Source organism: Salmo trutta, chromosome 13 (genome assembly GCF_901001165.1).
Source record: "Salmo trutta chromosome 13, fSalTru1.1, whole genome shotgun sequence".
Taxonomy (NCBI): Eukaryota; Metazoa; Chordata; class Actinopteri; order Salmoniformes; family Salmonidae; genus Salmo; species Salmo trutta.
The window spans coordinates 77,633,058-77,700,330 of NC_042969.1; the positions used below are offsets into that span (position 1 = coordinate 77,633,058).

At 43.7% G+C, this 67,273-nt stretch overlaps 2 protein-coding genes across 7 annotated transcripts; both read left to right on the forward strand.

Moving 5' to 3' along the window:
* The first annotated feature begins 2,291 nt into the window (after positions 1–2,291).
* Positions 2,292–22,816, forward strand: LOC115206565 (integrin-linked protein kinase). 3 transcript variants are annotated; one of them, XM_029773686.1, is made up of 13 exons: positions 2,292–2,432; positions 3,675–3,968; positions 15,857–16,022; positions 16,684–16,779; positions 16,882–16,978; positions 17,095–17,178; positions 17,455–17,540; positions 17,719–17,828; positions 18,037–18,164; positions 20,293–20,414; positions 20,558–20,657; positions 20,815–20,945; positions 21,081–22,816. In XM_029773686.1, the coding sequence occupies exons 2-13, from the start codon at positions 3,880–3,882 to the stop codon at positions 21,228–21,230; spliced, it is 1,359 nt and encodes a 452-aa protein (XP_029629546.1). In that variant the 5' UTR covers positions 2,292–2,432; positions 3,675–3,879; the 3' UTR covers positions 21,231–22,816. The 3 variants fall into 3 exon arrangements, with proteins under 3 accessions (XP_029629546.1, XP_029629547.1, XP_029629548.1); XM_029773687.1 differs by having other exon boundaries at positions 2,314–2,432; positions 3,770–3,968; XM_029773688.1 differs by having other exon boundaries at positions 2,314–2,432; positions 3,813–3,968.
* Positions 22,817–23,254: 438 nt separating this feature from the next.
* On the forward strand, positions 23,255–37,232 carry LOC115206566 (amyloid-beta A4 precursor protein-binding family B member 1). Of its 4 annotated transcripts, none has more exons than XM_029773692.1 (15): positions 23,255–23,499; positions 24,175–24,798; positions 24,937–25,145; positions 26,808–26,867; positions 27,254–27,330; positions 27,455–27,515; positions 27,696–27,842; positions 28,243–28,370; positions 31,193–31,198; positions 31,417–31,531; positions 32,991–33,075; positions 33,165–33,245; positions 34,632–34,747; positions 34,859–35,035; positions 35,229–37,232. In XM_029773692.1, the coding sequence occupies exons 2-15, from the start codon at positions 24,192–24,194 to the stop codon at positions 35,382–35,384; spliced, it is 2,025 nt and encodes a 674-aa protein (XP_029629552.1). In that variant the 5' UTR covers positions 23,255–23,499; positions 24,175–24,191; the 3' UTR covers positions 35,385–37,232. The 4 variants fall into 4 exon arrangements, with proteins under 4 accessions (XP_029629552.1, XP_029629553.1, XP_029629549.1 ...); XM_029773689.1 differs by having other exon boundaries at positions 23,256–23,499; positions 33,165–33,260; XM_029773693.1 differs by lacking the exon at positions 31,193–31,198.
* Positions 37,233–67,273: the final 30,041 nt, after the last annotated feature.

Here is a 67,273-nt window from a genome sequence, read left to right on the forward strand (position 1 = left end):
TCAAATTTCAAGTTCAAAAAATATAATTTAGGGGGTTTTCTCTGCTGTTTAACATGACCCTTAAGACAACAAGGGTTAAGACTGCATGTAGCCTTGATTTCTGAGGCATTAGATATTCTAATGTAACACAGTGGAACACCCCTAAACCGCTGGAAAGAAGGAGACAAGCAAAATGAAATTTCATATTTTTGTTTCTTTAAATTCTTTCAGTGAATCTAAGTCTGCAGGCAGCTTGGGGGCTCTGCCTCCAACTCATCTGCCTATCCCTGTAGAGAAGAGCTGGTTTATACTGCTCCCTAGTGGAAATGATGAGGCATTGCATTTACAGTGATGTTATTTATGACAAACCTCAGCAATAATTCTCAAAGCGTAAAACTCCTTACCATTTTGAAGTTAACCCCTATATTTTGAATTACCATCCAAGATCCATGGCCACAGACAAAACATGCTTTTCATGGAAGGCACTTTCACTGTTCTGTCCTCAAACTCTCGTCTTCCCCCACAGGAGGACCCCCCAGCAGAGCCTTCGTAACGGACATGTTAGTTGTCATGTTGGGTTCGATGAAAGGAATATACACTGCTCAAAAAAATAAAGGGAACACTTAAACAACACAATGTAACTCCAAGTCAATCACACTTCTGTGAAATCAAACTGTCCACTTAGGAAGCAACACTGATTGACAATAAATTTCACATGCTGTTGTGCAAATGGAATAGACAACAGGTGGAAATTATAGGCAATTAGCAAGACACCCCCAATAAAGGAGTGGTTCTGCAGGTGGGGACCACAGACCACTTCTCAGTTCCTATGCTTCCTGGCTGATGTTTTGGTCACTTTTGAATGCTGGCGGTGCTTTCACTCTAGTGGTAGCATGAGACGGAGTCTACAACCCACACAAGTGGCTCAGGTAGTGCAGCTCATCCAGGATGGCACATCAATGCGAGCTGTGGCAAGAAGGTTTGCTGTGTCTGTCAGCGTAGTGTCCAGAGCATGGAGGCGCTACCAGGAGACAGGCCAGTACATCAGGAGACGTGGAGGGGGCCGTAGGAGGGCAACAACCCAGCAGCAGGACCGCTACCTCCGCCTTTGTGCAAGGAGGAGCAGGAGAAGCACTGCCAGAGCCCTGCAAAATGACCTCCAGCAGGCCACAAATGTGCATGTGTCTGCTCAAACGGTCAGAAACAGACTCCATGAGGGTGGTATGAGGGCCCGACGTCCACAGGTGGGGGTTGTGCTTACAGCCCAACACCGTGCAAAACGTTTGGCATTTGCCAGAGAACACCAAGATTGGAAAATTCGCCACTGGCGCCCTGTGCTCTTCACAGATGAAAGCAGGTTCACACTGAGCACGTGACAGACGTGGCAGAGTGTGGAGACGCTGTGGAGAACGTTCTGCTGCCTGCAACATCCTCCAGCATGACCGGTTTGGCGGTGGGTCAGTCATGGTGTGGGGTGGCATTTATTTGGGGGGCCGCACAGCCCTCCATTGTGCTTGCCAGAGGTAGCCTGACTGCCATTAGGTACCGAGATGAGATCCTCAGACCCCTTGTGAGACCATATGCTGGTGCGGTTGGCCCTGGGTTTCTCCTAATGCAAGACAATGCTAGACCTCATGTGGCTGGAGTGTGTCAGCAGTTCCTGCAAGAGGAAGGCATTGATGCTATGGACTGGCCCGCCCGTTCCCCAGACCTGAATCCAATTGAGCACATCTGGGACATCATGTCTCGCTCCATCCACCAACGCCACGTTGCACCACAGACTGTCCAGGAGTTGGCGGATGCTTTAGTCCAGGTCTGGGAGGAGATCCCTCAGGAGACCATCTGCCGCCTCATCAGGAGCATGCCCAGGCGTTGTAGGGAGGTCATACAGGCACGATGAGGCCACACACACTACTGAGCCTCATTTTGACTTGTTTTAAGGACATTACATCAAAGTTGGATCAGCCTGTAGTGTGGTTTTCCACTTTAATTTTGAGTGTGACTCCAAATCCAGACCTCCATGGGCTGATAAATTGGATTTCCATTGATTATTTTTGTGTGATTTTGTTGTCATTTTTTTTGTGTGATTTTGTTGTCAGTAAAGAAATAAGATTATTTCATTCATTCAGATCTAGGATGTGTTATTTTAGTGTCCCCTTTATTTTTTTGAGCAGTATATAAAGCTCGGCCTAGATTAAAGGTGTCATTAAAACCTGAGGGAAAAACGTGCCCTGGAGGGACGGAGGTGTATCTTCACGCAAGAAAGAATTGTCTGTTTTCCGGTAGAGGGCGCTAGTATGGGGCATTTGGCAGTGGACGAGGCCAAATAGTTTTTCTCTCCCACGTAAAACGACGACGAGGGTGTGGACACTGGGGACGTAGACAGTCTGCTTCAAACCCAATCTAACGAACTGTTTCTCAGTCAAATTACCTATGCTGTTTGAATCCATCGGGTAAGTACAATTAATGTGTATTTTTACATTGATGTGTTCACACTTCAATCGTCCTATTTCTCGGGTTTGTTTGCTATCGAGATTGCTAGCTTCAGGCATCTGGTCTGAAGTCAAAGAAGAAGGGGAGGAAAAAAGGACTGGCCAAAGAAGCGTCAACTAGTAACAAACTGATTGAAACTAATTCAACGGTCTCCCTCCTTACGGGGCTTTTATAATGAAACTATGTATAAATTGTTGTTAAACAAAGTTGTTCGTTACCTAGGACAGTAACTAGCCACAGCATAGCATTGCACTTTTTCAGCAGCCTATTATCTTACACGGTTATCCAAAACTTTTAAACTACTGCTAACGTTACTAGCTAGCAAGCTATCTGGAAAGCCGGGTAGGAGTAGCGGGCCAGCTAGCTTAGTGGCTAGCTATGACAAGTTCATGTTGGGCTGTCTTTGGCTAGTAATTCCTGGTTGTAGCTGTATTTTTCTGTGTCCACAATGGTTCACACAAGAATACACTTTGCTTGAACACTAACTTACAGAGTCCCATTTGGATTCGTCCCAAATAAGTCATGCATCACTAACTAGGCGAGATATTTATATGGCTATAGCCAACTAGTAATTGCATTTTGGGCAAGAACCCTGTTTGAAAATTTGCACTAACTTACTCTGTCAGGTAAATTAGCTAGCTTTATGCTATTGGCGAACGTTAGTTAAATGTTATTTGGAATGCTCCCTAACAGCCACTGCTCATGCCATGGGTCTCATGGTTTATTTATCTGTATGCATGTAAGCTAATATCCAGGATACGTGTTTAACTTTAATATGTGACCATGGCTTGGCTTTACCAATACATTAATCTATAAAGTTAGAATCAGTCTTCACGAAAACCAAAATGAAAAATTGTATGTAGCCTAGCTATGTAACCCACAGTACACCACAAGGCATATGCATTGACTTTTTATTTTCTTTTACCGTTTGTATTCTTCTAGTCCTGAGAAGCCTTCAGGAAATTGTTCAAACAGGGTTTTTAAATGTAGTGGGTTACAGCAGAGCTTGTCATCTGTCCCAAAACAGATGGTTTGAGTCACGACCAGGTGTTGGGTCAATCACAACATCTATTAGTCTATGCATTGGTTGGAAGTTGGAACAGTGTTCCCTATCGTGTTTAGAATGTATTTAAAAGCAGTGAGGAATCCTTGGCTGTAGTTATATCCGGCGACTATCATCCTTCTCATGTTTGTCTTCTCAGATTTGTGCCACTGGATCGCTGTAGTGTAGCTGTACGGCTCCTGTTGTGTCCCTGACTGTTGCTGTTCTCTCCTTTGAGGGACGAATGCACTCCAGGCCACCCCTGAATTCCTTTGGCTGCCTCCCTTGTGTATTCCAGTTCTCCCACTCCAGTCCCATCACCGCCTCTCAGTGTAAATTTAACAGAAGAAGCCGAGTGAGCCATCATGGATGATATTTTTACCCAGTGCCGGGAAGGCAACGCAGTTGCTGTTCGCCTGTGGTTGGACAACACAGAGAATGACCTCAATCAGGGGTAAGTCTAACTTATCAGTACTTTTTAAAATATGTTTTTATTGTCCTCAGAGCGTCTCAAAAACAATAACTGTTTCAGATGTTGAATTGCATGTACAAGGATGTTATGTCACCTGCTATCAAGTCTCAGAATCATGCATGTGTATATAGGCATCACAGCAGCTTGTGACCAGCTATCAGGAAGCTACATCTATTGGACTCACCCATAGATGTCAAAATAGGTTGTCACACCCGAATGTTGGACTGCTCAGTCATTATTCCATAGCAAAATACACAAATGACACAGTTGCTTGGAAGAGTTTTTTTTTTGAGGGATTCAGATTTAGGCAATTAATACTTTTACGTCTGTTCTTCACCAATCCCCTGTGATGTTATGAGCCTTGAGTTGTGTGCCGATAATTAGTTCCACACAGCTGAAACGGGAAAGCTTCCAGAAATGTGCAGAGACCCACCACATCATCCCATGTACAACGAGAGGACATGGATCTGTTTTGGTTTACTAGTACATAAAAATCTGATGGCAAATATTGCTGGGTAATTAATTGCACAGTCATTGTCTTTCTTTTGATGTTGTCGTCGAGGACTGTGAGGGTTGTTTGTTGCTGGGCACCCAGCCAGCCCGACTCCCCAACTCAGTGTGAACTTGACCTGAGATTTGAACCCACTGCTATCCGGATACGTGTCTTGGCCTGGAATGTGAACTTTAAATGAAGCTAAAGGATGGCAGATGTCTTGGATATGTTTTCACATGACCACTGCCCTGAAATCTTTTTGTTGACTTCCTATTTGTATTAGGTTACTGGGCAAAGACTGAGCGAAGATGCTACAACTACAAAAATAATTGGTGCTTCCTGCCTTAGCTCTTTTTATGTGGCTGTTTTCATTTGACTATTATAGACTGCTAAGCTATAGCCTGGCTTTAATGGTTGCAGTTGGAGGTCCATTAGAAAGCAGGTTTCATCATGCATCCTGGCCTCTTCCACTGTAAATATCCTCGGGTGACTCAGTAAAAGGAAACTCGGCAGGGCTTGTCACCACTGATGGAGCTCAGACATTTCTGAAGGAGGGTGACTTTTGAGTTCTATATTCATGCCTGGTATCTCTGCATCCAGATAGAACTATAGAGACATATAATTGTTGCCCCCGGGCCATGCTGTCTGAAGCTGTTCTTCTCATTTTCATGCAGAGGCTTGATTGTTGTTGAGTACCTTGCTTAGATGTTAGAGAGCATATGTTAGAGAGATATTTTGACCAGCTTTCATTGTTCTGTTTTTTTTTGTGTTCATACTGTTGTCAGTAGCCTATGGTATACACATGCATGGATTGTATTTGTGAGTGTACACGGGTAACTGAACACGTGGCCTGTCTCCATTGCCCGATTGCCTGTTAGGGTGATGTTTGTTTTTCCCCGTGGGGAAAACACATCCATACTGGGCCTTTCAGCCCCTGCAATAACTGTGATTGCATGTTGTTTTTTTTATAGCTGACTATACATACACCCACATCTTCCCTGTTGAATCCCACCATGTCCTATATATCCCTATTCCACACTTTCTTAGTTACTGCTAGTAAAGGTGATTGTGAGCTCATTTCTGTGACAGTGTGGGTGCACAAATGTAAATGCAAGACACAGTGTAGTGGAATGCTAAATGTCCTTACAAGGAATAACACGCAAGCCTCTGGGGAACGGTCTACAACCCTCCAAAAATGAGCATGAGAAAAGGGGAGGAGTGTAAGCCAGGGAATTGTTGTGGGCTGGACATAGGAAACAAATGTGTGTGTGTGTGACAAGCGGAGAGCGAACTCTCCTGTGTGTCTGTGTGGGGCAGCTTTAAGATGGGCAGAGAGAGAATTCTCCTGTGTGTCTGTGTGGGGTAGCTTTAAGACGGGCAGAGAGAGAATTCTCCTGTGTGTCTGTGTGGGGTAGCTTTAAGACGGGCAGAGAGAGAATTCTCCTGTGTGTCTGTGTGGGGTAGCTTTAAGACGGGCAGAGAGAGAATTCTCCTGTGTGTCTGTGTGGGGTAGCTTTAAGACGGGCAGAGAGAGAATTCTCCTGTGTGTCTGTGTGGGGTAGCTTTAAGACGGGCAGAGAGATAATTCTCCTGTGTGTCTGTGGGGCAGAGAGAGAATTCTTCTGTGTGGGGCAGAGAGAGAATTCTTCTGTGTGGGGCAGAGAGAGAATTCTTCTGTGTGGGGCAGAGAGAGAATTCTCTTGTGTGGGGCAGAGAGAGAATTCTCCTGTGTGGGGCAGCTTTAAGACAAGCAGCCCAGTTAGGACCGTTTTTTTTCACTAGTTGGTCTTTTGACCACACCCGGCACTGACAACACCTTGTTAGTCTGGGGAGACAAGGGGACACATCACGGTCAGGAGAGAGCCATACTGACATGACTCCTACTAACGGTCAGTGTAACGGAGATGACGGTGTGGACGGGTTAGTTAGTAACTACCTCTCTGGTGAGGATGGTGAGAGTGGCAGGGGCCACGTTGACAGAGACGGGGGTCCAATCCTGCTTCCTTGTGCTGTTCATTGCAGCCGCCAAAGCATCATTGATTGTGTCCACACCTAGGAGACGAGAACGTTCTACTGTTAACGGTATCCTCAAGGTGAACTGCATGGGAGGAGCCATCTAGCCATGTATGCAGTGACGCAAAACACAGTCCCACACAGAGCACTGCCAGATGTTTTACTGCACAGTTTCTTCAAGTGCAGTTGCAAAAACCATCAAGCGCTATGGTGAAACTCTCTCATAAGGACTCCCACAAGAAAGGAAGACCCAGAGTTACCTCTGCTGCAGAGGATAAGTTCATTAGAGTTACCAGCCTCAAAAATGGCCGCTCAAATAAATGCTTCAAAGAGTTCAAGTAACAGATACATCTCAACATCAACTGTTCAGAGGAGACTTCTTGAAATCAGGCCTTCATGGTCGAATTGCTGCAAAGAAACCACTACTAAAGGACACCAATAATAAGAAGAGACTTGCTTGGGCCAAGAAACACGAGCAATGGACCTTAGACCAATGGAAATCTGTCCTTTGATCTGATGACTCCAAATTGGAGATTTTTGGTGAACTGATCTCTGTATGTGTAGTTCCCACCATGAAGCATGGAGGAGGAGGTGTTATGGTGTGGGGGTGCTTTGCTGGTGACACTCAGTGATTTGTTTAGAATTCAAGGCACACTTGATTCCATGTGTTATTTTATAACTTTTGACCTGTACTGTATATACCTACATGCATGCATAAATACTGAACAAAAATATAAACTCAACATGTAAAGTGTTGGTCCCATGTTTCATGAGCTAAAGACATCCCAGAAATGTCCCATATGCAAAAAAAAGTTGTTTACATCCATGTTAGTGAGCATTTCTCCTTTGTCAAGATCCACTTGACAGGTGTGGCTTATCAAGAAGCTGATTCAACATCAATACACACATGCACCTTGGGCTGGGGACAATAAAAGGCCATTCCAAATTGTGCAGTTTTGTCACACAACACAATGCCACAGATGTATCAAGTTCAGCCATTTAGTTTGTTACTTGTTTCTGACTGAAAAGTTCTGTTTATGAAAAACATTTGCTATTCCCTCAACCCTTGCTCTCTTTATGTGAAACATGTAAGCATCGCATGCATCTGACCAATAGGCCTGACCAATAGCCTAATATAATCACATCAATAAATTGGTTTTAATCTGTGAACACAGTAACACGTGATGTGAAAAATACATTAGAAACAGGCAAAAGTTTACTTGTTGCTCAGGACGGAAAGGGGAAGTCGGATCTGTGGAAAACATTTGACTTAGTCATGGAAATGACTGGAGATCAAGAAAAGGGAGGGTATAGGATCAAGTGTTTTGTGAGTATTATGTGTGCCAAACAGTCACTGTGTAAACAACACCAAATAAGTGTACCAGAGTCTCTTAACAATAAAGAAAAAGATATATAGCCTTTTATTACAGCATACTAAAAACAGTTGCATGCATTTGTGAATTGTGGTTTGTTTAGGCTAATTATTCAAAGCTCCATTTGTTATTTCATTTTAAAACTAAAATGCTTGATTGCATTTCAATACATGAATGTCTCTGTATGCTGAATGATTTATACGGTAGCCTATATATTGAAGTATAGGCTTTAGACTAAGCCGGTTGGGCTCTTAGGCCTACAGCTCAATGGTGATTATACAAGGATACTATATCAAGCCTACTAATGATAACGACCTTAATATTATGATCATAATTGTAATAACAATAAGGATATCATGAAAAATGGGGGCATAGGAGCAAGAGCTGCATGCATATGTGTGACAAACAGGTGCTGTTAGATTACAATATTTTTCTGCCTGTTTGGTACAGTGTAAACAACACTAAATACATCCCAGTCTGTACTTATGAGAGAGAAACAGTAAAGTCTTTACAGCATAGCAAAGACTAAAAACAGCTGAGTCTGTGAAATTGCTTTATCCGACATTTTGCCGTTGCATGAGGCTTGGTGCTCACGGAATCAGTAGGCTATTAAACAAACACTCAAACAGGCAACAGAAACAAGGTCTGTCTTATTTCTGTAGATATACAGTACCAGTCAAAAGTGTGGACACCTACTCATTCAAGGGTTTTTCTTTATCTTTACAATTTTCCACATTGTAAACTAGTGAAGAACACATATGGAATCATGTAGTAACCAAAAAAGTTTTAAACAAATCTAAATATATTTGAGCTTCTTTGATGTAGCCACCCTTTGCATTGATGACAGCTTTGCACACGCTTGGCATTCTCTCAACCAGCTTCATGAGTCAGTCACCTGGAATGCATTAATATATATATATTTTTTTGATTTAACTAGGCAAGTCGGTTAAGAACAAATTCTTATTTACAATGATCGCCAAACCCGGACGACGCTGGGCCAATTGTGCACCGCCCTATGGGACTCGCAATCACGGCAGGATGTGATACAGCCTTTATATGAACCACGGACTGTAGTGACGCCTCTTGCGCTGAGATGCAGTGCCATAGACCGCTGCACCACTCGGGAGCTATGATCGTTGATCGGAGTCTACAGAATGCATTATCAAGAGATTTAAATATGTATTGTAGTACTAAATCAGTGACATAGTAAACCTAATAAAAAGTCAGCCAATTGAGAACCAGGGACTGTAGTGATGCCTCTAACACTGATATGTAGTGCCATAGACAGCTGCGCCACTCGGGAGCCCAATTAACAGGTGTGCCTTGTTTTAATTTGTGGAATTTCTTTCCTTAATGTGTTTTAGCCAATCAGTTGTGTTGTGACAAGGTGGGGTGGTATACAGAAGATAGCCCTATTTGGTAAAAGACCAAGTCCATATTATAGTAAGAACATCTCAAATAAGCAATGATATAAGACATGGAGGTCAGTCTGTAGAAAAAATAATGAACCAAATATCTATCGCTCTCTCTGAGAATATATCTTTGGAGCAGCAGGGTAGCCTAGTGGTTAGAGCGTTGGACCAGTAACCGAAAGGTTGCCAGATCAAATCCCTGAGCTGACAAGCTAAAAATCTGTCGTTCTGCCCCTGAACTATTCCTAGGACGTCATTGAAAATAAGAATTTGTTCTTAACTGACTTGCCTAGTTAAATAAGGGTTTAAATAATAAAAATGACTAACAATCACCAAAAATTATAGCTAGACAATCAGTATTGATTTTCTGTTGATTTTGTTATGTTTGGGCAAAATAACACAGCATTAGCCATAGCAAAATACATGGAATTGTAGGAAATTAGCTTTAATATGGCTAAATGTTCTCTCAACTCCATGGAGAAATGTGTAGAATTGCAGGAAATTGGCTTAAAAATGCAAAGATTTCGCGACCCTGCGAACATGGGGTGGGGGGCCTCTAAAATGTTCTTAAATTCTGCCTGGCTGACCATGCCCCCTGCAATGCCCACCACCACCAAAGCACAATTTTTAATCCAGAAAAAAACCCTCCAATACGCAACAACTTTTCATGCAAATATTATAAAATCTGCAAAAATAAATATATGCACATTTTCCCACCAGTGGTGTGTTTCCACCAAACGGACTTGTTGCTGATGAAAATCACTGTGTGATGATGTAGTAATCACACTGTACCTTTTCTCTTTAAGTTCTCATGTTCGATGTGTTTCCATCGCATTTTCAACTCCACTGATAGTATTGTCACAAACTGTTGCGTTAACTAGCAAATGTGCCTACTCTGGTCTTGGCATGCAGATATAGTGCGGGTAGGCTATACTACATAATGAGATTATTATGGATAAGAGCGAGAATATTTGTACTTGTCAAGCATCGACCAGAATAAGACCCTCTCTTTATTGTAGAGGAGCATCAAGCTCATCACCGTTCACTTTCACCACCCTGTGAAGATCAACTTATTTCATCTGTAGCCTAATAAACTGCATGCTTCCAGAGTCGTAGTGGGAGGACCACACACCATATCATCTGTAGCCTAATAAACTGCATGCTGTCCAGAGTGGTAGTGGGAGGACCACACACCATATCATCTGTAGCCTAATAAACTGCATGCTGTCCAGAGTCGTAGTGGGAGGACCACACACCATATCATCTGTAGCCTAATAAACTGCATGCTGTCCAGAGTCGTAGTGGGAGGACCACACAACATATCATCTGTAGCCTAATAAACTGCATGCTGTCCAGAGTGGTAGTGGGAGGACCACACACCATATCATCTGTAGCCTAATAAACTGCATGCTGTCCAGAGTGGTAGTGGGAGGACCACACACCATATCATCTGTAGCCTAATAAACTGCATGCTGTCCAGAGTGGTAGTGGGAGGACCACACACCATATCATCTGTAGCCTAATAAACTGCATGCTGTCCAGAGTGGTAGTGGGAGGACCACACACCATATCATCTGTAGCCTAATAAACTGCATGCTGTCCAGAGTGGTAGTGGGAGGACCACACACCATATCATCTGTAGCCTAATAAACTGCATGCTGTCCAGAGTGGTAGTGGGAGGACCACACACCATATCATCTGTAGCCTAATAAACTGCATGCTTCCAGAGTCGTAGTGGGAGGACCACACACCATATCATCGCGTGACTCCAACTTTACTTCCATATGATGGTTATTATATCAATATTTGCACTTAAAACCGTTTCCACCACCATTTTTCGGATAATCAATTTAAGACACAATGATCCCACCGTGTCAAACAAGCAAATTATCGTGCGCCATTTAATTTTTTTTATATGTACCGATACTTCCTGTTTCCATCACGGCTTTCGTGATTTTTCTTTTGTACGGGGTGACTTTACCGTAGATGGAAACGTGTTTTTGCAGAAGGAATGCACAGAGGCAGTGGCAGAGCCATAACACCTTCCTCTCTTGCATTCTTCTGTTTCCTGTACTCCTCTCCCAGTGGTATTAGATAGTGCCACTCATTTCCCCTCAACATTTCCTCACGATGGACAAACGTATGCTAATGAGTGATGTATTCTTTTGAAGTGGTCCGTTTGGGTAGCATTAGGCTATGTCTTGAAGTCTTCTTCTATTTAGGCCTACTCTACCGTAGTTCTTATTTTATGTCTTACACCTGTCTCTGAGTTTTTATTCCTGCACTGAAGATCAAAACTCTTAAAGATAATATTGGCTGTGTTTACACAGGCCAATTTATTGGCAAAAAGCTGATAAATTGGTCAAAAGACAAGAATTGGGCTACCTGTGTCGACGCAGGTGGTTCAGATAGTCAGTGTATCTGGTCCACTTAGCATAAAAAGTAGCCGACACCAGAACGTTACAAAAATGACTCCCTGGCTCTGCCTCAATCCCCCCACTCCACTCTGCCTCAATCCCCACTCTTCATAATGTTGTGTGTGTGTGTGTGAACTGTTCTGCCAGTCTGCTGGGTGGTAAAGGAGTGTCAACCATAGCTGTAGGCCTACTATCTGTAGCTATAATAAAAGCACATTCAAGAATAAATCATCCTCAACATGAATTATAGTTTCACTTCTGCAGAGTTCTGCTGTGGGTGAAAACCTATCATTAGGCCTAAAGTCAGTGCTGTGACATACCATGGTTATGAGTTAGAGGCTCCTTGTTTGGTGAAGAGGAAGGGTGGATTGTGTACGGTCACAGAAGGCTGTTTATATTTAATTCCCCGGGGAAGGGTAGACGTGTAGTTAACCCATATAGCCCAGCACCTGACTGGGCTGAGCAGACAGTAGTCTGGGAGGGTCACCAACATAACGTTATGTCTGTGTTGGAGGGGCTGGCCCTGGACTAGGGTGTGAACTGTAAAGCCAGCTGTACCCTTTGGGCCTTCCCAGCTCCCACTGGAGCCAGCTGCAACTCATCCTACTGTAGGCTACAGTCACACTAAACAAGTATGAGATTTCTCAAATCACAGTCAAGCCTCTTTAATTGGTAGCTTGACTCTCATTTCTGTGGATGGCTTGTTACTTGTGAGGTTTTTTTAACAGTATTCAAATAGACTAGTGTGAAAGAGGATTAGATCTGTATCAGGCCATTGATGTTTGACATATGATCTCACTGTGAGCTCAGCATAGAGACAGAGTGTAGACGGGGTTCTTCCATCTGCCGATCTGAGCCCTGTTGGCAGGTGGAACTGCCTAAAGTAACCCCACCCGGGGGGGCGGGGGGGGGCAGCCAGGACGGCAGGAGAAAGCCCTTCTGAAGCCCCCTGGCCTGGGCAACCCTGCTGGAAAAGGTCGGCGACACCCCCCTGTCCTGTCTCCACTGACTGACTCATTGGCCTGGGTTAGAGCCCTGCACAGGCATTAATTTTAAGCCTGAGTCCTACCCATGCCCGCAATATTCAGGCTCTACACTACTCAGGCCTGATTGCTTCTGCCAAATTTAAGGCCCTGCCCGAAATCAGAAATATATTCCTCTGATAGTAAATCCATTCGCTGCCCCTTTCTGTCACTCACTCCTTGCCAGCAGTACCAATGAGGAAACACCATCCAACTCTCGACCGTGTCAGCGTGCATGTGCACGTCCTGCCACAGGAGTCGCTAGAGCGCCATGAGACAAGGACATCCCGGGCCGGCCAGACCCTCCCCTAACCCCCCTAACTGCGGTGCAGTGCCTTAGATCGCTGCGCCACTCAGGAGGCCCCACCCACATTGTTTAGTGGGTTTTGCGTATACTCACTTCTTAGTCCCCATGATGGGCATCTAAGTAGTGGACGTACACTACTTTGATAAACTAGTATTTCTTCACACTTTAGGCGCAGCAATGTGCACATGGCGGTAGGTCTACGTGTGAATGTTCCGAAATGCAATTGGTGGGGAAACACTTCTAAAATGTGCACCGCGGTTTCTTGGACAGAGATGGAAATATCTGTTAGAAATGTTGAGGAGAGATCTAAAGATGCAACAATGTATCATGGGTTGCTAATATGACTAGGAATGCTGCCTTTGGCTGCAAGACAATACAAGAAGTGGAAAGAACCAATTCAACAGGAGAACGCATATGAGGAAGTCTCAAATAATTGCCTCCATGTTTCTATGGTGGGATTTTGGTTATACACTACTTTGAAGCAAGATAAGACATGCCTCATAATATGAAGTAAAATGTCCAGGTTAACCAAACAAATGGTCTAGGTGCCTGTGCATTTAAAGGGTAATTAAACAAGCTTCCTGCCATCCAGGGCATCTATATCAGGAGATGTGGTAGGAAGGCCCAGAAATGTGTTACTCCAACCACCCAAGCCATAGATTATTCTCTGCTTCTGCACGGCAAGCGGTACCGGTGCATCAAGTCTGGCACCAACAGGCTCTTTAACAGCTTCTATCCCCAAGCAATACCACTGATAATTAGCTAACAAAATAGCTACACGGGCTATCTGAGTTGACCTTGTATCCTCATTGACCTTTTTATTTTTGTCTCTATGCCCACTCGCAGGGCTCTACACACACAGACACACTGATACTCCAACACACACAACACTCACTCACACATATGTACATACATTTATACTGACTCGTGTTTTGATCGTGTGTCAAATTGCAATATTTGGGTAAAATAATTGCAATTTAGATTTTTTTGGGGCCTATATCGTGCAGCTGTAGAATGAACTCTGCTGGGATCATTCATTTCAATTACTGTCCTACGTGAGATCATTGTCTGTTGGAGAGGGCCTCTGTAAGAGCACACTGTGCTCACAACAGATTTAGCCCATCTATACAACATCATCCACCCATATTTCCGGATGGTGTGTGTCTGGGGAGGCAGGGTCTCTGTGGGCCTCATTGAGGCTGTTTTCCCTGGAACACAGTCTCCTGTGTGTATGTTGTTGTGGAAGTGGAGGGTTAGGACTCCAGGAAGGGGTCTGCTTTCATCACAATACCCCCTCAGTTCTAACCCTCAGTTCTCAACCACCAGATATAAACATTCAGCACTTTTCTCTCTGTCTTTCTAGCAAGTGCAGCATGATTTAAATTATACGCAGAGGTTCATACACCTTGGCACACAAGCTCATCAGAGCCCTATGAAATTCTTCTGAAATTCCGGAATGAGTGGGGAATGGAAATTTCATCGTCAAATTCCTCTCCCAACTGTTGCTCTACGAGTTGACTGGGGGAGAGGGAGAGAGAAGGATCTGTGGAGGGTGGCTGAGGTGATGAAGGCCAGTGACAGGAGAACACAGTAGTAGCCAGAGAAATGCAGGATGACATAGCAGCTGGGGAGTTGTGTGAAGGAAGTCTCCCCGACCCTTATAAGGCCTGCAGAGAAAGATTGGCCTGTTGTTTTAGTCCCCCTTTCCTGACTGCCTCACTACTATACTCTGGCCAGCTCTCCCTCTGACTGTCCCTCTTTCTATTTAGCTTTCCTTTTCATGCACGCATTCTCTGCATGGGCTGCGTTCAGTATGAACAAATGTAGTGAAATGTTCAATTAAACGGTTCCTGTGCTGTTCTGGATGACCAGTTGAAAAATTGGGAAGTGTTGGAGATGCTGAGGTTGGGGACCGCTGTCAGCATGGCCACTGCCCTTTTTAATTACATCACTCATTTCTTCAAGCCACACCCACCAAACGGAGCGAACATACGTCAGTCTGTTGAAGAACGTTTTGGGGAAAGGTGTCGTTCAGTACAAAGCGTTACACAACGTACCAAACGTTCAATCGAACTGAATGCACGAACCCAGCTCTCTCTCTCTGGTTGACTGGCGTTGTCACTGTTAGGTTCTCAAGGTCATTGCTGGGATGCTGTAGTGAGGAGGCGTCACTCCTGTCCTGTCACTGAGGCCAGTCAGGCCACTGTCCTAACATGTGTTTCTGTCACTGTGACTAAGGCAGAGTGGGATGGTTTGCCACTGCCAGCAGCACTGTCGCTCTGTGACTGACTGAAGGGCAGGCTGAGTTCACATTTAGTTCCTGTTTTCTGGCTGGATGTTGACTGAATTTCAGTATCAGTCAGGATCAGCTGTTTTTGCCCACTAGTTCGCTGCACTGCATTCCCCTGTCTACTTCCTAATTCCACTCTGCTGTTTTCAATAGATATAAACACTTTGAAGACTTACTTATAGGCATTTTAATGTTTCTATATGCCATTAGGCATCGACACATAGCCATTAGGCCTAACAGGCACAGGGAGTTTTTGCCTACCTCACATTTACTAACAGGCCTATGCTGTAAGTAGCACCCTTTAGTACTGAGAATCCAGATAGGCCTACACCATTACTAAGTAATGAAGAGTCCTGCTAGGCATTTTCAGTTCCTTGCTGCTGTTATGTTACAGGGTTGTGTTGTGTCATATTTAGCCTCTGGTCATTTTACAAATAAATATGTTTTCATATCATTTCCCTTTCCTCATTGCTAGTAGTAAGCCGTCTGTGGTGTGAAAGCAGTACAGTGGGATGTTAATGTGGTGCTGTATTCTGTCCTCAGGGACGACCATGGCTTCAGTCCTCTCCACTGGGCCTGCAGGGAAGGCCGCTCCAGCGTGGTGGACATGCTCATCATGAGAGGGGCTCGCATCAACGTCATGAACAGAGGAGATGACACGCCCCTGCACCTGGCCTCCAGCCACGGCCACAGAGACATCGTGGGCAAGGTGGGGCTGAGTGGACACACACTGCACACACACACAAACAAACACTTGAGGTCAATTAAGGTCTCTTTAGGTTGATATAGCTTCCCCAATAAAAGCCCAGGAAGGAACTTATGAAACCAGAGTTGATGGCTGCTCAACACCCAAACTCACTGCATGGTTAAGACCTGTCTACTCTTGTTGCAGTGCTGACATCAGTCATTTCACGGGGAGAGACATTGGCACCATTTCCCAAATAGTGTTGGGTGGATATTGTTTTTAAACTGTACCCAGTTGCAACATAGCATCTTCAACTCAAGCCTAAGCAAGTCAAAATGAGACACTGACACACACACTGTGATTTGCCATAGGTAATCAAGTCAGTTATTTTCTTTAAAATAATTGTATCTTTCTTTCTGGTCCTTCTAGTAACTCTCAAATCTTATGTCATTCAATGCAGTAGTGTTAGTCTATGACAGGTTTCTGGTTTCGTAGTGCTGCAGACCACAGTTATGATTTGGTTTAATATTAGACATGTCATAATACCTCTGGAATGTTTGAGCAGACAGGAGAAATCCTTTTCCAGGCCTGCCGTATGTGGATTACTAGCGTCACTGTATATAATCTAAACAGGATCTGGACAGCCTTGTGTTGTCTAATCTAATCTTGTGGTTCGGTCTCCTAGCTGATCCAGTGCAAAGCAGATGTCAACACTGCCAACGAGCACGGCAACACCCCACTGCATTACGCCTGCTTCTGGGGTCAGGACCCAGTGGCTGAGGTCAGTATGCCCCCTGGTGGCCTACTGTGGGTACTGTCTCTATTTCTATGTGAATAACAGTTTATGTACCACTGGAGTTACATTGATGTCTATCTTCCTCAGGACCTGGTGACTAACGGAGCTCAGGTGAACATCTGTAATAAGTATGGAGAAACTCCTCTGGACAAAGCCAAACCTCACCTGCGTGAAGCCCTCCAAGGTATTCAACATCCTATTACTCTGCATCATCCATTGTTGGCAAGAAAACTGTGATTTATTATCTGTGTTAGCCCTGTTACCTAATCAATGTGTGCTTTCTGTTCGCCCCCCTCTCAGAGAAAGCAGAAAAGTTGGGCCAGAGTTTGACCAAGGTCCCCTTCAAGGACACGTTTTGGAAAGGCACCACCAGAACTCGACCCCGTAAGTCCCACAGCCACAAAGCCATTTACTAGCTGCCTGGTTTTCATTACTAAGCTCGGAGAAAACAAGAAGTGAATATCAGGCACAGTTCGTAGAAAGGAATGAACATCCAGTAAATGTCCCACAGGTCTCTGGTTGTCCCCAATGTGCCTGATGACATTTCCACTACCTTTCAGTGTGCTAAATTGTTCAGAAATAGTAGGGCTTTTTGCCAGGCCTAGGGCTTCAGCTATGCTCTTCAACTCTGTCCTGTCCTCTGTGTGTCAATGCGTGCAGGTAACGGCACGTTGAATAAAGCAGCGGGCATTGACTTCAAACAGCTCTCCCTCCTGGCTAAGATCAATGAGAACCAGTCTGGAGAGGTATGGAGCTGTTGTTTCTACATGACTGCTGTTTTATCTGTTGCTGATGTCCGCAACTCATGTTACAAAGTGATTCATCTCTGAAACACTGACATACATCAGCATATGCTTTGCATCAAGTTATACTGTATATTGTGGAGGTTATGCTGGAACTGTGTCTCAATCATTTTTTCTTTAGTTGTGGCACGGACGCTGGCAGGGGAATGAGGTTGTGGTGAAAGTGTTGAAGGTTCGCGACTGGTCCACCAGAAAGAGCAGAGACTTCAATGAGGAGTATCCCAAACTCAGGTAATAACTTTTTACCTGCTTATTGTTCATTGTAGGTGTATTTTCTCCTGTTCTGTGGATATGTCTTTCTTCCTCTTACACGTTTTTATTTACTGACATGTTGATCTGTATGGAAGTTATTTTGGTTTAGATTGTCCCGCATATGTCCCATCCTATATGTATATTTCTCTCTCTTTCCCCGTGTCCCTCTTCCTCGGGCCCATCCCAGGATATTCTCCCACCCCAATGTGCTGCCCATGTTGGGAGCGTGTCAGTCTCCTCCCGCCCCTCACCCCATCATCATCACACACTGGATGCCCTATGGCTCCCTCTACAACGTGCTTCACCAGGGCACTGGTGAGTACCACACTAACCTGCATTGTACTAAAGACTTCCAATGTGGGATAGTACGTTGAGTTAAGGTCATGGAAAGACGGCTGATGTTTTATATGCCAATTGTGCGTTGTTTGTATCTTGTTTTTTATCTTATTTTGTACATAATTTTGCTGCTACCGTCTTTTATGACTGAAAATAACTTCTGGACATCAGAACAGCGACTACTCGAACTGGAAGATTTTTCCTTTAATGAGTCCGACACAAAGGATATACTGCTTTCTTGGGAACAGGCCCAAATCCCCGTCATTTGTGTGAAGAAAAGATGGAGAAAGGGGGGGCGGAGGTCGGGCTGCCTTCTGAGAATTCGTAGGCGAGTGAGTAAACCCACGCTGCCATCTGTTCTATTGGCCAACGTGCAATCATTGGAAAATAAAATTGATGACCTATGGTCAAGATTATCCTACCAACGGGACATTAAAAACGGTAATATCTTATGTTTGAACGACGATACGGATATATAGAGCTGGCGGGATTTTCCATGCACCGGCAGGACAGAGAAGCTATGTCTAGTAAGACGAGGGGTGGGGTGTGTGTCTATTTGTCAATAACAGCTGGTGCGCGATGTCTAGTATTAAACATGTTTCGAGGTTTTGCTCGCCTGAGGTAGAGTGCCTTATGATAAGCTGTAGACCACACTATCTACCAAGAGAGTTCTCATCTAAATTATTCATAGCCGTCTATTTACCACCACAAACCGATGCTGGCACTAAGACCGCACTCAACCAACTCTAAGGCCATAAGCAAAGAAGAAATTGCTCACCCAGAAGCGGCACTCCTAGTGGCCGGGGACTTTAATGCAGGAAAACTTAAATCCGTTTTACCTAATTTCTACCAGCTTGTCACATGTGCAACCAGATGGGAAAAAAACTCTAGACCACCTTTACTCCACACACAGAGATGCATACAAAGCTCTCCCCCGCCCTCTATTTGGCAAATGGTCAGATGATGCGGATGCTACGCTACCGAACTGTTTTGCTAGCACAGACTGGAATATGTTCGTGGGAATCATCCAATGCCATTGAGGAGTATACTACCTCAGTCATCGGCTTCATCGATGACGTCGTCCCCACAGTGACCGTACGTACATATCCCAATCAGAAGCCATGAATAACAGGCAACATCTGCATCGAGCTAAAGGCTAGAGCTGCTGCTTTCAAGGAGCGGGACACTAATCCGGACGTGTATAAGAAATCCCGCTATGCCCTCCGACGAACCATCAAACAAGCAAAGTGTCAATACAGGATTAAGATTGAATTCTACTACACTGGCTCTGACGCTCGTCGGATGTGGCAGGGCTTAAACTATTATGCACTACAAAGGGAAACCCAGACGCGAGTTGCCCAGTGACAGGAGCCTACCAGACGAGCTAAATGTTTTTTTTTATGCTCGCTTTGAGGGAGAAAGCATGCATGAGAGCACCAGCTGTTCTGGACGACTGTGTGATAATGTTCTCAGTAGCCGGTGTGAGCAAGACCTTTAAACAGGTCAACATTCACAAAGCTGAGGGGCCAGATTATTACCAGGACGTGTACTCAAAGCGTGCGCGGACCAAAGCTTCTACCCCGAAGCCATAAGACTGCTGAACAAATCATCAACTGGCCACCGGACTATTTACAATAACCCCCCCCCTTCCATTTGTTTTGAACACTGCTGCTACTCGCTGTTTATTATCTATGCATAGTCACTTCACCCCTACCTACATGTACAAATTACCTCGACTAAGCTGTACCCCCGCACATTGACTCGGTACCGGTACCCCCTGTATATATAGCCTCGTTACTTTTAAAACATTTTTTACTTTAGTTTATTTGCTAAATGTTTTCTGAACTCTTTCTTGAACTGCACTGTTGGTTAAAGGGCTTGTAAGTAAGCATTTCACAGTAAGGTCTACATGTTGTATTCAGCGTATGTGACAAAGTTTTGATTTGATTCATCGAATATGCCTGGACGTCTGTTTTTAAAGTTCAGGCTTAAGAATTGGAAAAGATCTAGCTAATCATATTACTGTACTAGTGACTGGAGAAGGAGTACAATGTTACAGCTGTTGCTAATGTGTGAAAATGACTGCCATGGATCTGTTTTCTGTCAGACTTTGTGGTTGACCAGACACAGGCGGTGAAGTTTGCTTTGGACATTGCCTGTGGGATGGCCTTCCTGCACACGCTCGAGCCCATGATCTCTCGACACTCTCTCAACAGCAAGAGCGTCATGGTGAGAGAAGGACTCACATTAACATTACATATGCACTACAGTGATATAGTTGTCATGTGTTTCACTCATGCTTCTTATGCCTTGGTGGATGACTTCCTTGTGTTTGAAACCAACTGTTATAATGACCTGATATTCCTTGACAGATTGACGAGGACATGACAGCCAGGATCAGCATGTCAGACGTCAAGTTCTCCTTCCAGTGTCCAGGCAGGATGTACTCCCCAGCATGGGTAGCCCCTGAAGGTACATCACACACTCAGCCATTTTCTCTCTGTTGCTTACCGCTTTTCACCTTTTTGAGAATGTAAATATTTGCTTTATTTAACTATAATGTATGGAACTCGTACAGCTATGAACCTATGTGTGTGATTCTGCCCCTGTCTGTCCTGTGCCAATGCAGCCCTGCAGAAGAAGCCTGAGGAGATCAACCGGCGGTCAGCAGACATGTGGAGCTTCGCTGTGTTGCTATGGGAGCTGGTGACCAGGGAGGTGCCCTTCGCTGACCTCTCCAACATGGAGATAGGCATGAAGGTGAGACCGCTTCAGTTCAGGGTGCTAGAAGTTATAGGATTCATTACATCATCGGAATCTCAAAACACACGTCTCTGTTTAGTCTTCTTCCCAGAGTGTCTCTGACATAGTTCCCTCTCTCTGTTCTGCCCTCAGGTGGCCCTGGAAGGCCTACGACCCACCATCCCTCCCGGCATCTCACCCCACATCTGCAAGCTCATGAAGATCTGTATGAACGAAGATCCAGCCAAGAGGCCTAAATTTGACATGATCGTGCCCATCCTGGAGAAAATGCAGGACAAGTGAACTGCTTTTTTGCTCTGCCTTGAATTACCCTCCTAAACCCCCAGATATCTTGTCCTAGATATCTTGCCCCAGATATCATCCAGATATGTGGTGCTTACCAGTATTGCCTTAGACCTACTCTCACTACTTACCGCTGCCCTCAGTGCCTCTGTAACTTAAGCCTCTGAAAACTAAAATGGCGACAGTCACTTGTTTTATTCTTGATTATGATTGATTTTCTTTTTTTTTTTACTTATCAAGATGAGTTATCAGTACTTTCATCTACGTCACTGTCTCATCGTGTCCATGCAGGAGCTAAGAATGGACTGTTCCGACTGTTGTGCTCTAATCATGTGGACTGAGTACAAGCCTCTATCTTTGACTGAATAACCTGTGGAGGTCAGGATGACAATCTGTCTGTTGCACTGCTTCCTTTCTTTACCTCTGGAGGGGGTCTCACTATCTAGGGGTCAGACACTGTAAAGTGACCTGTAACCTGTTATTACTGATTAATGAAAGCTCTTACGAAAACAGTATGTTGCTATATTAGCCTGAAGCTTGTCTTGTGGAACTGAGTGTGTACTGTATGGCTGGTTTCCTTTGTTTCAAGGGCAAATTGTATGTATGCAAACAGGATTATAGGATTGCTCCTGCTTAGACTATTTATCCGACCAAGCATTTCAATGTCCAGTATTCTTCAGTAAGTGCAGGGGAGTGAGCAGAACCACTTTTTACACGTGCTTAGGCGTCCGCATACTAGGTTCTTGTTGCTCCTAGCAGAACTCGGCTAGGCGACCATCTGTGCCTCATACACCCTTATTAAGACATTTGCTTGAAAAACAAGAAAAAAGCAGCAATATTACTATTTGTCCCTCTTCAGAAGCCGTACAACAACATATCCATAACACTTCCTGAAAATATTCTGAATTAATATAAGATAAATCAAGAAATATGTTTGTTGACCTTTTTGCAGAGGTCTTAGTCGCTCAATTTTACATCTAAGATGTTTTGTGCAGTATTTCTCAAGTAAAATGTTTTTGCCTGAAAATGTGTCATCTCGTTGAATGACAAGTCAGTGAAGAATCCCTACTGTTGACCAATCACCAATGAAAGGACGTAGACTTCAGCTACCAAACATGCCTTGACAAAAATGTGTGCCGAACAGCCGGGAAAAAACCTGCAGAATGCTGCCGAACACCAAAACGAACTAAAGAAATCTGACATGCTTAAATAACATTGATAATTTTTAACGTTTCATCCACTGTATATTCTGCCCTCAGATCATTGGGATTTGTTTTCTTCAACTCCCAGTTTTGTTGAATTCTGTGGCTTTGTTTATGCCAGAGGCAATTCCCAACATTTCACAGGAAAGTGAAGATGAAGTGGACAATAAGGGGATAACATTAACATTCTGCATTGTTGTAGCCTCATGAGTTATTTCCTCTTTTATTGACCTATGTAATACTTATTTGTTTTTTCATATGCATTTGTTCTGTCTGTCCACCAGCTTGCTTATTTGTGCTGAATCACCAGGGTAAAAGCCAAGAACGAGCATGTCTTATACAAAACTATGTAATTTATATATAAGTATATTAAAAACAAACAAATAATTTATTTAGTCTGAAAGATCTTCTATTGGTGTGTTTCTCAATCTGGTGAGTGATAGTGGAGGTTCATTCTTGCAGCTTGGTGCAGACAAGCTTAGTGTTTATTGCAGAATTACCAGCATTTACTAGTGTTCTGTCCAACATGACTTTTTATTAGGTCTACTATGTCATTGATTTAGTACTAAAATACATATTTAAATCTCTTTTGATAAGGCATTCTGTAGACTCCGATCAGCGATCATAGACCGCTTCGCCACTCGGGTGCTAAGGCACTGCATCTCAGTGCAAGAGGCGTCACTACAGTCCCTGGTTCGAATCCAGGCTGTTTCACATCCGGTCGTGATTGGGAGTGTTATTAGGGCAGCGCACAATTGGCCCAGCGTCGTCCGGGCTTGGAAGTCATTGTAAATACGAATTTGTTCTTAACAGACTTGGCTAGTTAAATAAAGGTCAAATGACATTTAAAAATCATAATAATCCTAATCTGGTTGAGTCAGAGATCCATACGTACGAGGCAACACCCCCCCAACACCAAATCGTCTGTCACAACTCTGCACAACACCGCAGCATCAGCATCTGCTGGGAATCCAGATAAACGACCCATCTACGCCTTCATAAACGATTGTGTAAATATGTAACAATAGGAGAATATATTTTTTTATCGAAGGACACATACAGCAGAAGTAAGTAGATTTGGTAGCTAATGGCGCACATGTTGAATTGCTGTTCTTTGTGCTCGTGTACCAATTATGGCCATATTTATTATGGGTTGATGGCGGATGATGCCTGTTATTTCAGATGGTCACCTAGCTAGCAAGGAGGCTAACGAAGCCTCCTAGCTTACCTTTTAGTTGATGTAACGTTAGCTTAAACCACAGCTGGTATGTTAAATTTGCAATAATGCAGTATCTAGCTCTTGATATTATCATGTCATTTACATTGTTATTGATTGCTTGCTAAATTAGTAACTAGTGAGATAGCTAGAGGCCTAGCAAACTAATATTAGCCAGTAAATTAGCTAGCTGTCTAGGGTAGCGATGTGTCATATCTCAATGTAGCTAGCTAATGGCGCAGTTAACATTAGCTAACGTTAGCTACCTAGCTTACTAGCTAGCTATTTTTTTATTTCGCTTTAATGAGTCAACGCTAGTTAGGCCGGGTAGCGAGCTAGCTTGCTAACATTACCTTTACCTTGCTAACTTACTAACGTTAACGTTACAATGTCAAACAGTTGGCTAGCCAGCCAGGTCACTTGTCTCAAATTGACTCGCAACTAAACATTCGAGTGATCAGATGGGCAAAGGCATATCTTAGCTATCTATTTTCTCTCTAACCATACCCTCCTCGATTCCCTTCAGAGCTGCTGTATAGTACCATGGGTGGCCATGATGATGACGTATCTTATCATGTAGCCAACAACCAACATCAAGATGAAGTGCTGAAAAACAAATTGAATGACAGCGGCCTTTGGAGTGACCAAGAATCCACAGACGGCAACAATGCTAAGTGGGTCAAGGAGGGCAAGAACCAACTGAGGAAAGTAGCAGAGAAACATCAGGACCAGGACCAGAATGGGAACCAGGAGGACTTCTCCCCTCATAACACCAACGAGGAGGAGCAGACCAAATCTCCCAAGACCGCCAAGACCCTGGGCCTGAAGGAAGAAGAGTCCAATACCATCCTGAAAGAGCCACTACTCATCAACACCCTGGTGTCTGCAGAGGATAAAGATGGTGAGGGCGAAGAAGACGACAAAGAGAAGGAAGATTCATCTGAGGCAGATGAAGAGGCCTGCAGTCTTATAGAGGAAGAGAGGGAGTCTGAGCAGAGGGATGCGGAGGCTGAAAGAGAGGGAAGTGGGGTGGCTAGAAATCCCTGTCTGCTGTTCTCTAATGTGAATGGAACACCAAGTGATGAAGAAACCAACTGGTCAGCACTGTCTCAGGAAAGCGCTGTTGAAAGCCCTCCAAATGAAAACAAAGGTAAGGGCGTGTTTGTTGAAATCAGTTGTGACTGTTTTGTTGTAACAATAATGATTATTGTCTAACATAACAAGTGCTTCTCAGGTTGCAAGCGACGTTAAGACTCCTTGTTCTAACCCTCCCCTTCTCTCCACACAGAGTCCTTCTGGGACTCGGAGGCCTTTGAGGCAGACACAGACCTACCCTCTGGTTGGATGCGGGTTCGAGACACCTCAGGTACCTATTACTGGCACATCCCAACTGGCACTACTCAGTGGGAGCCCCCCTCCCCTCTGGACAAGGTGGGAGACTCCATGATGTCCTCCAGTATGTCCCTGGAGACAACACCCTGTGAGGAAGAGCCAGAGGTGAGATCTAACCCATAGGCCTTAGGGATGATTTGTGACATACGGTGCTTTCGGGAAACATTCAGACCCCTTGACTTTTCCCACATTTTGTTACGTTACATTTTCCTCAACCTACACATAATACCCCATAATGACAAAACAAAAATATTTTTTTATTATTTTTTGCAAATGCGTACATAAAAAAACTGATAACATTTACATAAGTATTCAGACCTTTTACTCAGTACTTTGTTGAAGCACCAGCGATTACAGCCTTGAGTCGTCTTGAGTATGCTGCTCCAAGCTTGGCACACCTGTATTTGGGGAGTTTCTCCCATTCATCTCCTCTCAAGCTCTGTCAGGTTGGATGGGGAGTGTCGCTGCACAGCTATTTTCAGGTCTCTCCAGAGATGTTTGATCGGGTTCAAGTCCGGTCTCTGGCTGGGCCACTCAAGGATATTCAGAGACTTGTCCCCAAGCCCCTCCTGCATTGTCTTGGTTGTGTGCTTAGTCATTGTCCTGTTGGAAGGTGAACCTTCGCCCCTGTTTGAGGTCCTGAGCGCTCTGAAGCAGGTTTTCATGAAGGATCTCTCAGTACTTTGCTCAGTTCATATTTCCCTCAATCCTGACTAGTCTTCCAGTCTCTGGCGCTGAAAAACATCCCCACAGCATGATGCTGCCACCACCATGCTTCACCGTAGAGATGGTGCCAGGTTTCCTCCAGATGTGATGCTTGGTATTCAAGCCAAAGAGTTCAATCTTGGTTTCATCAGACCAGAGAATCTTGTTTTTCATGGTTTGAGGGTCCTTTAGGTGCCTTTTGGCAAACTCCAAGTGGGCTGTCATGTGCCTTTTACTGAGGAGTGGCTTCCGTCTGGCCGCTCTACCATAAAGGCCTCATTGGTGGAGTGCTGCAGAGATGGTTATCCTTCTGGAAGGTATTCCATCTCCACAGAGGAACTCTGGAGCTCTGTCAGTGACCATCGGTTTCTTGTTCACCTCCCTGACCAAGGCCCTTCTCCCCCGATTGCTAAGTTTGGCTGGGCGGCCAGCTCTAGAAAGATTCTTGGTGGTTCCAGACTTCTTCTGTTTTAAGAATGATGGAGGCCACTGTGCTTTTGGGGACCATCAATGCTGCAGACATGTTTTGGTACCCTTCCCCAGATCTGTGCCTCAACACAATCCTGTCTTGCAGTTATATGGACAATTCCTCCGACCTCATGGCTTGGTTTTTGCTCTGACATGCACTGTCAACTGTGGGACCTTATATTGTCAGGTGTGTGCCTTTCCAAATCATGTCCAATCAATTGAATTCACCACAGGTGGACTCCCAGCAAGTTGTAGAAACATCTCAAGGATGATCGATGAAAACAGGATTGATCTGAGCTCAATTTCAAGTATCATAGCGAAGGGTCTGAATACTTATGTAAATAAGGTATTTCTGTTTTCTATTTTGTATAAATTAGCTAAAATGTCTTATGGGGTATTGTGTGTAGATTGATAAAGAAACAAATTAATTTAATCAATTTTAGAATAAGGCTGTAACGTAACAAAATGTGGAAAAGTCAAGGGGTCTGAATACTTTCCAAATGTACTGTATATGTTCTGAGAAGACTTGATATATGCTCTCCCAATTTAGAATATTTGGAGAAAAAATGTGGTGTTTTTGTCTGACTCTACTAGGAAACATGGGGGGACCTCTCTAACCCAGATGAAGGGACTAGTGATGGAGAGCTGTGGAAGGTAAGGGACAGCATGAATATTAATAATACGAATGAGAATCAGGACATGACCAAGGCCTCACATTCAGGATATCCTTTAACACTGACAACACAGTAAAAAGAGAATCATTATTTTCATGTGTATGGAGAAAGTGTTTTTTATGTCTCCAATTATTAATTGGAAAACATAATTTGAAACATACTCAATGTAAACCCTCCCAACAGACTCTGCGGATAAATCATTATTATGTGGGAAATAGTTGACATGGAAGCAGAAGCACTTGACATTTCATAGCTTCAACCCTCAATATTTCAGTTTTAGAAACAGTTTAGAAGGCAGCACATTAGGATTTTGATCAACTTGGTGTTGATGAATTGACTAATTCATTGTCGTCTTGGTGATTGCAGGAGGGAGAGGTGGCATCTGACCAGAGCCTGAAGGAATTTGAAGGGGCAACCCTGCGCTATGCATCCATCAACCTCAAGTAAGTCATGTGGTAGTACGTTATGTGATAAGCCATCTCATTCTCAGCCAAAACAGTCTCTTAAACCCTCCTCTCTCTCTCTCGTTCTTTCTCAAATGATAACTGTCTTTTAACTGTCTTATAGCTGTTCCCAATCCGAGGAAGAAGAGAAACTTGATCCCCATGGCACTGACCTGGAGGCTAAGGTAAATTTGAAATTCACATTTACTCTCACTAAAATGCTGAGGCAGGAAGACTAACCATCTGTCTGTCCCTTCCCTGTTAACGTACAACTACTCTTCCCTTTCCTAATTGGACTGCGTTTGTCGCTCTTTCCCTCTCTCTGGCCCGTCCTGTGTTCTCTCCGGCCTCTATTGCTATGCCAGTATTTTGCTGTGCGCTCTCTGGGCTGGGTGGAGATGTCTGAAGAGGACATGGCACCGGGAAAGAGCAGCGTGGCTGTCAACAACTGCATCAGACAGCTGTCCTACCACAAACACAACCTCCACGACACTGCTGGCATTTGGGGAGAGGTGAGTCTAAGGAGCAGGGCTACAGGAAGGGACTGGGGTGGGCTCTTCCTGTCTGGGGGAAGAGCCTAGTGATGGGGTTGATGTCTGGGCGAGACCCTCTGTTTACCTTTGTCTTTTCTTATCCAGCAACTGAAGCAATTACCTCTCAGATTCCCTGCAGCTGCTCTGTGTTGAATAATGTTGAATATCAGAGTAATTATAGTCGTCCATATGGACCACTGCTTGGGAATGTCTCTTCATCTAAACCAGGATCAAGTCTAACAGTTGTTTGCTAGAGTATTATTACTTGTAGCACAGATGGGTACATTGAAATGTAATTTAATTGATCGCTATGCCATTCAATTTGCTGTGCATGGTGGTGCTTCAGGAGGATAGTGATATGTTTGTGTTGTGTTACCAGGGTAAGGACATGCTGATGGTCCTGCAGAATGACACTATGAATCTGATCGACCCACTGGGACAGACTCTGCTGCACTCCCAACCCATCGCCAGCATCCGCGTGTGGGGTGTGGGCCGAGACAACGGCAGGTCAGTGTCCACTAGAACAATCAGACGCTGTTTGGCACCACATCTGCACTACTGTGGCAGTCAGTTAAGTGTGTAGCTACTTTTACAGGAACAGAAAATGCTGTTTTAACTCTAGAAATTATACTGTTTTATATAGTGTTTATTTAGTGCTTTTTATTAGTTAATTGTCTGTCTAGTCTTAGCAGTCACCTTACTATTACTTCATGACCATTAACATCTAATTAAGATATATTAGGCACTGGGAATTACATAATAGCTGGTAATTTGTTCCGTTTTCTTAAAGATTCAGAAATGGCTCATTGTTGCTAAAATTCGAATAGTTTGCCTAATTTCAGTTTGTGACATAACAAGCAAGTATAGTGTAGAGCAGGTATTGTAATGCCGTCGGGGTACACCAAATAAAAGTGTGATTCACTTTTTTTTTTTTATAGATAAATTAAATAAAGATATTTTTCATATTTTCAAATGGTCCATTTATATTCCAACAGGGCTATACATTTGGGTGAGGTTTTTATCTTGCCTGAGTAGCCTTGTTTCACTGGCAAAAATAAAATTAAACCATCTAGTGTTGAGCGAAATAACACAATGTCAAATACAGGTAGCCCAGTTAAATAATGAACATCCAATCACATTAACTGTTATTCTCTCGCAGAATTTCCACTAACGGTCTGTATGTAGCCAAACGTAGCTGCTGCTCATGTTAGTATCTGTACTGAAGGCGCAAAAGCCATGAAAGGGAGACATAGTGGAGTGGTAACGCGCGTGCAAGCAGTTTCTCCCGACGCCACTTGGGTACACTGCAGCATCCACCGAGAGGCTCTTGCAGCCAAGGGAATGCCTGACAGCTTGAAATATGTTTTGGACACTACAGTGAAAATGGTTCACTTTGTTAAAACAAGGCCCCTGAACTCTCGTGTATTTTCTGCATTATGCAATGATATGGGCAGCGACCATGTAACGCTTTTACAACATACAGAAGTGCGCTGGTTATCAAGGGGAAAAGTATTGAGAAAAAAAATAGAATTGAGAGATGAGCTTAAAGTTTTCTTTACTGACCATAATTTTCACTTGTCTGACCGCTTGCATGATGACGAGTTTCTCACATGACTGGCCTATCTGGGTGATGTTTTTCCTCGTCTGAATGATCTGAATCTAGGATTACAGGGACTCTCCGCAACTATATTCAATGTGCGGGACAAAATTGAGGCTTTGATTAAGAAGTTGGAGCTCTTCTCTATCTGCATTAGCAAAGACATTACACAGGTCTTTCATCATTATTTGCACACAAAAAATCATATGAACTCAAGCTTACCAGACAATGTCAAATGTGATACAGCGAAGCACCTGAGTGAGTTGGATGTGCAATTACTCAGGTACTTTCCTGAAACGGATGACACAAACTACTGGATTCATTATCCCCTTCATGCCCTGCCTTCAGTCCACTTACCGATATCTGAACAAGAGAGCCTCATTGAAACAAGCGGTTCTGTGAAAATGTAATTTAATCAGAAGCCACTGGCAGATTTCTGGATAGGGCTGTGCTAAGAGTTTCTTGCCTTGGCAAATTGCGCTGTTAACACTGATGCCCTCTGTAACCATGTACCTATGTGAGAGTGGATTCTCGGCCCTCAATAGCATGAAAACTAAATACAGGCACAGACTGTGTGTGGGAAATGATTTCAGACTGAGACTCTCTCCAATACAACCCAACATTGGCAGAGTTATGTGCATCCTTTCAAGCACACCATTCTCATTAACCTGTGGTGAGTTATTCACCATTTTTTATGAACAAATAAGATTTTATATGTAAGATGGCTAAATAAAGAGCAAAATTATTATTATTATATTATTTGGGCCTTGGTCCTATAAGAGCTCTTTGTCACTTCCCATGAGCCGGGTTGTGACAAACTCACACTCATTCTTATGTTTAATAAATGTGTCGTATAGTGTGTGTGTGTGTGTGTGGCAGGCTTACAATGATGGCAAAAAACAACATTTAAGAGTGCACTGACCCTGGTGCTAGAGGGGTACGCAGCTGGAGGTTGAATGTTTGAAGGGGTACGGGACTATAAAACGTTTGGGAACCACTGGTGTAGAGAATCATTGTACCATCTAAACCGCAGTGAAATATATTTTCCATAACTAAAAGTATTGTGTTTTCAGCTGTTTGAAACTGGGGTACAAAACCGAAAGTAAAAGATTCAAAAACGAAGCAAAGGAGGCATAGAAATTGAGCAAATACAATAGATCTGCTGCTTCTTAGACTTGCTTTCAATCCGAATGAGATCTATAACTCTTTTCTATGTGAATTTGATTGAATCCACCAAATACGTTACATATTGGCACTTTAAGTATTACTAAAACATGTTAATTTTCATGCCTTAGTGTCGAGTTTTCCCATCCTAGACCTCTGGATGTGGGCCTGTTTTCCATGCATTTGCCCATTAAAAACTGAGTCATTTAAGGCTGAATGTACACAGACAGCCAAGTTCTCATCTTTTTTCCACTAATTGGTCTTTTGACCAATCACATCAGATCTTGTTAGAGCTGAGCTGATTAGTCAAAAGACCAATTAGTTCAAAACAGGTCTGAATAGGGGCAGCTTTTGTAAATGCAGCCTATTAGTCCAATGGCATGCTCAAATACTGCAACCCTGAGACACTACTGCCCTCTGGTGGGTTGTCCATCGTATTGCAATTACATTTACTTTCAAGGCATTGGCATTCACTTAATATCAGATTTTCATTTTCAGTGTTTTTGTAATAACTGTGATTTAACTGATCGGTGTTTATTTTCATGCTGCATTTTGCTGCCCTATACAGGGAAAGGTATTATACACATTTCTCTTTGGTCTTTATGCTCTCATGTCCCATGGTGTTTCTCCTACATATAATTGATTGTGTTGTCATATCTAACATGATTCATTGCAATAATTGTAGTTTTTTAAAAGTTTTTCTTGTCTGTTGCTATCATTCAATTTAGAGAAATGCATTTGGTTCATGTACCAGTATGTAAATGGTGTACTTTTCTGTATTTGTTACAACAGAGACTTTGCTTATGTAGCGCGAGACAACCTGACCCAGGTCCTCAAGTGTCACGTGTTTCGCTGTGACTCACCTGCCAAGAACATCGCCACCAGTCTGCATGAGATGTGTTCCAGGGTGATACTCCTATGTCTTCTATGTCACATACACTACTGGTCCAAAGTTTTAGAACCACCTACTCATTCAAGGGTTTTTCTTTATTTTGACTATTTTCTACATTGTAAAATAATAGTGAAGACATCAAAACTATCATGTAATAACTGTAATAACTAAAAAAGTGTTTAAAAAATCAAAATATATTTCAGATTCTTCAAATAGCCACCCTTTGCCTTGATGACAGCTTTGCACACTCTTGGCTTTCTCTCAACCAGCTTCACCTGGAATGCTTTTTCAACAGTCTTGAAGGAGTTCCCACATATGCTGAGCACTTGTTGGCTTCTTTCCCTTCACTCTGCGGTCCGACTCATCCCAAACCATCTCAATTGGGTTGAGGTCAGGGGATTGTGGAGGCCAGGTCATCTGATGCAGCACTCCATCACTCCCCTTCTTGGTCAAATAGCCCTTACACAGCCTGGAGGTATGTTGGGTCATTGCGTCTCAAAGACATGGCGGTTGGAACCAAAAATCTCCAATTTGGATTCCAGGACAAAGGACAGATTTCCACCAGTATAAGGTCCATTGCTCGTGTTTCTTGGCCCAAGCAAGTCTCTTCCTCTTATTGGTGTCCTTTAGTAGTGGTTTCTTTGCAGCAATTCAACCATGAAGGCCTGATTCAGTCACAGTCTCCTCTGAACAGTTGATGTTGAGATGTCTGTTATTTGAACTCTGAAGCATTTATTTGGGCTGCAATTTCTGAGGCTGGTAACTCTAATGAACTTATCCTCTGCAGCAGAGGTAACTCTGGGTCTTCCTTTCTTGTGGGAGTCCTAATGAGAGCCAGTTTCACCATAGCGCTTGATGGTTTTTGCAACTGCATTTGAAGAAACTGTGCAGTAAAACATCTGGCAGTGCTCTGTGTGGGACTGTGTTTTGCTTCCTTCATGTCTTAAAGTAATGGACTGTTTCTCTTTGCTTATTTGAGCTTTTCTTGCCATAATATGGACTTGGTCTTTTACCAAATAGAGGTGGTATACGGAAGATAGTCCTACCTAATCACAACACAACTGATTGTCTCAAACGCATTAAGAAGGAAAGAAATTCCACAAATTAACTTTGAACAAGGCACACCTTTTAATTGAAATGCATTCCAGGTGACTACCTTATGAAGCTGGTTGAGAGAATGCCAAGCATTTGCAAAGCTGTCATCAAGGCAAAGGGTGGCCATTTGAAGAATCTCAAATATAAAATATATTTTGATTTAACACTTTTTGGTTACTACATGATTCCGTATGTGTTATTTCATAGTTTTGATGTCTTCACTATTATTCCAGGATGTAGAAAATAGTAAAAATATAGAAAAACCCTGGAATGAGTAGGTGTGTCTAATATACTATTTGCTGTGGAATGACTAATTTCACAATGACTTGAACATGTGTCTCTCCCTCTCCCCTCCCCCCACACACACACACACATTCAGATAATGACAGAGAGGAAGCTGTCCAAGCCATTTCTGAGCAGGTACAACTATGACCAGTGCAAACCCATGGAGATTCCTGCTCAAGGTAACCCCTGTGATAGGGTTATAGAGTTAATTTTATAACAGACGTACAACACTAGACACTAACTTCCTTCACAACTTCTTCCTATGCAGAGTTTCCCGTTCCAAAAAATGAGAATTTCCAACGTTTCCTTGTGTATTACCTTGGTAACGTACCTGTGTCCAAGCCAGTAGGTAAGGGACGCATGGGTAAGAAAATATTTTATTTACTTAGTAGTTAGGTAAATACACTATATATACAAAAGTATGTGGACACCCCTTCAAATTTATGGATTCCAGCTACACCCGTTGCTGATAGGAGTATAAAATCGAGCACACAGCCATGAAATCTCCATAGACCAACATTGACAGAAGAATGGCCTTACTGAAGAGCTCAGTGACTTTCAACGTGGCACCGTCATAGAATGCCACCTTTCCAACAAGTTAGTTTGTCAAATTTCTGCCCTGCTAGAGCTGCCCCGGTCAGCTTTAAGTGCTTTTATTTTGAAGTGGAAACGTCTAGGAGCAACAACGGCTCAATCGCGACGTGGTAGGCCACACAAGCTCACAGAACATGTCTGCCAAGTGCTAAAGCGTGTAAAAATCATCTGTCCTTTGTTGCAACACTCACTACTGAGTTCCAAACTGCCTCTGGAAGCAACGTCAGCGCAGTAACTGTTAGTCGGGAGCTTCATGAAATGGGTTTTCATGGCCGAGCTGCCGCACACCATCCTAAGATTACCAAACGTCGGCTGGAGTGGTGTAAAGCTCGCCGCCATTGGACTCTGGAGCAGTGGAAACGTGTTCTCTAGAATGAGGAATCACTCTTCACCATCTGGCAGTCTGACAGACGAATCTGGGTTTAGTGAATGCAAGGGGAACGCTACCTGCCCCAATTCATAGTGCCACCTGTAAAGTTTGGTGGAGAAGGAATAATGGTATGGGGCAGTTTTTTATGTTTTGGGTTAGGCCCCTTAGTTCCAGTGAAGAGAAATCTTAATGCTACAGCATACAATGACATTCTAGACGATTCTGTGCTTCCAACTTTGTGGCAACAGTTTGGGGAAGGCCCTTCCCTGTTTCAACATGACAATGACCCGTGCACAAAGCGAGGTCCATACAGAAATGGTTTGTCGAGATCAGTGTGGAAGAACTTGGCTGGCCTGCACAGAGCCCTGACCTCAACCCCATTGAACATCTTTGAGATGAATTGGAACACCGACTGCGAGCCAGGCCTGATCACCCAACATCAGTGCCCGACCACACTAATGCTCTTGTGGCTAAATGGAAGCAAGTCCCCGTAGTAATGTTCCAACATCTAGTGGAAAGCCTACCCAGAAGAGTGGAGGCTGTTATAGCAGCAAAGGGGGGACCAACTTCATATTAATGTCCATAATTTTGGAATAAGATGTTTGATGAGCAGGTGTCCACATACTTTTGGTCATGTATCTCTGTGCAGTAAAACATCTGGCAGTGCTCTGTGGGACTGTGTTTTGCTTCACTGCATACATGGCTAGATGGCTCCTCCCATGCAGTTCACCTTGAGGATACCGTTAACAGTAGAACGTTCTCGTCTCCTAGGTGTGGACACAATCAATGATGCTTTGGCGGCTGCAATGAACAGCACAAGGAAGCAGGATTGGACCCCAGTCTCTGTCAACGTGGCCCCTGCCACTCTCACCATCCTCACCAGAGAGGTAGTTACTAACTAACCCGTCCACACCGTCATCTCCGTTACACTGACCGTTAGTAGGAGTCATGTCAGTATGGCTCTCTCCTGACTGTGATGTGTCCCCTTGTCTCCCCAGACTGAGGAGGTGATGTCAGAGTGCCGGGTGCGGTTCCTGTCTTTCATGGGTGTGGGGAAGGACGTCCACACCTTTGCCTTCATCATGGTCGAGGGCCCCGGGGACTTCATCTGTCACATGTTCTGGTGTGAGCCCAACGCTGCCAGCCTGAGTGAGGCGGTGCAGGCCGCCTGCATGGTGGGTCACCAGACTGAACAGTGGACTCCATTATGGATTAACAAGTGGTCTAGAGAGACTGCCTGGAGGATGATATGTTGTCTATAATATAGAACATTTCATGAATGCCTGTCAATGTTTGCTTGAATAGTATTGATGTGTTTTAGTGTCTTTACTGATGGAGTCCTGTTGTATGTCTGTGTTCTGTCCACAGCTGCGCTACCAGAAGTGTCTGGACGCGAGGCCTCCCAGCCTGGGCTCCTGCCTGCCCACTCCCCCTGCTGACTCCGTGGCCCGCCGGGTCAGGATCGGGGTCCAGAGTCTGCTGGGAAGCTTCAAGCAGTACAGGTCAGGGTCCCAGTCCCCCTGAGCAGAAGAGAGAAGATCTCCTCCCCACCAACACTAACCCATCACAGCAGCTCCAGCTTACTCCTCTCTCACTCTCATTCTCCCTTTCCTATCGGACTTGCACTCTTTTTGGCCTTCCTTAGAGAATGTCTTGTCATTAGTGTATGGCGTTTTATGTAACTGAGGAAATGCTTACTTACTAGTGATTGCAAAGTGTGTTTTTCTATACTTCTACTGTATAACTCTCCTTTAGCTTTGTACTCAAACTGAATGAGCTCTGACAACAACCCATTGTTTGTTCTGTTGCTGGGATTTCATCTGTTTGTCACTATTTTTGTGTTTTAGCAGAAACCATGTCTGGCAGGAAGTGTTCGTATGATGTGATGTAAGTACATATTTCTTCACAGTAGGAGGTTTGGACGAATCCACTCAGAAATACATCTAATTTCTTCCTCAGTGCAATTATGGTTGAGTCATGGGGCCATGCTCCTCCAAACAGTAACACCTCTTTTTCTACCGGTGTCTAAAGAAGGTCATGAAATCACTGTCGGGAACCTGGTATAGTAGTCTCCTGCTGTTTGTTTTCTACCATGTCAATACCCTGTACACTCCTCAGCCTTTCTACTCCAGCCCAAATGAGCTTCTTGACACTAGCCATCCGAGAGCCCAAGTAGAGTGTTTTGTATTCTTCCGTTAAATAAGTGTAGAATCATGTGCCACGTCGTAGTGAACAACCACTGATTTCAGGGTATACTGGAGTTGTTTCCCATACATTTTCATCAACATTTGCAAGTTCAGTGCTTGTGTGCAATAATCAGACTTTCCTGTATGTGGTGTTGGTAGAATGGCTTCCATAGGCTTATATAGCAGCACACACTGCTGTGGGTTGCTTAACGTAGGGGCCTGGCTATATCTGACTAGTGCTTGGCCAACAAAAAGAGCCAATGGTGAAAATAGACTTCTGGTCATGAAAAAGTGACCTATAAAATACAGCATCTCGAGGCCTCGGTTGTTAGTCTACCCCAGCTTTTAACCACCTCATCACACACTGCATGTTTTAATAGCTTAGAGCAATAACCAGGGTCATATCTGCCGGCAGCGGTTTAGTGCTGAACTCTTAGTTATTGTAACATACTAGATGTGTGCTACTTCATGGTAAAGAGGGCTGAATTCTGTACCTGTTAAGTGTTTGTAAGGCATGTCACTAGCCTGTATCCGTGTCTATCAATATATAAGCTAGCTAGTAGTAGATTAGTTGTCACTGTCAGGCCCTTTCCACTGAGTAGCTGAGAGCAGGTCCGTATCTGTCTCTCTTAGTCACCGCCCTGGGACAGGGATAACATAGAGAGGATGACTCCAGTGCTTTTAGGATTCTGTTCTTCCACTTTTTGCTCTGTTTGGCCCTGGACACTCTTAAGTAATGTGATCTATTGTTTGTATACACTGTCATGGACACTACTGAGGAGCAGTTGCGCATTATTGATTATTGATTGTATTAGAGAACACAAGTCTGAGAATAGTTGTGGTTTTTATGTTTAAAAAAACGAATGAATTGTGTTTGTCAGAAGTATTTAGTGCAATAGTTATTTGACCTATAACAAAATAAAACTTGTAAAATATAGAAACACTATCTGAAATTAGACTAGATTGTATTGTATAATACTATAGTGTATCTTTTGTCACCGCTCACTTATCATTGTGCTCCTTTTTCTAATTCTGTTATGTTAGTACTTCCAAGGTCAACATTAAAAACAAGATGAGTGTTGGAACACTAGCTTATTCATTTATTTCACAATGTATGTAAATTAGGTGTATAAAATGTATCTGTATATAAAAGTCCCTGCACAATAAATAAATGTCAACATATCTTATGTTTGGTGTTGCATATTTCTTTGCACAATTTGCATGGTTTTGGTGTGATGTGACTGAGTGAAGCCATGTGGATTGGAGAGATTGTATTCCAAAGAGCAGTTATTAGATTAGATCTGTCTGTAAATTATGTCTCTTTTCGTAACCGGTGGTAGAACCACAGAAATCCTACATTTTCAATCAATGGTTTTTATCTGACAATTCCTTGCAATGCCATTAAAATGGAAGAGAAGCCAGGCAGGCTATCAAGTCCTTTTCATATGTATGAAACCTGCTGACATTGGTTTTACCATATGTATTGTGAGAGGCGCAAGAATAGAGAGAGAGAGAATGAGTCCTCTATCTGTGCCATTATAGCTTCTGTGACAGCCTCAAGGGCGCTGACCATGCTATCTCCATTTTGAAGTAGTCCATTTTCTTCACGATTGGCTGATCCCTGCTTATATCTCAGTTGGACATGACTCCAACGGGTCACCAGGATGGATTGGTTAATGAAGTTGGAAGTCCCACCCGGTAGACTACATTAAAGTTGTGGAAGCCCTCAATGGCGCTGCCTATGCTTATACGGCCTTTTGGCCAATAAAGGCCTCTATCATTCTCTGTGGGTGCAATTACCATGCATGAATAACATGCAGAGGTCACCCCATGTCATCTGTTTATTCATGACTGTATGCTGCCCCCTCCTGATGTGTTCGAAATGGCCAGGGACGGAGGCTGTATATAGGCTGGTTATTGTTTCCATGGGAGATGATTTTGGGGATGAAAGGATACTGTATATAGGCTGGTTATTGTTTCCATGGGGGATGATTTTGGGGATGAAAGGATACTGTATATAGGCTGGTTATTGTTTCCATGGGGGATGAAAGGATACTGTATATAGGCTGGTTATTGTTTCCATGGGAGATGAAAGGATACTGTATATAGGCTGGTTATTGTTTCCATGGGAGATGAAAGGATACTGTATATAGGCTGGTTATTGTTTCCATGGGGGATGATTTTGAGGATGAAAGGATACTGTATATAGGCTGGTTATTGTTTCCATGGGGGATGATTTTGGGGATGAAAGGATACTGTATATAGGCTGGTTATTGTTTCCATGGGGGATGATTTTGAGGATGAAAGGATACTGTATATAGGCTGGTTATTGTTTCCATGGGGGATGATTTTGGGGATGAAAGGATACTGTATATAGGCTGGTTATTGTTTCCATGGGGGATGAAAGGATACTGTATATAGGCTGTTTATTGTTTCCATGGGGGATGAAAGGATACTGTATATAGGCTGGTTATTGTTTCCATGGGGGATGATTTTGAGGATGAAAGGATACTGTATATAGGCTGGTTATTGTTTCCATGGGGGATGATTTTGGGGATGAAAGGATACTGTATATAGGCTGGTTATTGTTTCCATGGGGGATGAAAGGATACTGTATATAGGCTGGTTATTGTTTCCATGGGGGATGATTTTGAGGATGAAAGGATACTGTATATAGGCTGGTTATTGTTTCCATGGGGGATGATTTTGAGGATGAAAGGATACTGTATATAGGCTGGTTATTGTTTCCATGGGGGATGATTTTGAGGATGAAAGGATACTGTATATAGGCTGGTTATTGTTTCCATGGGGGATGATTTAGAGGATTGGCCAGCTCCCCGCCCCATTTACGCTGTGGATTGGTTGTGTGTTTGGGGTTTTGCTTGTGTTCCCTCGTCCCTCATGTTTCCGATGTAGTTTGATTAAGTTTAGGTTATTTTAGCCTATACATCTGTATGCTCAAACAACATGCTAAAGATTTGATCTTGGTTATTATTAAGTACTATGTTAGAAAATAATATTTATTTTGCATAAGTCCTTACATGAAAATGTGCTCTTCAAAAGCAACAGAATATAATCATTTCTGTCTCTTGATTTTCCTATATCCCCAAATGTAATCATGTTGTTCCATATGATTGTGAATGTGCGGTGGTGTTTTTCACCGTCCATGCTTAAATCCCATTGTTGTGTGTCTTTATTCTACTGTTTGCCATCACGCTGAAACACATTTCTGATGGCTATTCCACGTGTATGTGAGTGTCTGACTAGATTTACTTATTCACATGTGCCTGTGGTAGTCTTTCACACTGTGTCAATCACAATTTAAAGAAGTTCGGCTCACGGAGAAATAATCACAATTATAATTATTTTTATAATTATGCATACAGCATTTGTGTAATGGAGATTCATTTTGAGTAATGAATGTGTAGTCTTATGGAACATTGCTTCTCCTCTCAGAGCCGTGGAGTGGGCTCATATCTTCACTGCTGGGCACTTTAATCTAATCACACATCTACAGTAGAACATTGTGGATAAAGGAAGTGAACAGCAGCTTCATCTTAAACCTGGTATCAAGGTCTGACAGAGATGATCGAAATCCCTGTAGGATACATCCTCCTCTTGGTTCTCATGGTGTGAATATATACACTTCACTGAATGAGGATTCTCAAATCCCTGAGAGGCTTTCCGGGGGAAATGTGCGTTTATTAAGAAGGTTACTTTAGTTTTTCCTCTTTTTTTGGAGATCTGTAGTTTCTGGTGGTCAGGAAAGACGCTGTTTTGGCTCTGAGTGTCAGTCAGGTCACAGTGAATCAATCACAACCACAGGAGAGGAATTTGCACAACACAGAGGTGGATCAACTTCACAGAGTCAGGAGGGAGAGAGAGAAAGAGAGGGAAGGTAACAAAGGATGGACTGCGCCAGGCAGCCTCTCTCCTGCTGAGGTAGAACACTAGGATGTACTGGAGAGATGGAAAAAGGGATTGACAAGAAGCTGTTGCTTTGTAGGAATTCATCATGTGGGCGTATTGATGTTGGCTTTCAGATGTTTTGTTTACATTTCTACCCTTTCAATGCAAAATGAAAATGTAACTTTATCTTCTGACATTCTATGTGTCAAAAGCTTTTTAGTATTTTGAGGTAGCACTATACATAATCAAGATAAATGTAGGCTACATATAATGGCAGAGTTTTTCTCTAAAATGTTCTCTTCAGGGCTGATGGGTTTATGTCAATGTTTCCTTTGTCATGTCTCCCATAACATTGGTTGAATTTTTTGTCACAAATATTCAGAGCACCTAAAATGCAATGTGACTGAAAATGGTTGATTGATTCAGTTTGATTTTGGGGATGTTCATGGGGAATATATGCAAATGCATGTGTCTTGTCCTATTAGTGGAAGGTTCCTCCGGTGGTTTTGGTCTTTTGTTTCCTGTCCCATGTGCATTGAGTGAAAGGTTCAAAGGGCATATTCCTGAACCCTCTCTGGTATTCAGTTTAGTGGGTGTGACATACCATTAAGTAGAGGTATTATTTCCCTACTATCAACATCCCCCTTGGTTTTCTTCTGCTTTGCAGGAATCTGACTTTAATTTGTTGTCGCTAATATGGAGGCTGAATGTTTTCTTCAATCAGTGTGTTCATTATAGACATGAATGAATCAAAATGACAGCATATGCTTTCTGGACACGTAAAATATCTCCCCAGCATGCACTGTAATTCTCCTCATTGATGTATCCTTGAATCCTTTATCAGAGGAAAAGTGTGGGGATTGGGAAGAAAATCAAGATGCATTTTGGGAAAAACACGCCACAAATTGACATCTATGTGCCCTCTGATTTAGATTTCTATGCCACTTACCTTAAAACCCAGCTTGTATTGCCTCAGACACAGCGTATATATGAGCTGTGAACAACAGTGACTGTAGAATGCATGAATAGTCATTTACTTTCCACTACCAGTATGCACACACAGCCTCTGAACCTGTCGCAAGTCTTTCACAACAGACATCGCCCTTTTGTTTCCAGATGAAAATATTATTCTCTCCCTCACCTCCTTCACCTCTTCTGTATTAAAACTGGTCAGTCTATTGCAGAGTAATTACTTCTGGGAACAGGATCTCATGTTCATGAGTGGATGGCGGTTAATTGTTCTTTAGTGTTCCACTGTGTCCCTGGAATGTTCCATCGTTAAACTAAGATGACAGACCAATTCCTATTTCCATATCAAACCTGTTCCGAGAGCACTGTCAGTCTGTTATGGTCAGGGATTATAGTTCATAGAAATTACACATCTAATTAGTTTGAAGGCAACACTCAAAATGGTGTCTGATACGTTTCTAAATACAACAGGATCCTGGGAACACCCCTTGTTGTCTGTGAGCTCAAAGAACTGACGTACTGCAGATCACATACTTCATTTAAATCAGGATTCCTCACATCTCTTTCCAGTCCTAGTGAAGCTCAGCTCATGCCTAAATTAACTTGTTGATTGGTTTACAGGTGTACTCATTAAGAGTGAGATGAATCAAGTAAAAACATGAGGCTCTTTGAGAAAGAGATGTCTTCTCAATCGCATTCTCTGTTGTATCTTGCTCCAGAGATACTCCTAGTTTCATAGACCCCAATCCTCTCGTGGCACACAGCAGCAAATTGCATCGTTACTTTGCAAATTTGTTCAAGCAATCAACTCAATCTCGCTTGGGGTACCAATCTGACAACAGGCATGATTAGAATCCTGGGCGGCTCACTGGCTGTCTCCGGGGAGAGGAATGACAGAAGAATGACAATGAAGCTTGAAATTGTTTATTATATTTCCACCTTTCCTTATTTTCTCCGTCCTTCCTCAGCCCAGGACCAGACCAATGCTGCTCCATTTCAATGTCTTAGCACACCCAAACTACCACCATTTTGACATGCACCTCTGTGATCGGGTCTTTGTGTTAGTAAAGCAGTCTTGCATGTAATCCTTTTGATCTGGGGGACTGAACAGAGCAGTGGTCTGTTCAAGTGAAGACCTGCCATGGGCAGAAAGGAACATCTGAACAGAGCAGCGGTCTGTTCAAGTGAAGACCTGCCATGGGCAGAAAGGAACATCTGTGATGTTTGGGAATTTTATTTCACTTTTATGAGGAAAAGGCCTATGCAAAGTCTGAGTCAAAACAGTAGCTATGGATTAGAACTGATGACGAGTGCCCCTAGTGTGGCTGCGGATGGAGCGCGTGGCTGCGGACGGAGCGGGTGGAGCGCGTGGCTGCGGATGGAGCGGGTGGAACGCGTGGCTGCGGACGGAGCGGATGGAGCGCGTGGCTGCGGACGGAGCGGGTGGAGCGCGTGGCTGCGGATGGAGCATGGCGGGGACTTTTCTAAAGATCCACTAATACCTTTAAATCAAGTCTTTCCATGTAAATGCACTAACAGAGACTGCATTAGCCCAGGTCTTTTGGGTTTAAACCAAGTACATTACATTTACCTGAGGAATGGCTTTGGAATACAGAGTCAGGCGTAGCAGAAGGAGATGAAATGACCTGATGGGAAGTTGGAGAGGAGGGGGCCCAGGCTGTTGATTCTCATTTCATCACCCGTCCTCATGTCCCAGTAAGGATGTCTGAGACAGAGATAAATACTGCCAGCACTGTGATTTATAAGCTGTGCAGCGGACAGAATTTACCCATTACCTGACTGGGTTCACAAGGCCCACAGGTCTACACAGAGTCCACTGCAGACAGACTCTCCGACCCTCTCTTCCCTTCTCCCTTTCTCCCTCTATCCTCCCTTCTACTCCCTCGTCCACACCACAGAATGACAATCTCCTCCCTGCTGATCCAGTCCTGCTCTGATTTGAAATGTTAGGCTAAACAGACTGTGAGCACAGTGTTGATTCTCTTTCAGAAATAATAAAGATTATGTATTGGGGTGTGTGGGATAGTGTAGTAACATGCATTACCATGAAAGCATAAACAGAAAACATTCTCCAAAATAAATATAATGATGAGACTATGGAAATAATATGCTAATATATGTACTTGGCCAGTGAACATTGTGAAGTAATAAGCAGTAGGCTGCGTTCAGAAGTGTGAAACTGAACATAATACTTTATAAACTGGGACCAATGATATCAGTGCATTTGCTTGCTTTGAACTCATTGAGAACGGTGATTGGCTGATGGCAAACAAGCCACCCAGTTTACTACTTTAAAATGGTAGACGCCTTCAATGGCAATGTCCATGCAAAAATGGGTTATATCCATGATGAGTCCTCTAACTAACTCTATGTAAAAATGTAACATTGAATAGTTCAGAGCCATCATTGGATTGTCTCTATTTCCTTGGATTATATACAGTACACTTCCTGTCACAGGCGTCGATGAAAGGTGACCAAAACGCTGTGGGTATAGTGCTAATCTTTTTTTTATTATTAATAAAGTGAACACTTAAACGAAAACAACAAACCAACAATCAACAGTTCTGCAAGGTACACAGACTATACAGAAAGCAACCACCCACAAAAACACAGGAAAAACAGGCTGCATAAGTATGGCTTCCAATCAGAGACAACGAAAGACACCTGCCTCTGATTGGAAGCCATACTTGGCCACACATAGAAAAAGAAAACTAGAACATATCCCCTGGAAACAAACAAACATTATATATATATATATATAATGTGTAGTTAACACACAGAAACAACACCCTTGCCACGCCCTGACCATACTACAATGACAAATGACCCTTTTACTGGTCAGGACGTGACACTTCCTTGGATTATGTACAATACACTTCCTTGGATTATGTACAATACACTTCCTTGGATTATGTACAATACACTTCCTTGGATTATGTACAATACACTTCCTTGGATTTGGATGTAAGGACTCAAACCAGAGGTTCTTGTAGGACTAAGCTTTTCATTTCTACTGTGGATTTTTTCTTTGGACTGTTGGCTTTGACAGGATTATTCATTTGTTGATTATTGAATCATTATTTTGTTGCTTAAGTTAAACCCGTATAATTTTCCTATAAAGAATACACTATTAGTGCACTGACCAAGTTCCCCAATTTTAAATTTCTGGCAAGTTTGTGGTTTATGCAAGTTACAGTGTCTGTTGTGGTTGGTGCTTGTCTTTACTGTTTACTGTAGGTCTTTACAAATGTCACCTAACTGAATTTTGTTGGAACAACGTCTATCCTGTTTTTATTTGGCCCCTTATGTCTTCGGTTCTTGAAATGCCTCCTTTGTTCAGAGGTTGAGCACCAAGCCACCAGTTATTTTCTTGTTATGGAGAGAGTTGATGTGAGACTCCATGGCATGTTTCATTCCTCCCATCTCTAAAACATGACCAGTGTCTGTCTGGATGCCCTCAACTGTAACCTCTGGGATATTAGGCTTCTTTCTGTCGGGTGTATTACACCATGTCTATCGATTCTGAAATCGAGATGGAGCTTGATGATTTGCGGGTGACTTTCTCTTGACACACTCCGGCATGCTTTTTATAAATCAGTGATAAGAAGACTTCTCTGAGACAGCTGTTTAATACACTGCCAGTGTTTCCTCTCTCTCTAGTATATATATATATATATATATATATATATATATATATATATATATATATATATATATATATATATAATGTGTAGTTAATATACCAAGTATGTTTATGTGTGTACAATGGGTCTGGTTCAAAGTGGATAATTGAATGTGTACGTCCATTACATAGTCCATTACAGATAGTACCTGCATGTATACATATTGTTGGGTATGTAGCAATACATAGACAAAATGCTGAAATCATTTGAAAAGAGAGGTTTAGAGGATGTAGAAACAAAGTTAGCCTGCGTTTAGCATCCTGTAGCAGACAGTAGAAAATAAGATCATCTCTGCACTGCAGGCTATTGTGTTTCCACCACTGTTAAATAGAACTGGCTCTGCCAGTAATATGGGTTAATTGTTCTGGATGGCTGGATCACTTCCAACAGTTCATCCAATTTCCATTTAAATTGAGCCATCGGAGCATGACATGGGTGACGCTCTGCTCCGCTCGGCACTGTCACACGCTGCCATGGGAGGCCTGGCCCACTCCTGGGCTGGATGTGGAGCGGGGAACCTTGTTTTCAGGTCTATCTGGGGGTTCTCAAGTGGCACACCTTGCCTGGCTCCCCCAATGGGGTTGATCCTTTAAGCCAGAGCCAGCCGAAAAGCCCTCTCATATAGTCAGAGCAGTGGAATGTATATGCATCGCCACATAGTCAATCTCCTTCTGGCAATCATCACTGTTTGTCGTGACCTGCCAGTCTGTACGGTGGAGTAGAGGGGAGGCCATATGCATTCCCGTTTAGGAGTTCTATTCTCTTGCTCTTTAAATGGGAAATGTGATGGGGGGAGCTGTTCTCCTCTCCCTGTCGCCTGTCCCCCCTCACTGCCCCTATACATCATACCGACAGGTTCTGTGCTCCTGTGGATGTGACTCCTAACAGTCATGCTCTACAGCTGAGCAAGCTTAACATCCCAGGGACACTACTGTATCATCGATCTGTTCCATTCTAGAAACCACCCCCATCTCATACTTATTGTTTCTACACTCTTAGAAAAAGGTGCTGTCTAGAACTTAAATGGGTTCCAGGTTTAACTCTTGTAATCCAAAAGGGAAGCAAAAAGGGTTAGCCTATTGGGACAGCCGAACAAGCCTTTTGGTACCCTTCTTTCTTAGTGTAGAAGGGGTTGAGGAAACACCTGCAGTACATCATGTTTCCTATCAAGCAGAGAAACCAGACTTCAGAGGTGTGTTTTGATAGAATGGCTGCTGTGGAAAGCCTTGGTCTTAGTAAGCTATTCTCTTTGGTTGTCCCTTACCTCAGTGGGCCAGACCCTCCATCATTATGGTCTGGTTCAGTGGTGTGAAGAGGCTCCACCCTAGGCAGGGTGGTTAGTGTGTGATCTCTGGCGAGATGCTGAATTCAATTATTTAGCTGACCCGAGGGCTCCTCACCCTAAGACCTTGACCCAGGAATTTATTTGCCGGGTCATGAGGAGAAAATGGAGGCCACACACTTTACCGCTTGTGGACTAAATGACACCAGGATGAATGGGAGGTTAGGTCCACTGGGACTCACCTCTGACCTCTTCCAGCTCGCTGTGTTTAGCTTCTTATTGAGTTTGGTCTCAAGGTGCATGTAGGTTTATTACCTACATTGGAATTATTCTAAGAATTGCAATTTTAATTTGAGTGCTAATTTTTATCTCCTTTTCTCCCTTTTTGTTATTGTGCAAGGTTCAGAGAGCAAATGTTTGCTTATCTGTGTGTTTGTTTTGGTACAAGTGTCTATTCATACAGTGTGTACTGTATGTGTGTATTCATACAGTGTGTACTGTAAGTGTGTATTCATACAGTGTGTACTGTATGTGTGTATTCATACAGTGTGTACTGTATGTGTGTATTCATACAGTGTGTACTGTAAGTGTGTATTCATACAGTGTGTACTGTAAGTGTGTATTCATACAGTGTGTACTGTGTGTATTCATACAGTGTGTACTGTATGTATTCATACAGTGTGTACTGTATGTGTGTATTCATACAGTGTGTACTGTATGTATTTATACAGTGTGTACTGTATGTGTGTATTCATACAGTGTGTACTATATGTGTGTATTCACCTATGTGTAATGTTTGCGTAAGCTTGTGTTGTGTGGTGCATGGTGTGATGTGGGGGTACATTCACTACACGTCTGTCTGCTAGCCCAGTGAGTGACTCATTTGAATCTGGTCTCCTTGAGGTGTCCTTCACTCTAACACACTGAGCCTGAGACGGGCTGGGGATGGGCCCCTCAATACTCCCCTCCCCCAGTGATCCTCTGCAGGTTTTCCAACAGAAAATATATGTCCAGATATTTCTATTGTTCTGCTGTCTGATCTTCACACAGTGTTCTAAAACAAAGCCCTGGTATGAATATTTATAACTCCTCTGATGGGATCAATGGGAAGAAGAGAGAGAAGAGAGAGGACCTGAATAATCATCCAGCTATACTTCCAGAACCTTCTCTACTCTCCATCTCTCTGAAGTGGAAGTGTTGTTTGAAAGAGGAAATATGTGTGTGAGAGAACTAGAGAGGGAGAGAGAGAGAAATAAAAGTGTGTACGTGTGTGTGAGCATGCATATTTTGTCGGTGCATGTTGGCAGGCTTGGTGTTGCTACCTTGACGGGGATCATGTAGTTATTCCTGTTGCAGCTTCTAGGTATTATTGATACAATAATGAAGCTACGCTAGTTTGGCCTCTGCATTCTAAATCCAGGAATCCACTTCTGGATCGACAACTACCCTAACACCTCAGCTTACTTTGTTTTCGTTCTTTCACATCCCATGACTGCCACACGCCATCTCTTACCTCAGCATCTCTGGCTAAACTTCTGAGGGAGAGGGAGAGAGAGAGCGAGAGAGAGAGTGGGTTGGACCTAGAACAGACCCCTGGTGTCTTCATTAACATTCCCAGCATGGAGGATCTCAGAGATAAAAGTCAGACAGGCTGAGACAGTCTGCTCTGTGTCTTCAGTGGGTGGTGGGCACACTGCCCGGTGCTCAGTAAGCAAATTAGGTGGGCACTGTGCCTAACACTGGCTCTTTCTGACAGACAGTAGCCCTGCCACACACTCTTTAACTGCACAAGGAGAAAACCATTCATCAGAGGTGCTTGCATCTCCCAGCTTGTACTGGTCTGCAGAGAGGGGAGAGGCAGAAGAGCCCAGAGTCCTTGGTGATGAATGCCGTAGCTTCCACACCTTTTAAAAGTACACTTTATCAATGGGGAATGGAGCAGCGTGTTCAGGTGGCTGAGGGGAAATTGCCTTTTTCCTTTCACCTGCAGCCAATGGTGAAGAAGTGAATGGAAAGGGATGGGAGGCCGGCTGCCCTCTGAGCTGATGTATATGGGGAAAATGAGAGGAGCAGACCTTTCAATCTCTCTCTTTCTACCGCCTCCTTTCTCCTTACCCTCTCTTTTTTTATTCATCCTCTCTCTCTCTCTCCATTCCCCAATGCTGCAGAGTGTTGGGGCACTGAGGTGTGTGTGTTGACAGGCTGAGCTCTGGGAGGTCGTGAGGGCGAGGGCAGCGTTTGCAGACTTGGAGACAGAAAGCTGAGACAGCAAGGCCCTGTCTGAGAACACAGTGTGCAGCACCAATACCGAGGCCAGACAGGAACAGAACAGTGTGCAGCACCAATACAGAGGATAGACAGGAACAGAACAGTGTGCAGCACCAATACCGAGGCCAGACAGGAGCAGAACAGTGTGCAGCACCAATACCAAGGCCAGACAGGAACAGAACCGTGTGCAGCACCAATACCAAGGCCAGACAGGAACAGAACAGTGTGCAGCATTATTACCAAGGCCAGACAGGAACAGAAAAGTGTGCAGCACCAATGCCAAGGCCAGGCAGGAACAGAACAATGTGCAGCACCAATACAGAGGATAGACAGGAACAGAACAGTGTGCAGCACCAATACCGAGGCCAGACAGGAACAGAACAGTGTGCAGCAACAATACCGAGGCCAGACAGGAACAGAACAGTGTGCAGCAACAATACCGAGGACAGACAGAGCAGAACAGTGTGCAGCACCAATGCCAAGGCCAGGCAGGAACAGAACAATGTGCAGCACCAATACAGAGGATAGACAGGAGCAGAACAGTGTGCAGCACCAATACCGAGGCCAGACAGGAGCAGAAAAGTGTGCAGCACCAATACCGAGGCCAGACAGAGCAGAACAGTGTGCAGCACCAATACCGAGGCCAGACAGGAACAGAACAGTGTGCAGCACTAATACAGAGGCCAGACAGGAACAGAACAGTGTGCAGCTCCAATACCGAGGACAGAGAGAACCACGACCTTGAGCCGTGAGCAGAAAAAATGCATTTCAAATACATATCCCACTGTGGAGGTGGGCTCCCAGGCCCGTCTGCCCAGGGTACGTGTTCACTGATTGGCATATGGTGTTTTGCTCAAACTGGATTAAATTCAGCCCCTCATGAATTATTGTGTATGCCCAGGATATTGTGCTGCAGCATTGAGAGAAGCGATAAACAAATTAGTGATTTTTTCATATCCTTCCCTAATTGATATTCATGAATGCAGTAACTTATATGCCACAAAGGGTATTGTGCAGTGAAAAGATTTAGATTTAGATTGTTAATCAATGGGGGCGACTGCTCAGTGTGTCTGTCTGTCCGTGTGTGTGTGTGGGGGGGGGGGGGGGGGGGGGTGTGAGTGTGTCTGTCCGTGTGTGTGTGTGTGTGTGTGGGGGGGGGTGTGAGTGTGTCTGTGTGTGTGTGTGTGTGTGTGCGTGTGGGGGGGGGTGTGAGTGTGTCTGTGTGTGTGGGGGTGGGGGGGTGTGAGTGTGTCACAGGCGGCCGGTGGTACCTTAATTAGGGAGGACAGGCTAATAGTAATGGGTGGAAGGGAATAAATGGAATTGTACCCAACACATCCTTGTGTTTGATACCATTCCATTCGCTCCATTCCAGACATTATTATGAGCCGTCCTCCCCTTACCAGCCTCCTGTGGTGTGTGTGTATATTTAAATACATCTTTGGTTGGGCCCATTTGACTGAATTAGGTTCAACATGAATTATTTTCCCCTGCAGCCCTCCCTATCAATGGGACCAGTGGTGGTTTGTCTGTGGGGCTTTTATATGTAAAACACATAGGACAGGGGTGCTCCCAGCCACCGGGATCAGAAAAGCTCTCTGTAGGGACGCAGGACGAGGTTCTCTCCCTGTTGTGTTTGTTTATTTCAACCATCTGCCCACAAAGAAACCCTCTGCCTTTATGTCTGCAGACAGGACACATTTCTCTCAGGGCTGTGTTTTACTCCATACTCGACAGGATCAGAGAGAGAGAGAGGCATCGTTCATTATATGAGTTTCATGGTATATTTGTTTATGGACCGTTCATGGATGAGGCTTTTTTTGCGAAAAGGAGCTTTCAGCTTTGTTTTAAAGGGTTTCTGTCCAGATGTTCTGCTCCAAAGCAGCTGAGGTTGTTATGGAGCTAACTAGCTAGGTAAGAGAGTATACTGTAGCTGCACAATAGTGTCCTAACCATTATTTGACATTTCAGACATTTAGCAAAAGCTCTTATCCAGAGCGACTTACAGTAGAAATTAGGGTTAAGTGCCTTGCTCAAGGGCACATCAACAGATTTTTCATCTAGTCGGCTCAGGGATTCAAACCAGCGACCTTTCGGTTACTGGCCCAATGCTTTTAACCACTGGGCTACCTTTCCCCCTATACAGAAGGAAGTGCAACTGTATTGAACTTACAAACATGTAGTTTTAGACAATATATATAGTTTGCAAATCAGTCCCTCTACCATCCCTCTACCTCTCCTCTCTATCTCTCCTCTCTACCTCTCCTCTCTATCTCTCCTCTCTATCTCTCCTGAATGCTAACAGAGAGAGTTATACCAGGTTGGCCTCTGTAAACTGTGAACAGCATGTTAGTGTGTGAGTCAGAGAGCAGTACTGCAGGTGAATTTCACTACACCAGCAATGACATCTGCTAGACACGTGTATGTGACCAATAAAATGTGATTTGATTTGAATTGTTGTATCTGTGGTGTTGTGGAGAAAAAGGGCAGCCTACTGAAGACTCCTCTTTCTCTCCATCGCCCCCATCATGCCCCACTGCTGGATCTATTTAAATATGTATCTTTCCCGGCAGCTGACTCTATCAAATACTGAGGATTCCCGTTTTCACCCACATGTATGTTCAGTCTTGGAGTGGATCTGTCCCCATTTCACCCTGATGTCAGTCTTAAGAATGGAAGAGGTGTAACGATAGATGGATTGGATTCTATATACCAGGATGTGTCCCTCCCTCCTCAGTCATGGGGACGAGTATGTTTTCATGCACAGGGATTGAGTGATTCAGTGCTCTTGGTTCTGTGTGTCTCTCCCTAGCTATAACCACTCACTGGCAGGCAGACAGTGGTGAGAGATTATACACAGCTCTCTGCTGGGCAACCGCTTCCCTGGGACATGTTGCTCATCTTCAGGATTGCATTTGAATATGTGCAGGAAAGATTGGAGTCTGATGATGATTTATGGTTCACTAGGAGGATGCTGCATGGTGATGTGTGGAGAAGAGGACATTTCACTCACATTCCCATAACGGCTGTTAACATTATAGTGATAACCAAAAGAGCCAATATAGTGATCTCCACATAAAAGGTAGGGAGAGAATGACGGATCGCATCGCTACAGTCACCTACTCCTACAGGATTTCATGGTGGACTTATTTAGACCTTACCTGTGAATCTGGTCTTGGAACAAAAAAATGAAATATTGAAGGCATATACGTTTTTTCATTATCGCCACTCAGATGTGGGTCATTTCACAAATGTAAAGTTAAGTGGTCATTATTGTGTCATCACTGGTCCAAAAATTGCATTTTACATTGTGCCTTGTAGCTGGACACTGTCCATTACTCTTAGCTGTTTGTGATTAGGCTGTGTGACACACACTGCATCTGTGTTGGACAGGGAGCTAGTCTCCTGCCTTCCCACATCACCTGAAGGTTAAAGAAAAGAAAAACAGACAGACTAAGGAAATGGAGGGCATCCAGTCGTTCTGACACACACATAATGTTGGTTAGAGGGAGGTTCTATATATCACTGAAATGAATTTGGTTTCATCAGTTGCTTTAGATTTCAGACAATTCATCTATTTGAGTTATGGTTGCTCTTAGGAAGAGAATCATGCCAGCTGTATTATCTACCTGTATTATCTCAGCCTCCAGCCTCAGTATAACTGCACATCTCTTACGTACTGTTCTTCTTGGCTTGCTTTGTGAACATGTACTGTACACACCCATAGGGACTCCAGGCACGAGGGTAAAGTAATGCAGTGTGGAAGAATTTGTCCCCTGCTTTGGGTCCAGCGAGAAATGGGCAGAGACAAGCATGTGTAGTCTATTAAATCAAATTTCAAATCAAATGTATTGATAAAGCCCTTCTTACATCAGCTGATATCTCAAAGTGCTGTACAGAAACCCAGCCTAAAACCCCAAACAGCAAGCAATGCAAGTGTAGAAGCACGGTGGCTAGGAAAAACTTCCTAGAAAGGCCAGAACCTAGGAAGAAACCTAGAGAGGAACCAGGCTATGAGGGGTGGCCAGTCCTCTTCTGGCTGTGCTGGGTGGAGATTGTAACAGAACATGGCCAAGATGTTCAAATGTTCATAGATGACAGATCTATGAACATAATAATAATTGCAGTGGTTGTCGAAGGTGCAACAGGTCAGCACCTCAGGAGTAAATGTCAGTTGGCTTTTCATAGCCGATCATTCAGAGTATCTCTACCGCTCCTGCTGTTTCTAGAGAGTTGAAAACAGCAGGTCTGGGACAGGTAACACGTCCGGTGAACAGGTCAGGGTTCCATAGCCGCAGGCAGAACAGTTGAAATTGGAGCAGCAGCACGGCTAGGTGGACTGGGAGTCATCAGCAAGGAGTCATCAGGCCAGGTACTCCTGAGGCATGGTCCTAGGGCTAGAGAGAGTTAGAGAGAGCATACTTAAATTAACACAGGACACCGGATAAGACAAGAGAAATACTCCAGATATAACAAACTGACCCTAGTCCCCCCGACACATAAACTACTGCAGCATAAATACTGGAGGCTGAGACAGGAGGGGTCAGGAGACACTGTGGCCCCGTCCGATGATACCCCCGGACAGGGCCAAACAGGCAGGATATAACCCCACCCACTTTGCCAAAGCACAGCCCCAACACCACTAAAGGGATACCTTCAACCACCAACTTACCATCCTGAGACAAGGCCGAGTATAGCCCACAAAGATCTCCGCCACGGCACAACCCAAGGGGGGGCCAACCCAGACAGGAAGATCACGTCAGTGACTCAACCCACTCAAGTGACACCCTTCCTAGGGACAGCATGGAAGAGCACCAGTAAGCCAGTGACTCAGCCCCTGTAATAGGGTTAAAGGCAGAGAATCCCAGTGGAGAGAGGGAATCCGGCCAGGCAGAGACAGCAAGGGCGGTTCGTTGCTCCAGTGCCTTTCCGTTCACCTTCACACTCCTGGGCCAGACTACACTCAATCATAGGACCTACTGAAGAGATGAGTCTTCAATAAAGACTTAAAGGTTGAGACCGAGTCTGCGTCTCTCACATGGGTAGGCAGACCATTCCATAAAAATTGAGCTCTATAGGAGAAAGCTCTGCCTCCAGCTGTTTGCTTAGAAATTCTAGGGACAATAAGGAGGCCTGCATCTTGTGACTGTAGCCTACGTGTAGGTATGTATGGCAGGACCAAATCGGGAAAGGTAGGTTAGAAGTAAAACCTTGAAATCAGCCCTTGCCTTAACAGGAAGCCAGTGTAGAGAGGCTAGCACTGGAGTAATATGATACAATATTTTGGTTCTAGTCAAGATTCTAGCAGCCGTGTTTATATGATTTGTCCCCCCCAATATATCACTGAAACATAACTATGTAATTTAAATAATATTAATAATACGCAATGAAAGCAATTGTGCTGATTATAGACACTTAATAGCGCGTTTTTAAGTTTCAAAAGATTGCGACCCTCCCACCCTTTGCCTCACAATGGTTTGATCCACTGCCAGTTCCTTAGTTGGCAAGGTAACAGAGGGGTCGTATCTACTGTCTGAATGGCACTCAACGAACGTAACTGACGTGAGGTTAATCCAGTCAATCGCGCACACACACTAGCTGAATATGCAGAGCTAGCGCGCAAATATTAACTATTAAGCTAGCTAGTACCTATTCCATTTATATGGCCTCGTCAAAGATGGAATCTTTGCTATCGTCAATTTATTCCAAGATCAGCATGCAGATGATGTAAGTTAGTGCTTCAAAGTCCCTGTGATAAGGTTAGCGATAAACTGAAGTCCAAACTGAACAGAACTACACTCTCTTCTACCATTGTCTTAAATATATTTAATGGTCTCGTTGCAAAAGCTAAATTGTCGCAAGGGAACTTTTATTTATTTATTTTATTTAACCCGGGTAGCAAAGATTATAGCAAACACCACTGAAACGGAATTGGTGCTCGCTAGCTTTGCAAATTCAGCTATTGTTGGAAGCCAGCCAATATGAAACAAACTATTAAAATTACAAAAGGTTGCAGCATATGTTGTGTAAATGGTGAACTCATACAGCTGTCAACTCTTGTCATTTTAATCCGTTTCACATTTGCTAGCTACCTTTTAGATCGAAGCCCAAATAGAATGATAAAAGATAAGATGATAGAAGCCCATCTCCTACTGTAAATAACCTACACACTGTGTGTGTGTGTAGCCAGCCAGCCAGGTAGAAAAATGGCAGAAAAATAAAAGACGGACATCAGAGTATTTTTCAGTACACCAAAACGCAAAGTAAGAACCCTAGTAGCCTAATATCTCAAAGACTAGTTGATAAAATGTTCATAAGAAAGAAATTAAATTCTAATGGAAATGTTTCACAATGATGTCATTGGGCAGAGCAGGCAACAGATGGCACACAGACAGCAGAGTTGGGGACAGATATGCAGGGACAGACTGGCAGAGACAGGGAGTCTCAGGTAAGTTTGTTGAGTCTTTGTTTGGCAACATTATGAAAGGTTCTCAATTTTTTTTACTTGTAAAATAGGAACATAATTGGAAAATGCCATGGATACCCCCACTCTCAACTTAAACTGGTGACTGAACTAGGATTTGTTAAAGGCAATGGTATTGCTGTTGTGATTAGTTGTGTAGTTTTGGGTACCGGTAGTTAGGAGTACGGCAAACACCTTATTTCTTTGGTTCCTCAATATACATTTACCATATTACAATGTAGGCTATGTGTTACAGCACTACTTTTGGTGTTCCCCTCAGAAATTACTCTTGAGAAAATTTCTTGTAATTGTCCCCTCCAAAGTTGATATCAGATTTTCGCCCCTGATTGCAGTAGTCTAACCTAGAAGTGACAAAAGCATGGATTAATTTTTCTGCATCATTTTTGGACAGAAAGTTTCTGATTTTTACAATGTTACGTAGATGGAAAATAGCTGTCCTTGAAACAGTCTTGATATGTGTGTCAAAAGAGAGATCAGGGTCCAGAGTAATGCCGAGGTCCTTTACAGTTTTATTTGAGACGACTGTACAACCATCAAGATTAATTGTCAGATTCAACAGAAGATCTCTTTGTTTCTTGGGACCTAGAACAAGCATCTCTGTTTTATCCGAGTTTAAAAGTAGAACATTTGCAGCCATCCACTTCCTTATGTCTGAAACACAGGCTTCCAGCGAGGGCAATTTTGGGGCTTCACCATGTTTCATCGAAATGTACAGCTGTGTGTCATCCGCATAGCAGTGAAAGTTAACATTATGTTTCCGAATGACATCACCAAGAGGTTAAATATATAGTGAAAACAATAGTGGTCCTAAAACGGAACCTTGAGGAACACCGGAATTTACAGTTGATTTGTCAGAGGACAAACCATCCACAGAGACAAACTGATATCTTTCCGACAGATAAGATCTAAACCAGGCCAGAACTTCTCCGTGTAGACCAATTTGGGGTTCCAATCTAAGGTCAAGCACTAAGGTCAAGGAGCACGAGGACAGATGCAGAGCCTCGGTCTGATGCCATTAAAAGGTCATTGACCACCTTCACAAGAGTAGTCTCAGTGCTATGATGGGGTCTAAAACCAGACTGAAGCGTTTCGTATACATTGTTTGTCTTCAGGAAGGCAGTGAGTTGCTGCGCAGATGACAATGAATCTGTAATCACAATTATCTGGTGAGAAAATGGAGGACTGGTGGAATGCAGTCTTGTCTCCACGTCAAATGGCACCCTCTCAAAAGTATTTTTTTATCTGGCCAAAGGTTGATCAATTAGACAGCTTCTATGGAGAAATATCCTTTATTGTCAGGGTAAATAAAAATCCATAGAACAATATAATTCTACCGGTGTTATTGTACCTTCAGATTAGTTTTATACCCATCTCATTACATATATACTGCCACCAGACAGACAAAGACAGTTAAACCTGTATAGCAATGGGATGATCTCATAATGGCTCCCAATAGGACAGGGAGTAGATGGGCCTCCTCTCCCCGCTCCAGAGGGACTCACCTGTGATTTCATCTCGTTACCTATGTGACAGGCGGGGTGGCACCATGGCAGCCAACGCCTGCTCCCTCCCTGGTGACCCCAGATGGCCCCGCTCCCCCAGGAGGGTGCATAATTGTCTAATTAAGTGGAGAGAGAGACTGCGGCCCCATCCCCAGCGTACTTCATTAAAGACAGCGCTCCATCAGCTCCTGCCACACAGGGCAGCCTCCTCTAAAAGACTCCCCCATCCTGGCAGGAAAGGTCAAACACAGACTGAAGGTGCTGGCAGCTGCTGGTTCTCCCAGTGGCTTACTAACATGTCCTTGCCAGTGTTGGAATCACTTTCCATGTCGCCATGGTGATTATAGTCAGTATAGTACCTCAGTTTTCTGTTTCAGTCATATTTGAGAAGGAACAGAAAGTGAAAGGATAGGCCTAGTCTCCTGTAGGAGATTCCTTCAGTGCAGATATTGTAGGACTTCACCTATAGCCAATGTGCATCTAAACATCACATTTCTGTGTGATAGTCTACGCTGACGGATTCTGCTTGACCTTTCAAAGTCAAGTTATTTATGGGGAACACATACACCTCTTCCCGCCGCCTCTCTTCTCCCGTTTACACACACAGACGCATACACACACACACACACACACACACACACACACACACACACACACACACACACACACACACACACACACACACACACACACACACACACACAAACTAGTGGCGGTTGGTGCCGTTTAAGGACGATTATTTTTTTATGAGCATGGCCTTATTTCTATTACAGAATATTGGATGACTGTCATTCATAATTGATTCACCCAGCTCAATGTAACATGAATAGGTTTGGCTACATAGGCAACTTACCTCACAAATACTCAAATTTTCCATATATTAATCATGAGTTTGCTACAACCTATCCTATGAATAAAAGTTTACCGGTCAGGAGAAATTTGAGTTATCAAGGAAGACAGTGACAGTGACACATTCAATACTGCCTTGGACAATCTTGCCTGCATTTAGCTGATCTAGGGTGTAATCATTAGTCCAACAGTTGCAAACAAGAATTTCTATTGGACAAATTCAGGTACGTTTGTCCCCGTTTGCTTCCGTTTAAGAAACATTTTTCAACAGAATTGCCGGAATGAATACACCCCTGAATGCACGTAAACACAATTCACTTTCATAACAGCAAGATGGTTGTATTATTCCTTCTCGAATCTACGTGCTCTCTCACCTTTTTCCATCAGACTTCAGTGCACAACACATCAGCTGTCTGTGACCAGGAAAAAAAGCTTTACAGGCCAAACCTACATTTCATAAACGCTAACCTCTACACACAGCCTACATCGTTGTCACCATATTTGCTAACGGCAACAACATACAGTTGAAGTCGGAAGTTTACATACACTTTAGCCAAATACATTTAAACTCAGTTTTTCACAATCCCTGACATTTAATCCTAGTAAAAATTCCCTGTCTTAGGTCAGTTAGGATCACCACTTTATTTTAAGAATGTGAAATGTCAGAATAATAGTAGAGAGAATTAATTTTTTCAGCTTTTATTTCTCTCATCACATTTCCAGTGGTTCAGAAGTTTACATACACTCAATTAGTATTTGGTAGCATTGCCTTTAAATTGTTTAACTTGGGACCAACGTTTCGGGTAGCCTTCCACAAGCTTCCCACGATAAGTTGGGTGAATTTTGGCCCATTCCTCCTGACAGAGCTGGTGTAACTGAGTCAGGTTTGTAGGCCTCCTTGCTCGCACACACTTTTTCAGTTCTGCCCACAAATGTTCTGTAGGATTGAGGTCAGGGCTTTGTGATGGCCACTCCAATACCTTGACTTTGTTGTCCTTAAGCCATTTTGCCACAACTTTGGAAGTATGCTTGCGATCATTAGGTTAGCCAGAGGCTGGCCAGTTCACTGGCTAACGTTGGAGTTCAGCTAGCCACGGTTGGCGGTCATCAGCTATCCCTTAGCTCGAAAAGCTATCGCCAGTTTTGTACAGTGCGACTCAGACCAGAGCAGACCGGACCTATTTATCTCTCCATATCCCCGGATTTCTAACGCAGGCTCTGGACATTTACACCTGGATCTTGCAGCTAGCTAGCTGCTACCCGAGTGACTATTGGCTAACGTTGGTCCCGGAGCTAACACCAATTATTCCGGAGCTAGCCAGCTGAAGAGTTCCATCAGCCACTCCTGGGCTACAATCACGTATCCGGACCCATTTTACTGCCGATGCGGAGCCCCATCGGGCCTTCACGACTGGACTACCGACGTTATCTGCCCGAGGGAGTTATCCAACTGGCCCCTCCGTCGCGACATAATTTTAATGCCCATCTGCGGCCCGCTAATCGTTAGCTGTCTTCTCGGCTGCTATCTTAATAGGTCTATCGGACAATTTTCTTGGGCAACTATAACTATAACTATTTTGCCAATTGGACTGGTCCCCTCTACCACACGGAACCCCACTAATCTACAGACGGAAACGCACGAGGTGGCTAAAAACAGACCTCCCTCCATCTTCTGCCAGCTTGCTACCTACGGCCCGGCTAGCTGTCTGAATCTCACTTGGACATTCATGATCACTCGGCTAAGCATGCCTCTCCTTAATGTCAATATGCCTTGTCCATTGCTGTTCTGGTTAGTGTTTATTGGCTTATTTCACTGTAGAGCCTCTAGCCCTGCTTATTATACCTTATCCAACCTTTCAGTTCCACCACCCACACATGCTATGACATCTTCTGGTTTCAATGATGTTTCTAGAGACAATATCTCTCTCATCATCACTCAATGCCTAGGTTTACCTCCACTGTATTCACATCCTACAATACCTTTGTCTGTACATTATAACTTGAAGCTATTCTATCGCCCCCAGAAACCTGCACCTTTTACTCTCTAATCCGGACGTCATAAACAACCAATTCTCATAGCTTTTAGCCGTACCCTTATCCTACTCCTCCTCTGTTCCTCTGGTGATGTAGAGGTGAATCCAGGCCCTGCAGTGCCTAGCTCCACTCCTATTCCCCAGGCGCTCTCTTTTGATGACTTCTGTAACCGTAATAGCCTTGGTTTCATGCATGTTAACATCAGAAGGCTCCTCCCTAAGTTTGTTTTATTCACTGCTTTAGCACACTCTGCCAACCCGGATGTCCTAGCCATGTGTGAATCCTGGCTTAGGAAGTCCACCAAAAACTCTGAAATCTTCATCCCTAACTACAACATTTTCAGACAAGATAGAATGGCCAAAGGGAGCAGTGTTGCAATCTACTGCAGAGATAGCCTGCAGAGTTCTGTCCTACTATCCAGGTCTGTACCCAAACAATTTGAACTTCTACTTTTAAAAATCCATCTCTCTAAAAACAAGTCTCTCACCGTTGCCGCCTGCTATAGACCACCCTCTGCCCCAGCTGTGCTCTGGACACCATATGTGAACTGATTTACCCCCATCTATCTTCAGAGCTCGTGCTGCTAGGTGACCTAAACTGGGACATGCTTAACACCCCAGCCATCCTACTATCTAAGCTTGATGCCCTCAATCTCACACAAATTATCAATGAACCTACCAGGTACCACACCAAAGCCATAAACACGGGCACCCTCATAGATATCATCCTAACCAACTTGGCCTCTAAATACACCTCTGCTGTTTTCAACCAAGATCTCAGCTATCCATGCCTCATTGCCTGCATCCGTAATGGGTCAGCGGTCAAACGACCTCCACTCATCACTGTCAAACTCTCCCTGAAACATTTCAGTGAGCAAGCCTTTCTAATCGACCTGGCCGGGGTATCCTGGAAGGATATTCACCTCATCCCGTCAGTAGAGGATGCCTGGTTATTTAAAAAAAATGCCTTCCTCACCATCTTAAATAAGCATGCCCCATTCAAGAAATTTAGAACCAGGAACAGATATAGCCCTTGGTTCTCTCCAGACCTGACTGCCCTTAACCAACACAAAAACATCCTGTGGCGTTCTGCATTAGCATCGAACAGCCCCCGTGATATGCAACTTTTCAGGGAAGTTAGAAACCAATATACGCAGGCAGTTAGAAAAGCCAAGGCTAGCTTTTTCAAGCAGAAATTTGCTTTCTGCAACACAAACTCAAAAAAGTTCTGGGACACTGTAAAGTCCATGGAGAATAAGAACACTTTCCCCCAACTGCCCACTGCACTGAGGATAGGAAACTCTGTCACCTCTGATAAATCCACTATAATTGAGAATTTCAATAAGCATTTTTCTATGGCTGGCCATGCTTTTCACCTGGCTACCCCTACTCCGGTCAACTGCACTGCACCCCCCCCCCCTTCCCCCACAGCAACTCGCCCAAGCCTTCCCCATTTCTCCTTCTCCCAAATCCAGTCAGCTGATGTTCTGAAAGAGCTGCAAAATCTGGACCCCTACAAATCAGCCGGGCTAGACAATCTGGACCCTTTCTTTCTAAAATGATCTGCCAAAATTGTTGCAACCCCTATTACTTGCCTGTTCAACCTCTCTTTCGTGTCGTCTGAGATTCCCAAAGATTGGAAAGCAGCTGCGGTCAACCCACTCTTCAAAGGGGGGACACTCTTGACCCAAAATGCTACAGACCTATATCTATCCTACCCTGCCTTTTTAAAGTCTTCGAAAGCCAAGTCAACAAACAGATTACAGACCATTTTGATTCCCACCGCACCTTCTCCGCTTTGCAATCTGGTTTCAGAGCTGGTCATGGGTGCACCTCAGCCAAGCTCAAGGTTATAAAAACGATATCTTAACCGCCATCTATAAGAAACAATACTGTGCTGCATATTCATTGACCTGGCCAAGGCTTTTGACTCTGCCAATCACCACATCCTCATCGGCACACTCAATAGGTTTCTCAAATGATTGCCTCGCCTGGTTCACCAACTACTTCTCCGATAGAGTTCAGTGTGTCAAATCAGAGAGCCTGTTGTCCGGGCCTCTGGCAGTCTCTATGGGGATGCCACAGGGTTCAATTCTTGGGCCGACTCTTTTTTCTGTATACATCAATGATGTTGCTCTTGCTGCTGGTGAGTCTCTGATCCACCTCTACGCAGACGACACCATTCTGTATACTTCTGGCCCTTCTTTGGACACTGTGTTAAAACCTGTTGAGGACAGACGTTCCGCTAGCGGAACCCCGTTCCGCCTGCGGAACCCCTAGCCAACAGCCAATGGCATCGCACGGCGCAAAATACAAAACCAACTAAAATACCACAATTCAATTTTCTCAAACAATCAATTATTTTACACCATTTTAAAGATAAGACTCTCGTTAATCTAACCACATTGTCCGATTTCAAAAAGGCTTTACAGCGAAAGCAAAACATTAGATTATGTTAGGAGAGTACATGGACACAAATACTCACACAGCCATTTTCCAAGCAAGCATATATGTCACATAAATCCAAACCACAGCTAAATGCAGCACTAACCTTTGATGATCTTCATCAGATGACACTCCTAGGACATTATGTTATACAATACATGCATGTTTTGTTCAATCAAGTTCATATTTATATCAAAAAACAGCTTTTTACATTAGCATGTGATGTTCAGAACTAGCATACCCACCGAAAACTTCCGGTGAATTTACTAAATTACTCATGATAAACGTTGACAAAATACATAACAATTATTGAAAGAATTATAGATACAGAACTCCTTTATGCAATCGCTATGTCCGATTTTAAAATAGCTTTTCGGCGAAAGCACATTTTGCAATATTCTGAGTAGATAGCTCGGCCATCACGGCTAGCTATTTTGACATCCGCCAACTTCGGGGTCACCTAAACTCAGAATTACTATAAGAAAAATTGGATTACCTTTGCTGTTCTTCATCAGAATGCACTCCCAGGACTTCTACTTCAACAACAAAATGTTGTTTTGGTTCCAAATAATCCATAGTTATATCCAAATACCTCCGTTTTGTTAGTGCGTTCAGGTCACTATCCGAAGGGTGACGCGCGAGCGCATTTCGTGACAAAACATTTCAAAATATTCCATTACCGTACTTAGAAGCATGTCAAATGCTGTTTAAAATCCATTTTTATGCTGTTTTTCTTGTAAAATAGCGATAATATTCCAACCGGGCAACGTTGTATTCATTCAAAGGCTGAAAGAAAAAAATGGAGAAGTCTCGTGAACACGCATCTCAGTCTCATTGTCCCCAGGCTGACCACTTACAAACTCTGCTGCTGTACTTTGCCCAGAGACAGCAGACACCCCCATTCCACTTTCTGGTGGCTTTAGAGAGCCAATGGAAGCCTTAGAAACACGTTACAGCACAGATGCTGTAATGTTGATAGAGATGCAACAGAAGGACAACAAATTGTCAGACAGGGCACTTCCTGTATGGAATCTTCTCAGATTTTGGCCTGCCATATGAGTTCTGTTATACTCACAGACACCATTCAAACAGTTTTAGAAACTTTAGAGTGTTTTCTATCCGAATCTACTAATTATATGCATATTCTAGTTTCTGGGCAGGAGTAGTAACCAGATTAAATCGGGTACGTTTTTTATCCGGCCGTGAAAATACTGCCCCCTGTCCCAAAGAAGTTAACTACTCTCCAGGCGAGCTTCAATGCCATACAACTCTCCTTCCGTAGCCTCTAACTGCTCTTAAATACAAGTAAAACTAAATGCATGCTCTTCAACCGATCGCTGCCTGCACATGCCCGCCCGTCCAGCATCACTACTCTGGACAGTTCTGACTTATTTGTGGACAACTACAAATATCTAGGTGTCTGGTTAGACTGTAAACTCTCCTTCCAGACTCACATCAAACATCTCCAATCCAAAGTTAAATCTAGAATTGGCTTCCTATTTCGCAACAAAGCATCTTTCACTCATGCTGCCAAACATACCCTCGTAAAACTGACCATCCTACCGATTCTCGACTTCGGCGATGTCATTTACAAAATAGCCTCCAATACCCTACTCAATAAATTGGATGCAGTCTATCACAGTGCCATCCATTTTGTCACCAAAGCTCAATATACTACCCACCAATGCGACCTGTACGCTCTCGTTGGCTGGCCCTCGCTTCATACTTGTCGCCAAACCCACTGGCTCCAGGTCATCTACAAGACCCTGCTAGGTAAAGTTCCCCCTTATCTCAGCTCGCTGGTCACCATAGCAGCACCCACCTGTAGCATGCGCTCCAGCAGGTATATCTCTCTGGTCACCCCCAAAGCCAATTCCTCCTTCGGTCGCCTCTCCTTCCAGTTCTCTGCTGCCAATGATTGGAACGAACTACAAAAATCTCTAAAACTGGAAACACTTATCTCCCTCACTAGCTTTAATCACCAACTGTCAGAGCAGCTCACAGATTACTGCACCTGTACATAGCCCATGTATAATTCTACTTTGCACTTTCTTCCACTGCAAATCTACCATTCCAGTGTTTTACTTGCTATATTGTATTTACTTCGCCACCATGGCCTTTTTTGCCTTTACCTCCCTTATCTCACCTCATTTGCTCACTTTGTATATAGACTTATTTTTCTACTGTATTATTGACTGTATGTTTGTTTTACTCCATGTGTAACTCTGTGTTGTTGTATGTGTCAAACTGCTTGTTTATCTTGACCAGGTCGCAATTGTAAATGAGAACTTATTCTCAACTTGCCTACTTGCTTAAATAAAGGTGAAAAAAAATAATGTAAAAAATCTACTGGATGTGTAGTGGATGTGTATTGGATATGTAGTGGGTATGTAGTGGATGCGTAGTGGATGTGTAGTGAATATTTAGTGGATGTGTAGTGTATGTGTAGTGGATATGTATTGGATATCTAGTCACAGAGGTATTGCTTGTTTATTCACACATCTCACTGGTCTGCTGGTGAAGGGGAAGAAAATCAGAAAACGGTAAACTAGATTGTGATGGTGCTGCTTTATGATGTGAGGTTCTGCTGCAACATGCCACAGGACTCCACTACCAACCCCGTTGTCCCATCGACTCACCCTCTCTGTCATCAAAATGCCACAGGACTCCACTACCAACCCTGTTGTCTGAGGTACTGCTGCAACATGCCACAGGACTCCACTACCAACCCTGTTGTCTGAGGTACTGCTGCAACATGCCACAGGACTCCACTACCAACCCTGTTGTCTGAGGTACTGCTGCAACATGCCACAGGACTCCACTACCAACCCTGTTGTCTGAGGTACTGCTGCAACATGCCACAGGACTCCACTACCAACCCTGTTGTCTGATGTACTGCTGCATCATGCCACAGGACTCCACTACCAACCCTGTTGTCTGAGGTACTGCTGCAACATGCCACAGGACTCCACTACCAACTCTGTTGTCTGATGTACTGCTGCAACATGCCACAGGACTCCACTACCAACCCTGTTGTCTGATGTACTGCTGCAACATGCCACAGGACTCCACTACCAACCCTGTTGTCTAAGGTACTGCTGCAACATGCCACAGGACTCCACTACCAACCCTGTTGTCTGATGTACTGCTGCAACATGCCACAGGACTCCACTACCAACCCTGTTGTCTGATGTACTGCTGCAACATGCCACAGGACTCCACTACCAACCCTGTTGTCTGATGTACTGCTGCAACATGCCACAGGACTCCACTACCAACCCTGTTGTCTGATGTACTGCTGCAACATGCCACAGGACTCCACTACCAACCCTGTTGTCTAAGGTACTGCTGCAACATGCCACAGGACTCCACTACCAACCCTGTTGTCTGATGTACTGCTGCAACATGCCACAGGACTCCACTACCAACCCTGTTGTCTGAGGTACTGCTGCAACATGCCACAGGACTCCACTACCAACCCTGTTGTCTGATGTACTGCTGCATCATGCCACAGGACTCCACTACCAACCCTGTTGTCTGAGGTACTGCTGCAACATGCCACAGGACTCCACTACCAACTCTGTTGTCTGAGGTACTGCTGCAACATGCCACAGGACTCCACTACCAACCCTGTTGTCTGAGGTACTGCTGCAACATGCCACAGGACTCCACTACCAACCCTGTTGTCTGAGGTACTGCTGCAACATGCCACAGGACTCCACTACCAACCCTGTTGTCTGATGTACTGCTGCAACATGCCACAGGACTCCACTACCAACCCTGTTGTCTGAGGTACTGCTGCAACATGCCACAGGACTCCACTACTAACCCTGTTGTCTGAGGTACTGCTGCAACATGCCACAGGACTCCACTACTAACCCTGTTGTCTGATGTACTGCTGCAACATGCCACAGGACTCCACTACCAACTTTGCCATACCATCCTCTCACCCACTCTTTTATTTCTACTTTGTCATGTTTTAAAAAATGATGTCTTTCTATTAGTTATACTATTTGATATTGCTAAGGGAGAGGATGGTATGTTTTCGGTTGGTTTATTTACACACTATATAAACAAATCCAAGACTTCTGCAACGTGAGGACCTCTCTCTCTTTGGGATAGTTCTCTACTGAATGTATACGTTTCAAGCAGTGTTGATTGTAGAGCTATTGCTTAGGACTTTTACCCCAGTGAAACTTTCATGAGATCCTGCTGCAGGTTAAGCAAAAAGCAACAGCTTTGAAGTCTCCTTTGAGGACAGACTGCTTTCATTTAGAGCAAATGAAGTGACTTTACCAACAGGGTAAGAAGACACTTTAATTATGTTGTGAGGTTGCGAAACATATCATTCTTCATCCAGCACATTTGAGCATATTATCTAGCCTGTTGACATTCTATTTGTGTACGTTGTAATACGCATGTTGTTGACTTTGGCCAAATTGATCAAATTTGGCTAAGGAGGCCCACAATATACTATAAATGAGGGAAATATAATGGATGCTTTAATACAAGCTGGACCTCTCTTTAACTCTCTAATGGATAGTGAATGATTGAACTGGAATTCAAGGCTACGCTATTTCTGAACCTGGTTGTTTATATGTTTAATCATTTGTGATGCTGATGGATGAGCTCGGGTTCTGCTGCTTTGGTCCATGTATTATTCATCACAGGGAAATGTGTTTGGGAAGTTGACCGTTGGACTGGCACCATGATTAGGGAATTGTTAGGATTGGTCCCATCTAATCACAGCAGGTCACCACAATCATTTGAGGTGACCTGATGTTGTACATTGAGTACAATGTTAGTGTTACCTGCCTGAGGGAGATGTGAAAATAAGACAATTGACACCCGTAGACAGAAACACAATGATAGTGTCTTAAATTTGAGCAAGTCTTTTTTGTACTCATTTATTTTTATGGTTTTGGCATATAATAAAATAATGGAGACATAAGCCATAGCCTTTATCCACATGTCTTCTTTGCTTGAGACATCAGCCAGCCAGTGAACAAGAGGAAACAGATGGGGGTTGAGAACCAACAGAGGGAGCCCCATAGCCACCTTTCTTCACCCACAGACAGACAGGGCAACGAGAGACACTTCACTCACTTCATATGCAGAATGACTCTACACAGACTAATGACTCTACAGAGACTAATGACTCTACACAGACTAATGACTCTACACAGACTAATGACTCTACACAGACTAATGACTCTACAGAGACTAATGACTCTACACAGACAAATGACTCTACACAGACTAATGACTCTACACAGACAAATGACTCTACACAGACTAATGACTCTACAGAGACTAATGACTCTACACAGACTAATGACTCTACACAGACTAATGACTCGGCACAGACTAATGACTCTACACAGACTAATGACTCTACACAGACTAATGACTCTACACAGACTAATGACTCTACACAGACTAATGACTCTACAAAGACTAATGACTCTACACAGACAAATGACTCTACACAGACTAATGACTCTACACAGACAAATGACTCTACACAGACTAATGACTCTACACAGACTAATGACTCTAAACAGACTAATAAACATAACAATGATTCACAGTGATCATTCTTGTTCTGCGCTGTCAGAGAGAGGGAGAGAGACAGAGAGCGGGAGAGAGAGATAGGGAGAGAGAGAAAGAGAGACAGAGAGAGCAACAGAAAGAGGGAGAGAGACAGAGAGAGAGAGGGAGAGAGAGATAGAGAGAGGGAGAGAGACAGAGAGAGAGAGACAGAGAGAGGGAGAGAGACAGA

Bases quoted from the DNA above. Each gene is read 5' to 3' on its own strand.
- LOC115206565 (XM_029773686.1), top strand. From the start codon at position 3,880: ATGGATGATATTTTTACCCAGTGCCGGGAAGGCAACGCAGTTGCTGTT. The intron at 3,969-15,856 runs GTAAGTCTAACT...TTCTGTCCTCAG, and splicing joins GAGAATGACCTCAATCAGGG to GGACGACCATGGCTTCAGTC. The intron at 17,829-18,036 runs GTAATAACTTTT...GGCCCATCCCAG, and splicing joins GAGGAGTATCCCAAACTCAG to GATATTCTCCCACCCCAATG.
- LOC115206566 (XM_029773689.1), top strand. From the start codon at position 24,192: ATGGGTGGCCATGATGATGACGTATCTTATCATGTAGCCAACAACCAA. The intron at 27,331-27,454 runs GTAAGTCATGTG...ACTGTCTTATAG, and splicing joins TATGCATCCATCAACCTCAA to CTGTTCCCAATCCGAGGAAG. The intron at 34,748-34,858 runs GTAGTTACTAAC...TTGTCTCCCCAG, and splicing joins TCACCATCCTCACCAGAGAG to ACTGAGGAGGTGATGTCAGA.